Here is a 60,948-nt window from a genome sequence, read left to right on the forward strand (position 1 = left end):
AAATTATCACTTTTTGCGGACGACATGATTCTATACCTAGAAGAACCAAAAGGGTCCACAAAAAACTACTAGAACTAATAAATGAATTCAGCAAAGTAGCAGGATATAAAATTAACACGCATAAATCAAAGGCATTTCTGTAAATCAGCGACAAAACTTCTGAAATGGAAATGAGGAAAAACACTCCATTCACAATATCCTCAAAGAAAATAAAATACTTGGGAATCAACCTAACAAAAGAGGTGAAAGATCTATACAATGAAAACTACAAAACCCTAAAGAGAGAAGTAGAAGAAGATCTTAGAAGATGGAAAAATATACCCTGTTCATGGATAGGCAGAACTAACATCATCAAAATGGCGATATTACCAAAAGTTCTCTATAGGTTTAATGCAATCCCAATCAAAATCCCAACGGCATTTCTTGTAGAAATAGATAAAGCAACCATGAAATTCATATGGAAAAATAAAAGGCCCAGAATAGCAAAAGCAATTCTAAGCAGGAAGCGTTTATCAGGCGGTATAGCGATACCAGATTTCAAACTATATTACAGAGCAATAGTAACAAAGACAGCATGGTACTGGTACCAAAACAGACGGGTGGACCAATGGTACAGAATAGAGGACACAGAGACTAATCCACAAAGCTACAACTATCTTATATTTGATAAAGGAGCTAAAAGCATGCAATGGAGGAAGGATAGCATCTTCAACAAATGGTGCTGGGAAAACTGGAAATCCATTTGCAACCAAATGAATCTGAATCCCCTCCTCTCGCCATGCACAAAAGTTAACTCAAAGTGGATCAAGGAACTAGATATCAAAACAGAGACTCTGCGCCTGATAGAGGAAAAAGTTGGCTCCGATCTACATATTGTGGGGTCGGGTTCCAAATTCCTTAACAGGACACCTATAGCACAAGAGTTAATAACAAGAATCAACAAATGGGACTTACTTAAACTGAAAAGTTTTTTCTCAGCAAGAGAAACAATAAGAGAGGTAAATAGGGAGCCTACATCATGGGAACAAATTTTTACCCCTCACACTTCAGATAGAGCCCTAATATCCAGAGTATACAAAGAACTCGAAAAAATTAAACAATAAGAAAACAAATAACCCAATCAACAAATGGGCCAAAGACCTAAACAGACACTTCTCAGAGGAGGACATACAATCAACCAACAAATATATGAAAAAATGTTCACCTTCTCTAGCAGTCAGAGAAATGCAAATCAAAACCACCCTAAGATACCATCTCACTCCAGTAAGATTGGCAGCCATTATGAACTCAAACAACAACAAGTGCTGGCGAGGATGTGGGGAAAAGGGTACTCTTGTACATTGCTGGTGGGACTGCAAATTGGTTCGACCAATTTGGAAAGCAGTATGGAGATTCCTGGGAAAGCTGGGAATGGAACCACCATTTGACCCAGCTATTGCCCTTCTCGGACTATTCCCTGAAGACCTTAAAAGAGCTTATTACAGGGATACTGCCACATCGATGTTCATAGCGGCACACTTCACAATTGCTAGACTGTGGAACCAACCCAGATGCCCTTCAATAGATGAATGGATTAAAAAAATGTGGCATTTATACACCATGGAATATTATGCAGCACTAAAAAATGACAAAATCATGGATTTTGCAGGGAAATGGATGGCACTAGAGCAGATTATGCTTAGTGAAGGTAGCCAATCCCTAAAAAACAAATACCAAATGTCTTCTTTGATATAATGAGAATAACCAGGATCAGAGCAGGGAGGAAGAGCAGGAAGGAAAGATCAACATTAAACAGATACAATAGGTGGGAGGGAAAGGGAGAGAAAAGAGAAATTGGATGGTAATGGAGGGAGACGCTCATTGTTATACTAAAGCACTCATAAGAGGTTGCGAGGGGAATGGGTAAATAAACAAGGAGAGAAGTGAAATACAGTAGATGGGGTAGAGAGACAAGATGGGAGGGGAGGGGGGGATAGTAGAGGATAGGAAAGGGAGCAGAATACAACAGATACTAATAGGGCATTATGTAAAAATGTGGATATGTAACAGATGTGATTCTGCAATCTGTATTTGGGGTAAAAATGGGAGTTCATAACCAACTTGAATCTAATGTATGAAACATGATATGTCAATAGCTTTGTAATGTTGTGAACAACCAATAAAAAAAAAAGAAAATTCAGAGGCTCATTGGGTTGGGGGTGGTTGAGCAACTATAAGCCAGTATGTTGGAAAATCTAGGAGAAACAGACAAATTTAGGGACCCAAATTGAATCAAGAAGAAATAAGCAAATAATATCAGTAACAAGGAAGGAGATTGTAGCAGGACCAAATTCATATGAACAACCAATAAAAAAAAAGAATTAATACCAATACTTTTCAAGTTATTCCAGGAAATAGAAAAAGAGGGAGCTCTTCCAAATTCATTCTATGAGGCCAACATCACATTGATTCTGAAGCCAGACAAAGACACATCAAAGAAAAAAAACTACAGACCAATATCTCTGATGAACCTAGATGCAAAAATCCTCAATAAAATTCTGGCGAATCGGATACAAAGGCACATCAAAAAAATTGTGCACCATGATCAAGTAGGATTTATCCCTGGGATGCAAGGATGGTTTAATATACGGAAATCAATAAATATTATTCACCATATCAATAGATTTAAAAATAAGAACCATATGATCATCTCGATAGACGCAGAAAAAGCATTCGACAAAGTACAGCATCCCTTTATGTTCAAAACATTAGAAAAACTAGGGATAACAGGAACTTACCTTGACATTGTAAAAGCTATCTATGCTAAGCCCCAGGCTAGCATCATTCTGAATGGAGAAAAATTGAAGGCATTCCCTCTACAATCTGGAACAAGGCAGGGATGTCCTCTATCACCACTTCTATTCAATATAGTTCTCGAAACACTGGCCAGAGCAATTAGACAAACGAAAGAAATTAAAGGCATAAAAATTGGAAAAGAAGAGCTTAAATTATCACTATTTGCGGATGACATGATTATATATCTAGAAGACCCAAAAGGGTCTACAAAAAAACTACCAGAACTAATAAATGAATTCAGCAAAGTGGCAGGATATAAAATCAACACACACAAATCAAAGGCATTTCTGTATATCAGCGACAAAACTTCTGAAATGGAAATAAGGGAAAACACTCCATTCACGATATCCTCAAAAAAAATAAAACACTTGGGAATCAACCTAACAAAAGAGGTGAAAGATTTATATAATGAAAACTACAGAACTCTAAAAAGAGAAGTAGAAGAAGATCTTAGGAGATGGAAAAATATACCCTGTTCATGGATAGGCAGAACTAACATCATCAAAATGGCGATATTACCAAAAGTTCTCTATAGGTTTAATGCAATGCCAATCAAAATCCCAATAGCATTGCTTGTAGAAATAGACAAAGCAATCATGAAATTCATATAGAAAAATAAAAGACCCAGAATAGAAAAAGCAATTCTAAGCAGGAAGTGTGAATCAGGTAGTATAGCAATACCAGACTTCAAACTATATTACAGAGCAATAGTAACAAAAACAGCATGGTACTGGTACCAGAACAGGTGGGTGGACCAATGGTATAGAATAGAGGACACAGAGACTAATCCACAAAGTTACAACTATCTTATATTTGATAAAGGGGCTAAAAGCATGCAATGGAGGAAGGATAGCATCTTCAACAAATGGTGTTGGGAAAACTGGAAATCCATATGCAACAAAATGAAACTGAATCCCCTCCTCTCACCATACACAAAAGTTAACTCAAAATGGATCAAGGACCTGGATATCAAATCAGAGACTCTGCATATGATAGAAGAAAAAGTTGGTTCTGATCTAGATATTGTGGGGTCGGGCTCCAAATTCCTTAACAGGACACCCATAGCACAAGAGTTTATGGCAAGAATCAACACATGGGACTTACTTAAACTAAAAAGTTTTTTCTCAGCAAGAGAAACAATTAGAGAAGTAAATAGGGAGCCTACATCATGGGAACAAATATTTACCCCTCACACTTCAGATAGAGCCCTAATATCCAGAGTATACAAAGAACTCAAAAAATTAGACAATAAGAAAACAAATAACCCAATCAACAAATGGGCCAATGACCTGAACAGACACTTCTCAGAGGAGGACATACAATCAATCAACAAGTACATGAAAAAATGCTCACCATCTCTAGCAGTCAGAGAAATGCAAATCAAAACCACCCTAAGATACCATCTCACTCCAGTAAGATTGGCAGCCATTAGGAAGTCAAACAACAACAAGTGCTGGCGAGGATGTGGGGAAAAGGGTACTCTTGTACATTGCTGGTGGGACTGCAAATTGGTTCGACCAATTTGGAAAGCAGTATGGAGATTCCTGGGAAAGCTGGGAATGGAACCAACATTTGATCCAGCTATTGCCCTTCTCGGACTATTCCCTGAAGACCTTAAAAGAGCGTACTACAGGGATTCTGCCACATCGATGTTCACAGCAGCACAATTCACAATAGCTAGACTGTGGAACCAACCCAGATGCCCTTCAATGGATGAATGGATTAAAAAAATGTCGCATTTATATACCATGGAGTATTATTCTGCATTAAAAATGACAAAATCATGGAATTCGCAGGGAAATGGATGGCACTAGAACAGATTATGCTTAGTGAAGCTAGCCAATCCCTAAAAAACAAATACCAGATGTCTTCTTTGATATAATGAGAGCAACTAAGAATAGAGCAGGGAGGAAGAGCAGGAAGAAAATATTAACATTAAACAGAGACACGAGGTGGGAGGGAAAGGGAGACAAAAGGGGAATTGCATGGAAATGGAAAGAGACTCTCATTGTTATAAAAAACTACATATAAGAGGTTGTGAGGGGAAAGGGGGGAAAAAACAAGGAGAGAAACGAATTACAGTAGACGTGATAAAAGAGAAATGGGGGGGAGGGGGGATAGTAGAGGATAGGAAAGATAGCAGAATACAACAGTTACTAGTATAGCATTATGTAAAAATGTGTATGTGTAACTGATGTGATTCTGCAATATGTATTTGGGGTAAAAATGGGAGTTCATACCTCACTTGAAACTAATGTTTGAAATATGATATGTCAAGAGCCTTGTAATGATTTGAACAACCAATAAAAAAAAAATAAAAAAAAGAAAATGCTCACTACAATCATTTGACAATGGTTGTTCTCATATGTGAATGTCATCTTGAATCATTCTCATAGGGAATAGATGAGCAGTTGTAATTCCACTACCTATGAGTCACCTACAATGAACACTGTCATATTTTCATGCAGGAATTTGAATAAAAAGTAATAAAACAACATTTATATCTTAGACAAAGAAGGGTCACATTACCTCAGCAATATAATTTTGTTGGTCTCCTCCCAAATCAATGGATACCACCTCCATTATGACTTTATAGCAATCTAGGGAAATATAGAGTAACTGTCTGTATATTGGTTTGCTGAAGAAACACTCCAGGGGCTTCTTAACTGTGGACCTGTGTCTAGAGTGTATGGAGATGGTTGTTTAACACACACAGGCTTAATTACTCCTGGGACATGATTGTTTCTGAATGGCAAGAGAAGGAGCATACCAGGAAACAAAACAAAATAGACAAAAAATTGAAGGAACTACAATGAGAAATTAAATATTCTACTGTTACACTAGAAGGTTTCAGCATTCCTTTATAACACTTGACAGATCCATCAGGAAGTAAAGAAAAAGTATACTTTTGAATCAATCATTTCTGTTATGGGTCAAATTACTTCCACGCAAATACATGTTTAAGTTCTAAACATGGTTAATTTAGAACTTAAACAGTACCTCCAAATTTTACTGGGTTTGAAATGAGAGTCATTGTGATCTTAGCAATTAAAGTTTCCTCTTTGAACAGGGTGGACCCATTCCCCAAATAGGGCATCTGTTCTCATGAAGATGGGGCACATTCATGAGAGACTAATGCCATGTGATGATGCAAGCAGAGAGTAAAGTGCTGCAGTTGAAAACCAAGCAGATCAAGGATGGCCACCAAACCAGTAACAGTTAAGAATGGGCAGAAAAAATCCTTCCTTAAAGTTTTCAGAAGTAGCATGTTTCTGCTAACAGGTCAATGTGGGATTCCTAGGGAATAGAGCTCTAAGACAGTACACTTGCATCACTTCAACCCATGAAAGCTGGTAGTTAGACATGGCAACCCTAGGAATTTACCAAAACCATTATCAATCACATAGATCTATTTGACATTTGTACAAATACTTCATACAACAGTGAGAGAATAAAATTTGTTTTCAAGTTAACATGAGGTAATCATCAAGATAAAATACATTTTGGCCCCAAACATTCCTTGGCATGTTCAGAAATTGTGCAAATTTGCTGTCAGGAGAAGAGAAGTTGGCAAATTGGAGGAAGGATGCACCCACGACAGTTCTTCAGTGCCAGACTTAGAAGGCAAGAAGACTGCTTCTCAGTGAGAGAGGAAATAAAGGAAGTCACCAAAACTTAATCGTGAATGGAAAAAAATCATACAGGCATATAAAGTCAAAAACTCAAGCAAAAGAAATAATACATTACAAGACAGAAGCAAATTTAAGATAGAGAGAACCTTTATTTCTTGCAGCCCCACAACCTGTAATGCAAACAGCGTGAATACTCCTTCCTCCCAGGTGGGCAAAAGAGGAGTTTCACTAAAACTCACTAGTGGACACTCAGGGAGTCTTAGAGAATCTGAAACTGGCTACATTAAACAAAGACAAAAAAAGAAAGTACATTTGATCCAAGCTGATTGTGGCAGCAGCAGCAGCAGCAGGAATAGTGGCACAGCTAGATCACAGAAAGAGGGAAAATGCACAGAATCAAAACAGACAGATTCAGTGTGAAAATCCTGAGATCATAGAGGCAACGTTTTCTTGGCTGAAGAAGAGGCTTCTTTGCACTGTGCACTGTACATGAAGGGAGATCTGTGATTCCTGCTGTCCCAAGAGAGCAAGGCAGGAGCCACCTTGACACAGCCAAGCTGATGCTGCCACTGCAGGAGCCAGGAGCTGGGAGATCTGAGCAGGTAGGTACACATGGACCTGAAAGGCACCTGCCACAGCACCTAGGCTTTGCCTGCTGAGCTAGAGCAAAAGGCATGGAGAGCATTCTCCCCAGGGGAACTCAAGTCAGAGATGGGCAGGAAAGCTCTGGTCCTTTCCTCCTTGAGTCTGGTGCCTCCCAGGACCAGCTGAAGGGGATTGAGAATTTGAAGGAGCTGGTGTAAAAATGGGCTGCTGTGAATAGCTGCCCAGACCATAAGCCCAGGAAGCATGGAAAGGTTGCTCCACAGGCAGCAGAGTGGGTTGAGGGAAGCTGACTAGCACACCCATAGTTGGAATTAAGAACAAGATTCATAAAATAGATGTAGAAAAGCTAATGATTAAAAAGGAGAAACAATTCATTTCAAAACCAAAGGAGAAACCTGGAATAGAAGGAACTTAGTTTCAATATTATAAAAGCCATATATGAGAAATCCAAAGCCAACATCACACTGAACAGAGATAAAAATGAACGGTGTTCCTTAAATATTAAGAACAAGAATGTCTACTTTTGCCAATTTTATTCAATGTATTTTTCTGAAGAAATGTCAGCACAATCAGGCAAAAGTAGGATACAATAAGAAAAATTCAAATGGTCCTCATTACCTGGTGACATGGTTCTATATTTAGAAGGCCCAGAAATTTTCACCAGAAGAATTCTAGAATTAATAAATTTAGCAATGTAGCAGGATAAAAGATCAACACAAATAAATCAATATTGTCACTATACTCCAACATTGATGAAACTGATATAGAATTCAAGAAAACCATTTATTTTATAGTAATATAAAAAAGGCCCTGGGAATAAATCTACCAAACAGGATGTAAGATCTCTACAACAAAAAGTATAGAACACTGAAAAAGAAATGGAAGAAGACCTCAGAAGGGGCAAAGAAGTTCTGTGTTCTTGGATAGGCAGAATTAATATTGTCAAAGTGGCCATAATATCAACAGCAATATCCAGGTTCAATGAATTCAATACAATCTCCTTTAAACTACAATAATATTCCTTACAGTATTGAAAAACCAACCCTGAAATTCATTTCAGATGACGATGATGATAACAACAGTAATAATAATAATATTATATTAATTATTATATTTATTATTATTTTATAATAATAATAACAATTATTTGGCAAAGCAATTCTGAGCAAGAAAATATAATAACCAATCTTATATTTTACTACAGAGATGAGTAGCAAAAACAGTATCTTATTGAACTGAAAATAGATATGAAGATCCTTGAATAGAATATACCACACAGAGACAACCCACCTGATACTTACATCCACCTGATACCAGACAACAGCACCAAAATATATGTTAGAGAGGAGATTATGGTTTAAACCAATAGTGCTGGGAAAACTGGATAAGCATAGAAATACCAGGAAGGAGAGGAGAAAGAAGGTACACTGACACAATGTTGGTGGGTCTGTAAATTATTATGACAACTCTGGAAAGCAATGTGCAGATTCCTGAAAAGCCCAAGAGTGGAACTCATAGGACTCAGCTATTACACTCCCTCCCTGCTTATTCTATAGAACTACAAGTCAGCATACTATAATGATACAATCACTTCAATGTTTGTAGCATTCACCATAAATACATTGTATGATCAACCCAGATGTCCATCAACAGTTGAAAGAACCAAGTGCACAAAATTAAAAGGTAACTAGATCTTTACTTCTGGAGCTATAGCACTGCTGAAAGACTCAAAGCATGTAAATTTGTACATGTTAAATAAAAGAAGAATTGGAACTCTGAATCAACTAGAATCATTATTGCAGAATGGACACAATTTCAAGATTTCCACAGTACCTTTGTTGGACTTTTCATTTGGCACAACACTGTTTGGTGGCCAGAGGCGGACTCCTCTGGACCAAGGCCTGCGTAAGTCTTCTGACTTTGGGGGTTTCTTCCAACATGGGAGGCAACAGCCTGGGAAATGTGATAAAACAGAGCTGTTGACAAGATGCTAGCAAGAAAACACAGGGTCATCAATAATAATTCAAATAACAGTTCAACCAGTTTTAATTGATAAATGATCATTGTAAATATCTGGGGGTATAATTTGAGCTTTGAATTCAAGCATATATTTATACACTAATAGCATGCCCAGAAACTTAAATATTTCTTGTATTTTTTTGCTCTGTCATTTTCAACAACAAGAGGTGATAATTATGTTATCAGAAACAGGTCTGGGACACAAAGATAAATGCTGTATAATATCACTCTTTTGTGGAAACTGAAAAATTGATCATAGAAGTTGAGAGTAGAGTATTAGTTAGCAGAGCAGGGGAGACAATGTTACAGTTGAATATTAGAAAAAAAAGTTCTGATGTATTTTTTTTGCAGTCTGTTAACAGAGTTAAAAATAATAAAATCTGAGTCTCAGGTTGTGGCTCATTTGGAGAGTGCTTGCCTTGCATGTGTGAGGCATGGAGTTTGATTCCGAGCACCACATTTAAATAAATAAATAAATAAATAAAGGTCAACGAATAACTAATAAAATTTTTTAAAAATAACAAAAATTATGTTTAATAAATTTTGAAGGAGGGATTTGAATGTTATTAGATTTCACACTACTGAGTTCATTTTTCACCATTGGGGCAGCAAAGCACCTGAGTCAGATTGAGCTTTAGGATAACATTGCAATGTGTGAGGTCTACAAATCAACACAATATTGTGTGGTCAAAAAGAATTACTAAGGGGGAATCATAGAAAGGCAGAGGAAACAGTGACCATCAGCAGAGGCTGTGGTTATGTATGTGGCTTTTGTTTAAATCCTACCTCAAAAATTAAATACCTGTGCAGTTAAATAAACCCCTTCCCAATTGTTTGCAAAAAGTGTGCATCTGATCCACGTAATGCTGACAATGATCACATCCACGCATCCTTAAGAGGACTGGTGCTTCATATGGCTGCTAATGTGTCCTGTCATTAAATAGGACACCTCATTAAATGTGTGGAAAAATAAGCTCAATTGTTGACAGTGTTTGAACAGAGAGGTGACAAACAGAGGTCATCCTCCAGGGCAATGGGTAAAGAAAGTCTATTCCTCATTCTTTACAGATGGATATCTGTAAAGCTCATGGAGAATATCTGTGACCTCCTGTGACTCCATATCAGCCTAAAGAGATGGGTGGAGCAGAGTCTGTCCACCACAATTTTGAGTTTAGGTGTTTGTAATTTAGAGATTTTATGTGACTTGCCCAGATTCACAAGAATGATGAGCAGTGGATGTGGGACAGGAATGTAGCTATTTACCTGGGACAAGTAATCCCTGAGCAATTGAGTCCTCTAGCATATATCCTAGAACCAGGAAGCCAGAACTCTTCTCAGTTCTTTTCAAATACTCCTTCCTTCAGGCCTCTTTGGCATGAGGTTTCAGTAGCAGACACCATGAAAAATGTTCAAGTCATAACCTGGGCTCCTGTCTCTTCATTACAATTACTGACTTTAAAATGATGATTTCATGCAAATGAAGCCTATCTGAAGGTCAATGGTAGAGTCCATACTTGTAGCCATCCTCCCCCAGGGTCGTCTCAGTGCCAGCTGCCTCCCAGTGAGCCTTCCTGATGAGCAGTTGACCATCTAAATCATCAGAGTTCTCTGGGGCTCACCAACTGTTTTGAGAACTTAGGACATTCTAAACCAACTGCCACTTGATGGCTGTGCCCAGAATGAAGTTTCCTTGTGCTTTTCCCACCTGGATGGCCTGTTAGTGAGGATTAATCAGGGAAATGGATACTCTGGGCTGATGCTTTGTTGTTTCTATGTCAGAAGCTGGCCTGCCCCATGTCTGCAGTCTAATAATCTGAGCCATCATCTGAGCAGTCAGACAACGCCTGGTTGAAATGTCATTTCTCCAGATGCACCAGCTCTGATTAAGTATATTCCTGATCCTGGCTTTCCAAGCCTTTTCCTAGATCCTGCATGGCCAGGGGCCAGAGACTTATCTGCCTAGATGGAACCACCACTAACTCTAACCTGTGAACCTCCACCAATGGATCCTGCCCCTGTAGACCACTGAGGCCCTCATTTCCTCCATTATCAGACATCCACTCCACTGACCTACCTCAAGGCACTGTCCTTTTTGCCTCCTTCCCAGTAGTCCCCAAACACCTGGGATCCTGTAGTCATCAACCAATTGAAAACTTTTCCTGAAATCTCAGTCCTCTTTTCTTTTACAAATGTCTTGATTTAGACTTCTCTAACATTCTTTTTAGATGTTCATATACATTGAGATGGGTTTGGTTTCTAATTGCCCTGTCATGGGATGTATATTGCCTTTCTCTCTCTCACTTTATTTCTTCATCTCATGAAAGCAAGGTGGGTGTCCTCCTCCTGTAATTCACTTTAAGAGCACACATGTTATTGGCATTAGGAATGGTTCATTTTCTAAATTTAGAAAAACATTTTCAGTAACCAGGTCAATAGAACAAGCAAATATATGAATTGAGTGATAAAACAATATCACCAAATACTTTAATCTCAGGAGAGAAGATTCAGTGTTGAAGATGAAAAAATCAAGAGGAAAATATATTCAGTAAACATTAACTGCCCTTTGAAGAAACAGCCTTGAAAATATCACTGACAACATACCTTCCCCGCAGCAGTTTAGATTTCCCATGGTCGACCAAGAACTCAAAACCTCCCTAGTCTTCTCCAACCTTAACTGACAGCACCTCGCTCACCACATCAACTGAGTGGAAATGGAAGGTAAGATGTGCATCCTAAATTACCACAGTGACTGGACAACATGGAACTTTAGTTGTGAGCACATGCTACATTCTGAGCTGCTACTGTTCTCATAGTAAGTGTATTTTCATGTCCAAGTGTGTTGTTGAATAGTTTGTGAATTGCTTCAAAAACTGAAACCTAGTCCCACATATTAATATTTCTTGTTTATGAAAATAAGTTAAATTAGGAAAAAAGGATTTACTCCCAAAATTATTTCATTGATCAAAAAATCATGGGATGAAAGGGACGCATAGCTATAGTTTTGAGAATCAAAGAAGATTTCATTCTTGGCTTTTAATTCTAAACCTACACATGTCTCAATCTTTCTGAACCTCCAAACATTTGTAGATAGAAAAAATTAAAACGTCTTTTTGATTCAGAATGAAAATATATACAAAGTATTATCCTTTAGGAGTTAAAGAAATTTTCAGGAAGGAGAAATTTTAAGATCACATCCCCCTTATTTTAAATTTGAAAACAAATCTATTTTCTATTTAGTAGGATTTAATCCAGTCATTTGAATTAATCTTCCTCTTCCATGACTCCTGCTGTGGAATTCATTCTTTTGCTTCTCATCCTATCCTGTCATCTCATACCACAAAAACTCATGGTTGAACATGCACATGGTGAGGTCTATACAAACAATGTATGCAATGCCTTCACGTTGTAAAAGCTATCTATGCTAAATCCAAGGCCCATATTATTACTAAATGAGAAAAAGAGAAAACATTCCCTCTAAGGACAGAAACAAGACAGGGATGCCCTTTTTGAAACTCTAGTCAGAGCAATCAGACAGATGAATGTAATTAAAGTGATTTGCATAGAATAAGAACTCAAATCATCACTATTTGCTGATGACATACTTCTATATTTAGAAGATCCAAAAAATTCCTCCAGAAAGCTTCTAGAACCAATAAATACATTCATCAAATTAGGATATAAAATCAATACCCATGAATCAAATGCATTTCTATATATAAGCGATTTATCCACAGCAAGAGAAAGTAGGAAAACTTCCCCATTGACTCTAGACTCAAATAAGTGGAATACTTGGGAATCAATCTAACAAAAGAAGTACAAGACCTCTACAATGAAAACTATAGAACACTAAGGAAAAAAATTGAAAAAGATCTTAGAAGATGGAAAGATTTCTCATGCTCTTGGATAGGCAGAATTAATATAGCCAAAATGGCCATACTACCAAAACTTTTTCAAAGATTTAATGCAATTCCTATTAAAATTCCAACGACAGTTTTTCCTTTTAAATTAAAAGCACCAGGCAAAGGCTAATGCTCTCCTACATGGGGTCTTTCCCCTGGGGTCTCTCCTGACCCTCTTTTTGGCTTTGGCTTATGCTTTCCCTCAGGGAAGTCTTTCCCTGTGGACCTTCAGGACCTTCTTTTTGCTTGGGGCTTTTTCTATCTCCCAGGTTGCATATGCCTGGGTGGTTCTCAGGATATTCTGCCTGGCCCCAGCAACTCAGCCAACTCTGGACAAGGCAACTCGGGGAACTCTGGACACACCGGTATCTGGACACATTGAAGAGCCATTCTCTCCCGGCACTCCACTGGAGCCCACAAGCCGGTGGATAGGTCACTAGACTAGGCACCTGGGGTGCAACTGCTGCCACTGCTGGGGCTGTTGCTCCTGCTGATTCTGATTCCATTACTACAGGGGCTTGTAGAGATGTTGAGTATGGGCATCCCACTGGGATTGGCACTGAATGGGGCACATACATTTTCACATGGGGTTGCATTGCCTGGAGCCAAGGACATGAGTGTCCTGGCACATAAAGCAAAGGTGCTGGGGCTGGCATCTGGGCCTCCAAATGTGGCATGCCCTTTGCTCCAGGCACTACCACCTCTGCCTGCTCCTCTTCTTCCAGGGACCATGCCACAGCACCATGCTGTTGGGCTCCCATAACAGGTACAACCTTTGAGGGCAATGGATCTTCCAAGACTGACCTCTCAGCTTGAAGTAGCCTCTCTCATAGCACTTCACACTCATCCATTGCCTGTTGCAAGACAACCTGAGTGAAGTGCAGCTGAGTAATAGCATCATCACGGTCCTCATACAGCCGCTGCAGCTCAGACACCAAAGCCCAGCAAGACGCCTCACCTTCCTCCAGTTGATCCTGCAGCAGAAAGGCACGACGCCCCTGCTGCTCCTGCTGCCTGGCCACTGCTTGCACGCCCAGGGCAAGGGCACTTCAGGTGCATTCCCTCTGAGGTCTCGAGGCACCTGAGATTCCACCACCACAGTGCGAAGCCACTCCTCTACCTTGTTCCAGGAATGAGAGCGAAAGGCCATGGAGAACTCTGGGCCACCACTGTTCAGGAGAGCTTCATTGTTAATGAATTGGACCACCTCCTTGTGGAGAAAGCCACTGGCATGGTCGCCAAATTCCACTGCCATGGCTGCTGTGGGCTTTATTTCTTAATTTCATGAAAATAAGGTGGATGGCCTCCCCCTGTTTATTTATTCACTTTTCTATTAAAATATTTATTTATTTTAATTTGTTATATATGATGGCAGAATGCAATTCCTTTCATATTAGACGTAGAGAGCACCATTTTTCAACTCTCTGGTTGTACAAAAAATATTTCCACACCATTCATGTCTTCCTATATGTACTTAGGGTAATGATGTCTAACTCATCCCACCACCATTTGTACCCCTATGCCCTCTCCATTCCCCTCCTTTCCCTTTGCCCTATCTAAAGTTTTTCCATTCCTCCCATGCCCTGCTATCATGATTATGAGTCAGAATCCTCATATCAAAAAAAGCATTTGGCCTTTGGTATTTTTGGATTGGCTTACTTCACTTAGAATTATATTCTCCTACTCCACCCATTTATTTGTAAATGCTATTATTTTATTCTCTTTTAGTTCTGAGTAATATTCCATTGTGTATATAAATAAAAGTTTCTCTGTGTATTCATCTACTGAAGGGTATCTGGTTTGGTTCCACAATTTAGCTATTATAAATTGTGCTGCTATAAACATTGATGTGTCTGTGTTCCTGTAGTAAGCTGTTTTTCTTCTAAGCCAAAGAGTGGGATAGCATGGTCAAATGGTGGTTATGTTGCAAGTTTCCATGAAATCTCCATACTTACTTCTAGATTGGCTACACCAAATTAAAGTCCCACAAGCAATGTATGAGTGTGCCTTTTCCCCTACATTCTGGCCAACTTTTATTGTTGTTTGTAATCTTGATGGCTGCCATTCTGATGGGAGTGAGAATCTTAGAGTACTTTTGATTTGCATTATATCTCTACCAATGAATGACAGTCTTCATATAATTAGAAAAAGAAACCATAAAGTTCATTTAGAAAATTAAGAGGCCTAGAATAGACCAAGCAATCCTCAGCAAGAAGAATGAAGCAGAAGGCATCACAATACCAGAACTTAAACTATACTATGGAGCAACAGTAACAAAAACAGCATGTTGTTGGTACCAAAGGACACATGTGGAACAATAACACAAAAATACAAGACACAGAGATGAACCCACATAGATATACTTATCTCATAGTAGACAATGGTGCCAAAAATATACATTGGAGAAAACATAACCTCTTCAATATATAATGCTGGGAGAACTGGAAATACATATGTAGCAAAATGACATTCAACCACTATCTTTCACCTGCACAAAAATCAACTGAAAGTGGATCAAAGACTGACAGTAGAACAGAGACCATGCATCCAATAGAAGAAAAAGTTCGCTCAAATCTTCATCACATTGGCTCAGGACCTGACTTCCTGAACAAGACTTCTAAGTGCAAGAGGTAAAATCAAGAATCAATAATGGGATGGACAGACACTAAAAACTTCTCAGCAAAGGAAACAAGCAATAACGTGATGAGAGATTCTAAAGAATGGGAAAAAGCCTTTACCACACAAACCTCAGATAGAGCACTAATCTCTAGGATATATGAAGAACTTAAAAACCTGAACACCAAAAGCCAAATAACACAATCAATAAATGGGCTAAGGAACTGAATAGATACTTCATGGAAGAAGAAATAGAACCAATCCACACACATTGGAAAAAATGTTCATCATCTCTAACAATGAAAGAAATGCAAATCAAAACTACTATAAGATGTCATCTCACTCCAGATTGGCAATGTATCAAAAATATAGTCAATAACAAGTGTCATGAAGGATGTGGGAAAAATTTACATTCATATATTGCTGGTGAGACTGCAAATTGTTCCAGCCACTATGTGAAGCAGTATGAAGGTACCTCAGAAAACTTGAATTAGAAGCACCCAGCTATCCCACTCCTCAGTTTATACCCAATGGACTTAAAATCAGCATACCAGAGTGTTGCAGCCACATCAATGCTTAGAGTGGCTCATTTCACAGTAGCTAAACTGTGGAACCAACCTAGATGCCCTTCAACAGATAAATGGAGAAAGAAAATGTGGTACATATACACTATAGAATATTATTCAACCTAAAAGAAGAATGAACTTATGGCATTTGCAGGTAAATAGATGGAACTAGAGAATATCATGCTAAGTGAAATAAGCCAATCCCCCAAATCCAAAAGCTGAAAGTTTTCTCTGATAAGCTATTGCTGATCCGTAATGGGGCTGGGAGGATCAGATAGAATCAGAAAGGCACTTTGGTTTGTGTTGAGGGAACTGAGGGGAGAAGTGGGGCTGTGGGGATGGGAAGGGCAGTAGAAAGAGACAGACATTATTACCCTGTATACATGTATGATTACACTACTGGAGGGACTCTGCCACATGTAGTGCCAGAGGAAGAAGTGGTGCTCAATTTGTGTACAATCTGTCAAAATGCATTCTATTTAAAAAAAAAAAAGAAAAAAAAGAAAGAATAAAGAAAAAGACCCAGGGCTGGGGATGTGGCTCAAGCAGTAGCACGCTCGCCTGGCCTGCGTGCGGCGCAGGTTCCATCCTCAGTACCACATACAAACAAAGGTGTTGTGTCTGCTGAAAACTAACTAACTAACTAACTAACTAACTAAATACATATTAAAAATTCTCTCTCTCTCTCTCTCTCTCTCTCTCTCTCTCTCTCTCTCTCTCTTTAAAAAAAAGAAAAAGACCCCAATATTTAGAAGATAAAAAATTTATTTGGATTCTCAGAGGTCTCCCACATCACAATCCATAAACAATTGACTTCATTCCTTAGGTCTTGAGGAAAGCGTGAACATCATGGCAGAAAAGTGTGGTGGAAGAATTCAGTTCAAGACATGATCACAGAGAACTGGGGACTTAAGCTCTTCTGGGTTCTGTTGTTTGAGCCTCTAGGGGCCATTCTCTGGAGGAACAGGTGGCAGTGACAGGTCCACTCACCCCTGTGCACTCCTGTTGTGTCTGTTGGTACCCTCCTTGTTCTGCAGGCCTAGCATGGATCAGGAGGTGTTGAAACCTGCTGGTTGCTACCTGGGAGGAGAAGCTGAACTCTGAAGGCAAGGCTGACAAACACTGGCGCTACCACCAGGAGAATTAGCTCTACAACATAGGGACCTGGGCCCCATGGGCAGTGCTGCCTCTGCTTACACCTAAGAAGCTGTGGACACCAAGGGCTGGATGATCCACAAAGGACTCAGACCTGGCTTCTGCTTCTGCTGGTACCAGTGCCCAGCATATTCATTGGCAAAGCTGTCTCCAGAGCTGACTATGATGTCCATCTGTCCCAGAGCAACTGACACCAAGGCCAGCTGTGTCAGCTCAAAGACAGACACAGAGCCTGTAAGAGAGGAGACAAGAGGGTGCCTGAGGATAAAGGTCCCATTCTAACATTCCATCCTGAGGCTCTGCCTGGGCTAAGTCAGGGTATGGGGTGGGTTCTATTTAGGGTCCTGTAAAGGGTGAGACTAGGGACAGGACTGACCATGTCATCTGTGCAGAGAAAGATGGAAGTAGGATGGGGAGCCAGGCCAAGTTGGAAATTTCCCAGAGCTCAAATACCTGATGTCCAAAGCACACCTGGTCCCCTCAAATTATCTTATGCTCTCTCATGATTCTGGGAGCAACTAGCACTTGGTGATAATGCCAACTTTTTCCTCTCATGGAACAGCTGATTCGGGACTACTGGGGAGCCTTCTTGTGAGCATTGGGGTTCAAGAGAAGGCAAAGGGGGAGTGTTGGAGCCTCAACTTCCTCCATCTGCTGTTTTGGGCATAGAATCAGTCTTAGTCTCCAGGGACCCAGGTCAGAGGTTCCTTCCAGGAATTGACCCATGACTACTGTGCTGACCCTACTGGGCTATCATATGCCCTAGGCCCAGCTCAGTAAGGCTGTTGACCTTCCTGAAGCCTATCCAGGATGGAGCTGGGCAGCTGAGACCACTGATAAAATCTTACTCAGTAGAAAACCCACCTTGTCCTCCTACACTCTGGGTCACCCCATTAACTTGTGTCCACTGATTGCGATTTTGTTGCAATGTGACACTGCTAAATTTCATTCTGTTTTTGAAATGAGTTAATAACTGACATTATCTTTATTAAGCAATCTCCTGCTTTTGTTGATTCTTCACATTATCTAGTGTAACTTCATAGGTGGTGTCTGTTCCTCTCTTTGGGAGCCTCCTTACCACAGTAGACTGTCAACTGTCACTGGGAATTTCTTATTTTCCCCTCCCATTGCTTCAGTGTTGTACATAATAGTCCAAGTACCAAAAACCGGACTTGCCTAAGGAATGCATTGAGTCCCCATGGTTTCTGGGAATTATGTCAGCATTGAGGTTGCACAGAGCTAAGCTCTAGAGGGTAGTAAGGCATCCCTCTAATCAGAGAAATAATGTCATGAAACCAGAGAAGCCTTACAATCACAGCATTAACCAGAAGTAGATGAGATCCATGTCTGACAATAATCACTTTGACTAAACAAGGAAACACATGTGGGCTCAGCAAGGGTGTATATATGGTGAATATTCAGCCAGTTCATCCTACTGCCTGTAGGGGCACTGGCCCAAGTAAATCCTGCGTGGCTCAGGGCCTGGGAGGGTGGCAAGATCTGTGCCCTTTGGCTGCTTAGAGTCTAGCAGCAGAAATACTCCAGATTTTAATCAACAAAAGTAGCCTGTTTGTGACCCTTTTTGTGTGTGTGATGTTTGATTTATTCATCTTTTTAAAAAGCGCTTATGGAAAAACAAGCAGATTTTTGTTTCTAAGAGTTAAAAGTGCTCTTCAAAAAATTAAATAAAAGAACATGGATTACATGTTTTTCTCATAAGCATTTAAATGAGTGAATGCACCACAAGGAAGCTATCACAGGCACATTGGGATACTCAGGACTGCACCTTAACCCAGCTGATGGTCACTGTGGGTGGGGGTCTGCACTTGGGTACAGAATTGGGTTTCTGTTTATACCCAGGGGTGCAGGAGGTGTACAAGACTCACATTCACATTAGAATACCAACAACATCCTCTGGATACATGGTAGACTCTGCCTCACAGCTGAATTAAAGTTGCAGAACATGAGGTGACTGGAGGATATCAGTGGCCAGTGTACCCTGTTCCCTCAGTGACCATGGATAACTTAGTACCACAGGGCAGAAGGTAAGAAAACCAAGGCAGCAACACCTGGCCTTGACTCAGGGGACCAGAGGCCATGGCCTACAACCAGCACCTTTCTGTCCCAGGAGGTGGGCTGCAGGAGGCATTGACAGCACTGGCTCTGTCAACGCTCAGAGCCCTGACTGGGCTGCAGCTCCTGGATGGCAGGTGTGGGGATATGCAAGGCAAATGAGCACTGAGCTCTGGCCAAGTTGTCTGTAGAACAAACCACCCAATTGCTGTACTTATTCACTTCTGTGCACAAATCAAGAAAAGGACAGTTAAAATGCACATGCGGTGTGATCTCTTAGAATCATGATCAAAAGAGGAGAACAGCAGCTCTCCTACAAAAAGAGGTTTTTGTAGATGTTAGAATCACCTAGTGACTGCAGGAGACTGGACACAGAAGGACTGGGCTGCAGAGAGAGCCACTGTCTCAATGGGGTCTCAAGAGGCACACACTGGCTGGTCAGTTTGCTTTCTAGTCACTGTGCTTAGAAACATTTTACTAATCCAAGGCTGTGATTACAATTTTAAGAGGAACTGCTCTGGCTGCCAGGGACCATCGTGTCTTTTATTAAAAGCATTGTTCTGGGAGCTTCTGACAGACACTAGGGCATTTTAGTGCTTCCTAGAAGGCGGCCACTGCCTCCTCAGCCTTGAGCATCTGAACTACCAACTGACCAGAGTTCCAGCCAGGGTGACCCTCACTGTGAGGTTAAGAATCAAACTGCATGTCTAGCAATGGCTCCTGAGTGGACCACAGAAAGCTGCAGTTAGGAACACCCTCCAAAATCAAAAGACAACATTTTCCAAAAATATTTTTTACAGCAGTATAACTAATTTACAAAAAGCTACAAAAATCATATTTACCAGGACACATCTGTTAAATAAAAACATCATGTTAGTGTTCATTTGTGCAGGGCTATGTACAAGGATTCTGGTTCTTGCTCTCCATAGCACAATAGCCCATGCCCACTGGGGCCCAGCCTGGCAGGGCTGCAGGGAGGACAGCGGAGGCAAAACAGAACCTCCACACAGTGGCACCCTGCCCGCCCTGTGTCCCCCCAAACTTACCCTGGCATCATGTAATGTTCCTGGAAGCCCCATGGAGGCCAGTGGGAAACAGGGCTCAGCCTCCCCAGTCAGGGTGAGCAGTGACGACTCCTTTGAGCAGAGCATCCAGGCAGAAATAGAACCATTTCTGAATGAGAAAAGACAACATGAAAACCCAAAGTGTGACAGGTCTGTAGATAAGAAAGTAGACTCCAATGAAAATTCTGCCCAATCCACACTGAAATCCACCCAGGAGCCCCCTGTCATGCGCTGCCTGCCACAGTCTGATGGAGCCTGTTAGGAGTTTGTCTTCCATGAACTTTCCAGTGAGCAAAGATGAGCACAGCACCCAGCAGCCTCAGGCCTAAGGTTACCACAGAGCTGAGAACCTGGGCAGCACAGTCCTGCTGTCCCCAAATCCCAGGCAGCACAGAATAGGGGCACGGGCAATAGGAACTGCGGGGCTGATGGGAGGGGCAGCAGCTCCAGGACCCTGGACCCCCAGCACAAGGTCTCTAACTCCAGCAGCGATGATGGCATCCAAGAGGCCATCCAGCTGTGTAAGTTGGAGAAAACCAGGAAGGAGGCCAGCAGAAAAGCCACAAAGAGCCCAGCTCAGCAAGAAGGGGCTGAAAGTTGCTAGAAGCCTGGGCACCTCACTGAAAAGTGCCTTCCCTGAAGCTCCCAGGAGAACACCCAGCAAGAGGAACTCAGCAGTCCCCAGGGACACAGACCTCATCCCAAGGAGCTTGGACTCTTACCACCTCTCCAAGCCACCAAAGGATGCCACAGCTGCTGCACCTCCAGGAAGCACCACCACCAGGAGGGAGCCTATGGAAGTGACCTTGGCGGGGCAGACACTTCTGCTGAGCAGATGTGCACTGAAGCAATCCAGGGTGTTTCCAAGACCACCCGTGGAGGGCAGCAATGGACCTGCATCTGTGAGCACACTCTTCTGCTCCTCCAATATGCCTTCCCATCTAATGGGAACAGCAGCTTTGTGGACCATTATGACAGCATAGAGCAGGAGATCCAGATGTTTTTGGCTCTGAAGGCACATTCAGGAAGCCTGCTGCTGAACTGGCAGAGATGCCTTCCCCTTCAACCCTGGCCTCTCCTTCCATGGCCACTCACATCATCCCTTAAGGCTCTTTGATCATGTTCAGTAACAGGTGGAGGAGGGGAGAGTTGGGTCCGTTCCCTGGATGAAGGATGCACAGCCTCCTTAAGGAGACTCTGCAGAGTGCTCTACAATCTTATTTGCCTCAGGGCCTCAGGTATGATCATGGGCCTCAACTTGTTTAAGTGAAAGGATCCTATTTGATTAAGGTATATTTATACACCTACCTTCCAGAGATCCCTTCTAAGGTACCTGCACCTCAGCTTTGTGTCTTGTGTGATTTTCAGCCCTACAAAATCTACTCAGGCTGATACCTGAGGCCAGGTTCCTCCAGTGCCTTTCTTAGGTGAGTCTTGTTCTATGTCCTGGAGAGACCCAGAGATTCGGCCCTCAGACTCAGGTTATAGTCCAGGGCATAGGATGGACTCTCCTGACTTCCAGTTCAATGCCTGACTCTTAATCTTCTGTTCTAAACCCCCACCCTGGCCTTCTCTTTGACTCTCCTGGGTAGCTCTACCCTCTGACCTGGAGTAGTACCTCTGCTGCTATCTGTTGATGGAGGAGACCAAGAGCTTGCCTTTCCCTCTAGATGACACCAAAAGCCTCGTGTCACCTGCAGTAATGTGGACAGGAGTGCTGCCTCACTGTGCCAGCTGTACCCTGTCCTGCACAGCACAGAGAGGTAGCTTCTGTCCCATGCATGGAAGGACACTGGTGTATTTCCTGTAACTGAGTCTTAGTATGAAAATCTGTCTCTCAGCCTTGTGTTTAATAGAAAGTGGAGCCTATTGAATAAACTATAGCTATTCTTTAATGTATCCAGGGCTACAGAAATTTTTGTGACACACTTTGGTGCATTTACCACCTTCACATTTTATGCAAGAATCAAGACTGATGCTTTCCTCTCCTCCAATAGCAGTAGTAGCAATGTCATCAGAACAGGTGTTGCTCTGGCACAGCAGGCCAACTGTGTGTATATCACCATCACCATCACCATCACCATCTTCTTCCTCCTCCTCATTATCACCTCTGCTACAACTATTTTACTCCACCACACACATTTGCAGTGCATAGTGGAGGACTTCCGCATCAACTCAGTGTGTCCTTTCTTCAAACTGGGGACTTCCTTTCCATCTCTATGGGGGAAGTGTTCTCCCACCACACATAAAAACAACTATTTGTTGATCTCATTTTACAAATTTCTCTAGAGGAAGGTCAAGACTCCAAGAATCATCTCACTCACTGAGATCTAGGGGAGACTTTTTTCAATTAATGAGATGAGACCCTTTCTATTATTATATCATTTAATTTGAAAACAATATTAAAAAGCCATACATGTAGATATAGTTGAGGCCCAAGGAGACTCTATTGACAGGATAACTGAGAACATTTCTTTCAAACTAAGAAAATTACGCTAAACATAGGTATTGCTTTTGTTGTAGCAGGATTTTTACAGGTCATCTAGGGTCAGGGGAGGGCATGAGGCCAGGATGGGAGGCACAGCTGGGCACACACTTTATAATGATGCACACATATACATATATGCACACACTCAGATGCACACAAGGGCAGAGATGTTTTTATTATGTGCATAGGCTAGAAGAGGGTCCCTATGTCGTGAGTAGATGGTTTTATGTTACAGGGACCTGGTCCTAGTTCTAGAGCCATCCCCAGGTTTTGTACAAGAAGACCTATAGCCAACTTCTTTGTCTTGTCCACTCTGTGATGAGTGTGTAATTTCTCTAGTTGCCTCACTAGACTTGATGCTGCTGTGACATCCAGATTCTGGGAGGAGGAACTTACCTATGCAGTAAGTACAAACATGGTTAACACAGCCTTAATAAGTTATGTCCTCTGATCTATTCACTTGGGCAAAGGGGTGGAGAATCACCACCCTTAGAATCCAGGATCATGATCACTGAACAGATGTCTGCCCCTGATTTTCCTTTTGGTCAGGTTGTCTTTTGTGTCTATGCCCCAGCCTAGAAAATAAATACCAAGACAGAATGGTCCTGCCACCCATAAATCAACACCTCATCATTTTGAAAATTATTCATTTGTGGTTAAAGCTAATTTAAGAAAGAAATGTTGAGGCTTTCATAGTTTAGCAGCTAGGACTAAACTTAAGAAATACAGAATTAAGTAAGTCCTCCAATGACTCTTCTATTATTCATTGATACCACATTTTTGAGTTTAGAATATCTTAACTGAAAAGCTACAAGAAAAAAAGTGATGCAAATATTTGTAGAACATTTAAAATCAACACTCATGAGTGAGAAATTAAAACAAATAAAATATCTAACTTCGGAGTTAACTAATATTTATTCTATAATTTGAAAATGTAGGTAACATTATTAAAGGATAAAACCTAATAGTAACAAAAAAAAAGGTAACAAAAACAATCCATCAGGTTTGATCTGTTTTTGACTTAGTGAGAAAAAGATCTTTTGGTTTGATACAAGTTGAGAAAACACTAGTGAGCGAATAAAAGGCATTTTTAAAATTATTCAAAACCAGCATGCATTCCTTGCTGTTCAAGGGTTGTTTTTAAATATATATGCTCTTTATTTTTTCTTAAAAATATGTTTGTTTTTTCCCATTTTGCAGTTAATTTCAAGTTTTTTTTTCAAATAAGTGATAAGAATTTCTACCAAATATATGCCTGCCAAGTACTGAGGGACATAAAAATATCATAGTTTTATTTTGTTTTGAAAAACCTCAGGTTTCAGATTTTTCTAAATTTACAAGTCAAATTAACTTCTTGGAACCCTACCCTGCATACCAGGAATAAAGATCAAAGTGCTCCCTCACTCTATGCAGAACCCGCCCTCAGATCTAATGATACACAATTAATTTTCTTATAAAAACCATGACACTTATGTTACCAGCACATTAAGTCCCTCTAATCCAACTGCCAAAGAGATAATTTAAAGCAATCATACTCGTCTATAAATATATTCAATAAAAGTTCTTTCTTTTCTCCAAGAAAAGTTTAAAACATTATTCACCTTTACTCTCCAAAGATTGAAAACAGAATTACAAACATTAAAATAAAAAAAGAAGAAAGGAAGGAAGAAAGAGAGAGAGAAAGAAAAACTTCACCTAATCAAGATCTGCTAAAGGTAGTAATTTATGGCAGCATATGTAATTTTTAAGCTCCATCTATCAAGGAACAAAATTGTGTTAATATGAAATGACATGAATGCCTTCTTCTTAAGGACACACCACAGGGGATAATTGATCCCTGAATTTCATAGTCAAGATTTTCCACATTAATAACATTATGACAGTTTTTACTAGTATATGATTAACTAAAAAAGTGCTTCCTTTCATGATCCTAGTAATCCAAAAATTTTAAAAAGTACATTATTGTAAACATCACACTGGACAAAGTGTATTCACTTTTAGTTTGAAATCATACATTTCGAATGGGCACATGTTTATTTTCCATTCTTGTAGTGCTACTTTTAAAAAGACTTTTGTGTCTTACTTAGAATGTTGAGATCATTTCAAAGTGATCCATGATGAGTTTGCTTTCATAAAGTGTTCTATTTAATGTGCATAAAAGACTTAATTACCCAATTATATTTTACTGATTAACTTTAATATTTCATACAAATTAAGTAGCTGATTCTTCTCTAAATTCAGGTGAATCAGAAAAAATACAATCAAATAATTTGGAAGGAAAATGAATAAATTTATATTTTATATATAGATTGCTCAGGAAGAAAGCAAATAAAATGACAATTCCACATGTTGAATGTAACGGAATCTTAAACTTCCAAAAATAGCATATGAAATGCATATAAAACAATACAAAGGCGATTATTATAGACTTCAATACAATCAGTCATTACAATGGCAGACTTGTGAGAGTTTCATGAAGACACTGGAGATTAGTTTTTTTCAATTGAAAGACAATTGTGGGCTTCAGTGAAAAAGTATATATGAAGGTTATTTCCTCCATCTTTACTTGTGCAATGGAAATCTGCATTGCATACTTTATTTAGGAACAAAAGAATTGGTAACTTAAAGTGAATAGACACTTTTTCTACATATTATTAGTGTTAGGGTCGGGCAAACGTTGGAGGAAGAGACCACCAAGAGACTTGTCTCATGCAAAAGGAAAGGGTTTGGGGGGGGAGCGGGGGGGGGACCAGCATGCTAGGGCCCAGAGCTCTCCTGAGAGAAACTGGAGCCCAGAGTACAGCTTAAGCAGAGTTTTTATACAGTGTTTAAACAGGGAAGCTCATATGGCAGTTAGGGTGCAAGAGTGGGATTGTTACAAAATAACCATTGCAGAATAATCATGTGTTTTGTCAGGGGGTGTTGGGTCAGGGTACATTTTGACATAAGTAACTGTTTTTAACATAAGTTTCGGGTTCCAGGAAAACAGAACTTAAACTTACAGAAAAGCAAAACTTAAACTTAACAGGAGAGAAAAACTTAAATTTAACCTTTACATTAGGAATAAGAAGACACCACTGATTTGATGTCTTGTAATCACTGATAGTTGATTTTGAGTTGTTTATCTCAGCATTTGTTCTTATTAAACTTTTCTGAATGATATATCCTAAAACCATTATTGTGGCTTATGAACTACAAATAAGACAAATTCATAATAGTATTTCAAAATAGAGAAATCCTTCACAGTCTATGTTGACAATACGGATTCTTTGTCCACCTGTACCTGGAATCTATTTTGCAGAACAACATTGTTTATATCCTCATAGCTCAATTCTATGGAATAATTCTTTGCCAAATTTTCAAAGTGGTACAGCAGAGAACCAAGATTTATCAAAATTCACCTGGCTTGTATGTGTTTCATATTATATCAATATAGTAAATTACATTGTGAGCTGTGCCTATGCAGAAACAGGTGGCAATATAGTGCCACCTACCGCATTATGAATAAATCTCCTGAAAATCTTCTGCTGTCAAACAAAATTTAGAACCAGGAGGAAAACTGTGGGGGTCAATATCAGGGAAAAAAATGGGTGGCATCTGATCTTCTGATCTCCCATTATTGCTAAACAGGTAGATCCAGGAATAAAGTGTATGTTTATTAATTTTAGAACATCTGTTCAGAACAAGGTTGAGATAAAAGAGCCTAAAACAACAACAACAACAACAACAACAACAAAAAACACTTAATTCCTATCCTTGACAAGGATCACCTAGCACAGCTAATTCCCAGTCCAGATTTCCTAGTTCAGCAACAGGTATCAGAATAAGTTCTTTAGTAGGATCCCATCTGTCTTAGAAAAACTCAAAATTTCTTTAATGATTAGCTCAAAAGCCACGCAGAGAACTGCACTTGCATTTTTCTTACTCTCACGGAGGTTGCCCAAGCCTCCCCTGCAGCCCTTGTGCAGCTGAGAAAGGGTCAGTGGGAGGCAACAGTGTTGCTGGATTGCCTGCTGGCCCTAGGCATCTCAGCCTTGCTGCTCCTAGCTACTGAAAGCGCTGTGGCGGCTGGTTTCCTCCAGATGGCGCTCGTTGCAGACATGCCCGGAACAGGCTGCCCACCCCGCCCCCACCAATCTCAGGGTTCCAAACACACTGGGGTCTGGCTGGTTTTCAGCTACTGAGCTTGTATGGACTTCAAGGAGTGATTGTAGTTGCTTTCAAGTATATAGATTAACAATAAAGTGCTTTAATGTATATTTTCATGATATAATTAACAAATTTGCATGAATGTAAGACAAAAAATTCTTGCAAATTGTCAAGCTAATATTGAGTGTTATCTTTGTAGTATATGAAGTTTGATGTCAATGTCTTACCAAATTATCTGTTCTCTGACACTGCCTGTACCTGGGCATCAGAGATATATGTAAATTGGCAGGTCTGCAGTATAAGTTGGTTGGCTAGCTGGAATAAGATTTATTCCCAAGTATTTTTAAAATAGTTTTTGTTGTAAATGAATACATTTTATATATTTGTATTTGATGCTGAGGATCAAACCCAGTGCCTCATGCATGCTAGGTTAGCGCTCCACCACTGAGCTACTAACCCCAGTTTCTATTCCCAAGTATTTGTGAGGCTATTGTGAATGAGATACTTTTCCTGATTTCTCTCTCTGCAGATGCATCACTGGAGAAGAGGAAAGCAATTAATTTATGTAAGCTGACCTTTTATCCTGCTACTTTGTTGAATTTGTTTATCAACTTTAGAAGTTTTCTGGTGGAGTTTTTGGGGACTTCTAAATATAGGATCGTGTCAACAGCAAACAGAGATAACTTGATTTGTTTTCCTATTTGTATCCCTTTAATTTCTTTCTTTTGCTGGATTATTCTGGTGATAGTTTCAAGGACTATAGTGTATAGTAATGATGAAAGTGGATACCCTGTCTTGTTATTGATTTTAGAGAAAATGTCTTCAGTTTTTATCCCTAAGTATGATGTAGGCCTTGAATTTGTCATATATAGCCTTTACAGTATTGTAATAATTTCCTTCAATTCCTAGTGTTTTAAACACTAGGGTTTCTCCAGTATTTTCAACATGAATGGGTGATGGACTTTTTTGTATAGTTTTCTTGCATCACTTGGGATAATCACATGATTCTTATACTTAATAATCACATAATTCATGTGGTGAATGGCATTTATTGATATGCATAAGTTGAACTACCCTTACATTCCTGGGATAAAATACACTTGATCATGTTGTACTATCTTCCTCAGTGATTTTAAATGTGGCATGTCAATTTGTTATTTTGGATTTTCACGTCAATTTTCATTGGGTATATTGGTCTGATATGTCTTTGTCTGGTTTTGTTTTCAGGGTGACATTGGCTTATAGAGTGACATTTGACAGTGTTCCTTCCTTTTCTATTTCATCGAAAAATTTGATGAGAAATGGCATTAGTTCTTTTTTAAAAGTCTTACAGACCTCAGCTGAGATTTCTCCTGGTCCTAGGTTTTCTTTGTTAGAAAGCTTTAATTGCTGCTTCAATTATATTGCTTCATCTTGGTCTGTTCAAATTTTCCAGATACTCATGATTCATTTTGGGTCAGTCATATGTGTCTCAGCATTTGGCAATATATTCTAGATTTTCTAATTTATTGATATAAGTTTTCACAACAGTTTCTAATGATCCTCTGAATTTCAGAATTGTCTGTGGTGATATCTCCTTTTTCATCTATGATTGTGTTGACTTGACTCTTTCTATTTCTTTTAGTTAATTTGGCTAAGAGTTTATCAGTCTTATCTTCTAAAAGGACCAAAAATCTCATTGATCTTTGGTAGTTTTACACTTTCATTAATTCTATTATGAAGTCAGTGTTAGTATAAGTATTCCAGGAAGAATAAAGAGATTCTTGGCCACCAATATCCGACATTAGGAAATGTACATCATTAATCACTATCTCTTCTACCTTACTGCCTACTGTAGAGTATATATGTACTATTTTATTCATATAAAATTATTAAAGGTGGATCTCACTATTGAAGTATGCTTTCCCCCTTCATATCAATGTAAACCCTTACTTTCCACTATTTTTACTATTTTTAAAAGTCTGCTTTATTTTTTTTTCAGTTTTTCTACCAGATATTTCCCCAGGAAGTAGATGAGAATTAGCAATTAAAAATCAAGAAGTCACTGAATACCACGCTGAAAAGATGATATTTGAGCAAACTTTGAATGTTAAATTTAAAAAAATAGCAAACACTGACTTGAGTTGTACCGATTCTTGTTTCCTTTTTCTACTCTTTTTGAGTTAAAATGTGTCAAACATTGTTAAATCACACTTATGGCTTCTGTGGTCTTCTTCTTATGCAAGAGACCAAGTGACTATTATACTTCTTATGCAGTGTGACCATTTTGAAGCTAAACTTCTCCTGTAACCATATTTTGACACCACAGCCAAAAAGAGAATAAGTGAAATGGAAGCTCAGACAATAGAAAATGAAGATTGAAAACTGGCCTTTGTCTTCCAAATTTATCATATAAACTAAAAAATATTTATTTGAAGGAAATTGATTAGATATTTGCCCTCCACATCTTTAATCACACACACAAAAAAGACTTCCCCTTGACATGGGGCAAAGCTAAAGAAATTATAAAAATATTGAAAAACTAACATCCTTTTGTCAGTAAGAGCTTATGTTCTATGATGTTTTCAAATGTTTCAAGAAACTATGGTTTACATTAATATTGTGAGAGTTAAGTATCTTTTTTAATGTAGTATAATTTTCTTCTTGAAAAATTTTAAGGAGAACCTATAATTTTGAAAATAAAAAAAGAACGTTTTTATAGATGCTAGTTTCCCCCGCATTGTCCAAACCTACAGTGATAATTTTGTTATCCTGCTTAGTGAATAGCCTCCATATCCTGTTTTAGAGAATTCCCATGTTGTGCAGTTGACCCCATCCAGCTACTTGGGCCACATGGCCTGGCCGCCCCTGGCTTAGGCTAAAAAATACAGAGAAGCATTTGAGCATCTGCTTCTGTTGCTTTTGCCATTCTCAACCTGGTCACTGGTCCTCTTCCAGGGAACCAAGGGCAGGCTAACACCCAGGGCACTCTGCTCTGAGCAAGGCCCCATTGCTGGTGCCACCTGCTCCTGGACATTGTCACCACTTTACCATGAGTTTTATGGGCCCCCAGTCCTCCCTTAGCTCCTTTTGGGTGACTGAAGTCTGAATTTTCTCCTTGTTCCTAAGGTTTGGGAAATTTTCTGAGCATTTCATTGAAAAAATTGTGCACTCCTTTAGTTTGTATTTTGAAAACACCAAAGATTCTTAGATTTGGTCTCTTAATGTTATCTCAGATTTCTTCAATATTCTGGTCAGGGTTACTTAATATCTTTTCTTTATTTTTGACTCTATATTCAGTATTATATACTTTATCTTCAAAGCCTGACATTCTGCCTTCAAAAATGATTTATTGAGTCTTTAATTTCCAGGATTTCCATTTGGTTCTTTTTAAGAATCTCTCTTTTTATTTAAATGATCATTCACTTCCTGTATTTCATCTCTAGTTCATTCCTTAAATCTTTTAAGTCACTGAACATTTTAAGTACAAACTTTCTAAATTCTTTCTTCATCATTTCCTTAACTGTGATGTCAATGGGATCAGTTGTTGATCAGTGTTGTGAGCTATTTGGAGATTGTTTGATACTTTACTTTTTCACTTATATGTCTATTCATCTTCTGGGATGATTATTGCTTCTACTTTTATACAAGGAACTATTTCATGAGCTGCTTTCTCTTAAGAGAACCTGGTTGGGAGAATATCCATTTGTTCATACTTACTACACTCAATGTGTGTCCTCTTCTCTTCTCACAATCAGCACCACATGAGAGAGTGGTATAAACATTAAACCCTGTTTATACAAGCACTTCAGAACAAACCATATACTAATCAACCTTATGAGAAACAAAAACTAGTTAAAACTGTTTTTCACAGTTCCTCTAACCCCAAGTATAAAATCATAGTAATGATCTGGAAGTTGTTGAGAAATTAATTACTAAAGATTGCAACATTACTATTATATTACATAGTGAAGAAGAGGGGAGTATAGATGAATTGCAGGGGGTGGGGCAGGGAAGAAGAGATAGAAAAATATCAACCAGGAGAAAAAAACATGCTGGTTGCCATTCTCCTAGCCAAAAAGATGCTGATCTCACCCACTGTTCTCTGAAGATCAGACCCCAGGATAACTACTCAGAAGTATTCTTTATAAAAATGTATCTACCTTGCTTCAGATGGTAATACACATTTATATGACCTCTGTTTCAGAATACTGTTATACAAAAACGATCATGAATATTTCTTATAAGAGCTTGTTGCACTGGAACAAAGAGCACCTGGGTCATGCAGGTGTCCTCCTACCTGCATGTGCTTCAATCTCCTGATAATCCCAATGACCTCCAGGCCCTCCTGAGCACAGAGTCCATCTAAGAAGTCACAGTCTGGGCAGCATTTGTCAACAGAAGCTAGGAGACCACACCATGCAGAATCATCCTAGGGGCTGAGGGTGAGTGTGAAGGGCTGTCCCTCCTCTCCCTGTCCCCTGTGGATAAGTGCTGCTTATCAAAAATCTCCTCCAGAATCAGCCTGCAGCTAAGGATAATTTGCATGATGGACAGAAATCTCTTAGATTGGAACAAGAGAAGACGTGACAAGCCAGCCCAGCCGAGGCCTCAGGAGGCAGACTCAGGGGAACCTCCACCCTGGTCTGCACACCCCTCCTTCTCGGGCTTCTCTGTTACTGCACAAGTTCTTCCTCAAGGAACCGACCCATGGAGCCCAGAGTTCTGGGATCAACCTGGAGCTGGCTCTCAGCTCAGCATGGCTCTGCCTTTGGGGGGCAGGATCCTCAGGATTTTATACCCACACTTGCTTACTGGTTGCTGTGAGTCTGAGGGGCCATAGCTGCCAGAAGAGAGGGGCTGCTGCTCACATGGTCAATGACACCACCCTCCAGTCAGCCCATGGGACACTGGACTTACACTGAAGGGAGGGGGCTACCAGAAAGCCAAGAGCATCCTTGAAGTGAGCCTGGACTAGGCAGGCAGAAAATCCTTTGGAAATCTTTCTCAATGTTAATCCCACCTCTCCTTTTCTCTCTGTGGAGTCACCTTGGCCTCCTCTGACCTGACTCAGCCATCCTGAGTATCTGGCCATCAGTAAGACAGCTAGTAACACTGCTCTAAAGGCAAATTGGGGCATAAGTATGGACATTAGTACCAGCAGAAACCATGCCAGGCTCCTTTACTTGTCAATTATGATGATAGCAAATGACATACACTATCCTTGGTCTGATTTCAGGTTTCAACATAGAAAACCCAGCCACCTGTCCACCAGCAGGAATCAGGTCACAGATGAGACTACTTCTGTACCACAGCACATGGCAGTAGGAGCAGCTGGCAGTGACTCATGGTGACACAGAAGGGTACGTGGGACAGGAAACACCTGCCCAGTGTTATTCTGTGTACCACTCACTGAGCCACGGGCATGACCTTGGTCTCCACTCACTCAGCTGGTTTCCCACTACATCCAAGCTATGGAATTAGAGTGGAGATACTGACTGGAAATTGAGTTATCCCAATGGATTTGTTAAAGCCAGGTGAGGTGGTACATGCCTGTAACCCCAGTAAACCAGGAGACAGAGGCAGGTGGATTCCAAGTTTAAAGCCAGCCTCAGTAACTTAGGGAGGCCCTAAGCGACTTATTTCTAAATGAAAAATTAAAAGAAGGGCTGAATTTGTTGCTCAGGGGTGAAACCGCCCTGGGTTCAAACTGCAGTACCAAAAGAAAAAGAAAAAATAATAATTTTTTTTTATTTTAAATTGAAAGTCATATCACTTCTATCCGTAACCATGAAGCAAATAGTTCACAGTTTTCTGGATGGACAGTGTCTCTAGAGAACCTGGTTTCTGCATTAGACACTCACACTCTCTTCCCTGCATTTGAACAGAGTGTGTCAGGAAAAGGACCTCCTTTGACAGGTTGGCCTTGACTGAGAAAACAAAAGATTGTGAGCCTGTAGGATGTCATGGACAGCATGACACATGCTGACCTGACCAAAGCAGTTCTCAGTGTCTGAGGACAAGTTTGTCCAACAGCTCATACAATTAAGAAGTGTGCACATGGGACTTAGGGGAGAGCAAGGACCACCATATTCTTACACCCAAGAAGAAATGCTCACATGCCTCCTAAATCTGATCAAAACTAAACTTTGTGTAGCATAAAAGCAAGTACATGTTTGTCCTTGTGGAGATACAGTCTGGGACAGGGACGTAGATAATTTCATACTGTACTCCCCTAGGAGGAGGGAAAAATAGCACCAAATGAAGCAAAGACAGGTCCATGAAAGAGATCAAGAAACCAGAATGTGTGAATGATCATGGGATTCAGCCCTAATCTATGGCTAGCCTTTCAATGCTATTAAATTTTTAAAAAATGGTCCCAATTAGTTTTACATAACAGGAGAATACATTTTGACACTTTGTACACAAATGGAGCACAACTTCTCGTTCCTCTGGATATACCTGGTGCAGAGACACATCAGTAACAAAATCATTAATGTTTACAAGGTAATAATGTCTGTCTTATTCCACCATCCTTCCCAGCTCCACACCCCCTCCACTCTCCTCTGCCCAATCCAAAGTTACTTCATTCTTTTCTCCCACTCCCTCTTAAGAGATCAGCATCCACTTATCAGAGAAAACATTTGGCTTTTGTTCTTCTATTTCAACATAGTTCTTGAAACACTGGGCAGAACAATTAGACAGATGGAAGAAATAAAAGGGATATGTATATGAAAAAAGAACTTAAATTAGTACTATTAGCTGACAATATGATCCTATACTTAGAAGACCCAAAAAGCTGCACGAGAAAACTTCTAGAACTAGTAAATGAATTCAGCAAAATAGCAGAATATAAAATCAACACCCATAAGTCAAAGGCACTTCTGTATACCAGTGACAAATCCTCTGAGATTGAAATGAGGAAAACTACCCTATTTGTATAAACTTCAAAATAAAATAAGATGATTGGGAATCAAAGAAAAAAGTAAAAGACGTATACAATGAAAACTACAGAACCCTAAAGAAAGAAATCATAGAAGATACAGAAATATCTATCTTGCTTTTGGACAGAAAGAATTAACATTATCAAAAAGGATTGCTTTATTTTGCTTACCATGATATTCTTCAGCTCCATCCATTTTCAAGCAAATGCCATAATTTCATTCTTCTCCAATGCTGAGTAATATTGCATTGCATATATTTGCTATATCTTCTTTATCGATCAATTGTTGAAGGGAACCTAGGTTGATTCCATAGTTTAGCTATTGTGAATTGACCTGATATAAACATTGGTGGGGCTGCATTACTGAGGTATGCTGATTTTATGTCCTTTTGTATAAACCAAGGAGTGAGAAAGCTAGGTGAAATGGTAGTTCCATTTCAAGTTTTCTGAGGAATCCCCATACATCTTTTCATAATGGTTGCACCTAATTAACTAAAAAAACTTAACACAAAAAGAAAAACGAAACAAAACAAACAAACAAAACCAAATAACCCAAACAATAAATAGCTAAAGAACTAGACACGTCACAGAAGAAATACAATTGATTAAAAGTATATGAAAAAAATCCAATGTCTCTAGCAATTAAAGAAATGTAAATCAAAACATTCTAAGATTTCATCTCACTCCATTTAGAATGGCAATCATGGAGAATATAAGCAACAATAATTGTTGGTGAGGATATGAGGGGAAAGGGTATGATGATCAGTTTTTGATAATAAAACAACTTGCGTGGGTGAAAATTGAGAGCTCAAAGCAGCCAGTGTTTCTCTGGACAACTGTTTTTCAAGAATGTCCTGAAGTAAAGATTTACTTAGTAGTATTTACTCCTGCATCCTCCTGAACACAAGTGTCTTGCTGACACAGATGGCCTCAGACCTCAGCACCAAACACACTCACTATGGGATGACAGTGATCATGAGACAGGGAGGAGGATGTGAGGTTTCCACAGTGAAACAGACACATAATCATGAGCAAGGCTGAGAGGGGCTGGGTCAGCCATCCCAGTTCTGTAGGTTTTATCCACATTTGGATGAAAAGGGCATTGTGAAGGAGCCCTCAGTGGACTGCTGGTGTGGGGTACAGACTGGGTGAATGGCTCCCCCAATCAGGTCAATGGCTGCCTGAGCTGGAGTGTGATCCTCCCTGCAGGAGCTCCTTGTCTGGAGCACGTTCAGGCTCTTTCCACCCTCTGCAGGGCCTCTCCTCTCCCACCATTCTCACCCCTTTCTGCACCTCATGGGTCTCCACTCCATGGCGTCCTGTCTCAATCCCTCCCCTCTGTACACCCAGGCCTCTCCCTCTGCACCTTGCCAGACCCTGCAGAGGAGACTAGGCCCAGAAATATGGCCAGAAGATTCTCTGAACCCTGCTGCAGGCCAGCAATAGGGGCACCACAGCAAACATTCCCAGAGGTTCTCAGCCTCCTCCAGAGTCAGGTAGATAACAGGAGACTGGCCTGAGCACCCTGGTGGCCATCTCCTATGTCCTAGACCAACCTATCAGGACCTCCAAGTCAGCCCCAGGACCACCAGAGGTTGGTGGATGCCTGCAGCTTTAAATACCTGACTTCACCTGCCCAAATATCTACATACCTAAAGATCCTTTGTCACCAAATTGATACTGTCTGGCTCCATCCTCATCCTTCATGGAAAATGAACAATTTACTATACAAATGAAAACTAGGATCACAATCTAAACATTGGGAAATGAGTATCATTCATTCATTCACTGAAATGCTTGTAAAGAGCTTTAAGTTTCACAATGACTAACCAATATTAAACACAGGCAGTAGTAAAAGAGAAAAACTGAAGTTTGTGGATAACATGTGCAAGTGGTGGCCAGACAGGGGGATCAGCAGGGGAGTCAGGTCTGTCAGCTGCAGGATCAGGTGGAGGAGTGAGGAGTGCGAGGTGGTTTGCTGGTCTTTGGCCTCTAAGCTGCAATGGCTGTGTGAGGAGCATGATGATGCTACCTCTCAGCTGAGCTTCACTCAGGTTGCCTTGCAGCAGGTGATGGATGAGCATGAAGTACTATGTGGGAGGCTATTTCAGGCTGAGAGGTCAGCATTGGTAGGTCAGCATTGCCCCCAAAGTTTGTACCTGTTATGGGAGCCCAAAAGCATGGTGCTGTGGCATGGCCCCTGGAAGGAGAGGAGCAGGCAGAGGAGGTGGCACCTGGAGCACAAGGCATGCCACATTTGGAAGCCCAGATGCCAGCCCCAGCATCTTTGCTTTGTGTGCCAGGACACCCATGTCCTTAGTCCCAGGCAATGCAACCCCATGTGCAAATGTCTGTACTCTACATTCAGTGCCAATCCCAGTGGGATTCCCATACTCCTCTACAAGCCTCTGTAGTAATGAAATCAGGATCAGCAGGAGCAACAGCCACAGCACTGGCAGCAGTTGCACCACAATTGCTTCCTGTAGTGACCTATTCACCTCGCTTGTGGGCTCCAGTGGGATGCCAGGAGGGAATGGGTCCTCAATGTGTCCAGAGTTACTGGTGTGACCAGAGTTGCCTGAGTTGCTGGGGCCAGGATAAATATCCTGAGAACCTCTCAGGTAGATGCCACCTGGGAGATAAAAAAAAAAAAAACTCATATGCAAAAAGAAGGTCCTGAAAGTCCCCAGAGAATGACTTCCTTGAGGGGAAGCATAAGTCAAAGCCAGAAAGAGGGTCAGGAGAGGCCCCAGGGGAGAGACCCCATGTGGGAGAGCATTAGTCTTAGCCTGGTGCTTTTAATTAAAAAAAGAATGTCATTGGGATTTTAATAGGAATTGCATGAAATCTTTGTAAATGTTTTGGTATTATGACCATTTTGGCTATATTAATTCTGCCTATCCAAGAGCATGAGAAATCTTCCCATCTTCTAAGATCTTTTTCAATTGCTTTCTTTGGTATTGTTTAATTTTTATTGTAGAGGTCTTTCACCTCTTTTGTTAGGTTGATTCCCAAGTTTTTTTTTTGTTATTGTTATTGTTTGTTTGTTTGTTGGTTGGGTTTTGCTTTGTGTTGAGGTGAGAGTGAATGAGGAGGTTTTCCTAATTTCTCTTGCTGTAGATTCATTGCTTATGTATAGAAATGCATGTTTCATGGGTATTGATTTTATGTCCTAATTTGCTGAATATATGTATTGGTTCTAGATGTTTTCTGGGGAATTTTTTTGGATCTTCTAAATATAGAAGTATGTCATAAGCAAATAGTGAAAATTTGAGTTCTTTTTTCTATTCATATCCCTTTAATTTCTTTCATCTGTCTGATTCCTCTGACTTGAGTTTAAAGATTATATTGAATAGAAGGGATGAAAGAGAACATCCCAGCCTTGCTTGAGTTTCATTAGAGAAAATGCTTTCTGTTTTTCTCATTTAGAATGATGTTGGCCTTGGGCTTAGCACAGAGAGTGTTTACAATGTGGAGGTATTGCATACCTTGTTTGTTTAGAGCTCATCATGGGCATCTTCAAGCATGACCTCTTGTGGTATGAGATGACAGGGTCAGGTGATAAGCAAAAAAAACGGATTCATCATCAGGAGTCATGGAAGAAGAAGATTAATTCAAATGACTGGATTAGATCCTACTAAATAGAAAAGAGTTTTGTTTTCAAATTTCAAATAAGGGGGATGTAATCTTGAAATCCCACCAAAAAAGTCTCTCCAATTATTAAAATACAATTCTTTGTGTATATTTTCATTCTGAATCAAAAAGAAGTTTTAAATTTTTCTGTCTAAAAATGTCTGGAGATTCAGAAAGATTGAGACATTTGTAGGTTTGGCATTCAAAGCAGAAATGGAATCTATTTTGATTCTCAAAATCATAGCTATGCCTCCCTTTAAATCCATAATTATATGATCAAAATATTTGAAGAGCAAAATCCTTTTTCCTGAATTAACATATTTTTATAAATACAGAATATTAATGTATGGGTCTAGGTTTCAGTTTTTAAAGCAATAATCACACACTCTCCAATAACACACTTGGACATGAAAATACACTTACTAAGAGAATAGTTGCAGCTCGGAATGTGGCATGTGCTCACAATGAAAGTTCCATGTTGACCAGTCACCATGGTAATGTGGGATACATATCTTACCTTCCATTTCCACTCCGTTGATCTAGTGAGTGAGTTGGTATCAGAGTTGGAGAAGAGTAGGGAGGTTTTGAGTTCCTGGTCGGCCATGGGAAATCTAAACTGCTGTGGAGAAGGTATGTTGTCAGTGATATTTTTAAGTCTGTTTCTTCAAAGGGCAGTTAACATTTACTGAATATATTTTTCTCTTGATTTTTTTCATCTCTGACCCTGAATGTTCTCTCCTAAGATTTAAGTATTTGATAATATTGTTTTATCACTCAATTCATATATTTGCTTGTACTATTGACCTGGTTATTGAAAATGTTTTTCTAAATTTAGAAAAATGAACCATTACTAATGCTAATATCATGTGTGCTCTTAAAATAAATAAATAAATAGGGGGAGAACATCTACCTTGCTTTCATGAGGTGAAGAAATAAAGTGAGAGAGAGTATATGGATGCTAAGTAAGGCAATATATATCCCATGAAAGGGCAATTAGAGGCCATACTCAATTGAATGTATATGAAGATCTAAACATAATATTAGAGAAGTCTAAATTAAGACATTTGTAGAAAGGAAAGAGGAGTGAGATTTCAGGGAAAGTTTTCAAGTGGTTGATGACTACAGGATCCCTGATGTTCGGGGGCTACTGGGAAGGAGGCAGAAAGGACAGTGCTGTGAGGTCAAAGGAGGGTCATCTGATAATGGAGGAAATGAGGATCTCAGGGATCTTTAAGGAGGATTCATTGGTGGAGGTTCACAGGTTGTAGTTACTGGTGGATCCATGTAGGCAGATAAGTATGGCCTCTGGCCCTGCAGGATCTAGGAAGAGGTGTGGAAGCCCAGGAGAAGGAATATGCCAGATCAGAGCTGGTGAATCTACAGCAACCACGTTTTCAACCAGGCCTTGTCTGGATGCTCAGGTGATGGCCAGAATATTAGTCTGCAGACATGGGAGCAGGCCAGATTTTGAAATGGAAACACCAAAGCATCATTCCAGGGTATCTGTTTCCCTCCATTAATTCACATTAACAAGCCATACAGGTGAGAAAAGCACAGGGAAACTTCATTCTTGGAACATCCATCAAGTGGCAGTTGTGCCAAGAATGAAGTGGCAGTTGGTTTAGAATGTCCTAAGTTCTCAAACAGTTTGTGAGCCCTACAGAGCCCTGATGATATGGAACATCAAATACTCATCAGGATGGCTCACTGAGAGGCAGCTGGCAGTGAGCAGACCCTGGGAGTGGGTGGCTACAAGTGTGTACTCTACTCTTGACCTTCAGATAGGCTTCATTTGCATGAAATCATCATTTTTTAAGTCAGTAATTTTGATGAAGAGGCAGAAGCCTGGGTTATGACTGAAACATTTCTCTTAGTATAATTCAACCTTCTGCTACTAAATCCTCATACTAAAGAGGCTTCAGGGGAGGAGTATTTGAGAAAGTCTGAGAAGAGTTATGGGTTCCTGGTTCTAGGGAATCCACTAGAGGACTCAATTGCTCAGGAATCTCTGGTCCCAGGTAAATAGCTACATTCCTGTCCCACATCCACTGCTCATCACTGTTGTGAATCTAGGCAAGTCACATAAAATCTCCAAATTACAAACACCTAAACTCAAAATTGTGGTGGACAGACTCTGTTTCACCTATCCCTTCAGGCTGACATATGGTCCCAGGAGGTCATAGATATTCTCCATGAGCTTTACAGATATCCATCTGTAAAGAATGAGGAATAGATTTTCTTCACCCATTGCTCTGGAGGATGACCTCTGTTTCACACCTCTCTATTCAAACACTGTCAATGATTGGGCTTTTTTTCCCACACATTTAATGAAGTGTCCTATTTAATGACAGGACACATTAGCACCCATATAAAGCACCAGTCCTCTTAAGGATGCATGGATGTAATTATTGTCAGCCTTACACCATTACATGGATCAGATGCACACTTTTTGCAAACAATTGAGAAACAGAGGGGTTTATTTAACTGCACAGGTATGTAATTTTTGAGGTAGGATTTGAACAAAAGCCACATAACCAGAGCCTCTGCTTATGGTCACTGTTTCCTCTGCCTTTCTATGATTCCACCTTAGTAATTGTGTTTGTGCATATAATATTTTGTTGAGTTTTAGAGCCCACACATTGCAATTTCATCCTAAAGCTCAATCTGTCATAGGTGCTTTGCTGCCCCAATGGTGAAAAATGAGTTCAGTAGTGTGAAATCTAAGAACATTCACATCCCTCCTTCAAATTTTATTAAACATAGATTTTGTTATATTTTAAAATTTGTATTAGTTATTTATACACATTTATTTATTTATTTATTTATTTATTTATTTATTTATTTATTTATTTATTTATTTATTTAAATGTGGTGCTGACAATCACACTCTGTGCCTCACCCATGCTAGGCAAGCACTCTCCAAATGAGCTACAACCCCAGACCCAGATTTTGTGATATTTAACTCTGCTCACAGACTGCAAAAATACATCAGAACTTTTTTTCTAATATTCAATTGTAACATTGTCTCCCCTACTGTACTAATATTCTACTCTCACTTTCTATGCCATCAATTTTTCAGTCTCCATGAAAGAGTGATATTTTGCAAGCATTTGTCCTTCTGTGCCTGACCTATTTCACTTAATGAAATTATCAACTTTGTTGATGAAAATGACAGAGTTCTTCTCACTGGGAAAAAAAATACAAGAAATATTTAAGATGCTGGGCATGCTCTTTGTGTATAATATATACTTGAATTCAAAGCTCAAATTATACCCCCAGATATTTACAATTATCACTTAAAAATTAAAACTGTTTGAATCATTATTTGAATTACTAATGATGACCCATTGCTTTTCTTGCTAGTACGTTGTCAACAGCTAACTCTGTTTTATCCCATTTCCCAGGCTCTTGCCTCCCACGTGAGCACCGGAAAACATCAAAGCACACAGAAGGGATCCACAGGCCTTGGTCCAGAGGGGCCCACCTGTTGCCCCCGAACATCCTTGTGCCCAAGGAAAAGTCCAAAAAAGGTACCTTGGAAATCCTGTCATTGTGTCCACTCTGCAATAATGATTCTAGTTTATATAGAGTTCCAATTTTTTTGTTTGATGTGTACAAAATGATGTGCTTTGAGTCATTCAACAGTGCTGCAGGTCCAGAAGTAAAGATCTAGTTACCATTTAATTGTGTGCACTTGATTCACTCAACTGTTGATGGACACTTGGATTGATCTTAAATATATTTATGGCGAATGCTACAAACATTGAAGTGATTGTATCACTATATTATGCTGACTTGCAGTTCTAGAGAATAAGCAAAGAGGAATGTAATAGCTGAGGCTTGTGTGTTTCATTCTTGGATTTTTCATGAATCCCCACATTGGTTTCCAGAGTTGTCCTAATAATTTACAGTCTCACCAGCATTGTGTCGGTGTACACTATTTCTCCTATCCTTGCCAGTATTTCTATGGGTATCCAGTTTTCCCAACACCATTTGTTTAAAACATGATGTCCTCTCCAACATATTTTGGTGCCCTTGTCTCAGGGATCAGGTGGCTGTAAGTATCAGGTGGGTTGTCTCTGTGTGGTATATTCTATTTCGTGGATCTTCATATCTATTTCAGTTCAATACCATACTGTTTTTGCTACTCATCTCTATAGTATAATTTAAAATTGGGTATTGTGATGGCTTTCAAAATAGTTTTTCTTGCTCAGATATGCTTTGGTAAATTGTTGTTGTTGTTGTTATTATCCCAAGTGAATTTCCGGTTTGGTTTTTCAATACTGTAAGGAACATTATTGGTAGTTTGAAGGGGATTGTATTGAATTCATTGAATCTGTATATTGCTGTTGATAGTATGGCCACATTGACAATATTAATTCTGGCTATCCAAGAACACAGAAGTTCTTTGCACCTTTTGAGATCAACTTCCATTTTTTTCCAGTTTTCTATAGTTTTCATTGTGGACATCTTACACCCTCTAGGGTATATTCATTCTCGGGGGCTTTTTCAGATTATTGTAAAAGGGATAGTTTTTGGAATTCTATATCAGTGCCATCAATGTTGGAATATAGTAATGCTATTGATTTATGAGTGCTGATACATTGCTAAATTCACCAGGTCTAGAATTCTTCTGGTGAAACTTCTTGGCACCATCAACTTGGCTGTGTCAAGAAGGCTCCTGCTTTGCTCTCTGGGGACAGTGGGAATCACAGAGCTTCCTTCTTGCACCAGTGTACAGTGCAAAGAAGTCTCTTCTTCAGCCAAGTAAATGCTGCCCCTCTCACCTCAGGATTTTCAACTAAATCTGTCTATTTTGTTTCTGTGTATGTTCCCTCCCTATGTGATCTAGCAGTGCCACTATTCCTGCTGCTATAGCAGGTGCTGCTTCTGCCACCACCAGCTTAGATCCCAAGTATTTTGTTTTTTGGGGGGTTCTTTATTTAATGTACCCAAGTTTCTGATTCTCTGAGACTCCCTGAGTGTCCACTCTTGAGTTTTAGTGAAACCCCTCTTTTGCCCACCTGAGAGGAAGGACTATTCGCACTGTTTACATTACAGGTTGTGGAGCTGCAAGAAATAAAGGTTCTCTCTACCTTAAATTGGTTTCCATTTTGCAATGCATTATTTTTTTACTTAATTTTCTGACTTTATATGCCTCTATGATTTTTCTCCATTCACTATTAAGTTTTAGTGAGTTCCTTTAGTTTCCCCCCTCACTGAGAAGCAGTCTTCCTGCCTTATAAGTCTGGGTGCATCCTTCCTCCAATCTGCCAATTTCCCTTTTCCTGACAGCAAATTTGCACAATATCTGAAGACACCAAGGAATGTTTAAGGCCAAAATATACTCTTATCTTGATGAATAACTCAGGTGAACTTGAAAACAGATTTTATTCTCTCATGGTTTTGTGAAGTATTTGTACAAATGCCAATTAGATCAATGTGAATGATAATGGTGTTGGTAAATTCCTAGGGTTTCCAAATCTAAGTACCAGGTTTCTTGGGTTGAACTAATGCAACTATACTATCTTAGAGGTCTATTCCCTAGAAATCCCACATTGACCTGTTAGCAGAAACATACTACTTCTGAAAACTTTAGGGAAGAATTTTTCCTGCCCATTCTTAACTTCTACTGGTTTGGTGGCCATCATTTTTCTGCTTGGTTTTCAACTGCAGCACTTTACTCTCTGCTTCCATCATCACATGGCATTAGTCTCTCATGAATGTGCCCCATCTTCTTATGAGAACAGATGCCCTATTTGGAGAATAGGTCCACCCTGCTCCAAGAAGATACCTTTAATTGCTACGATCACAATGACTCTCTTTTCAAACCCAGTAAAATTTGGAGGTACTGGAGTTAGGACTTAAACCTGTATTGGGGTGGAAGTAATATGACCCACAACAGAGTTGACTGATTCAAGAGTATACTTTTTCTTTTCTTCCTGATGGATCTGTAAAGTGTTATGAAGGAATGCTGAAACTACTAGTGTATCCATAGAATATTTCATTTCTCATTGTAGTTCCTTCCATTTATTCCGAATTTTTAATTTTTGTTTCCTGGTATGCTCCTTCTCTTGTCATTCAGAAACAATCCTATTCCAGCAGCAATGGAGCCTGTGTGTGTTAAACAATCATCTCCATACACGCTAGATCCATGTCCACAGTAAGGAAGCCTCTGGAGTAATTCAACGTCAAACCAATGTACTGACAATGACCCTGTATTTCCCTAGATTGCAATCAGGTCATCATGCAAGTAGCATCAATGGATTTGGGAGGAGACCAAATAAATTATATAGCTGAGGTAATGTGACCCTTCTTTGTCTAAGATATAATTGTTGTTCTGTTCCTTTTACTTCAAATTCCTGCATGAAAATATGACAGTGTTCATTATAGGTGACTCATAGGTGGTGGAATTACAACTGCTCATCTATTCCCTGTGAGAATGATTCAAGATGACATTCACATATGAGAACAACCATTGTCAAATGATTGTAGTGAGCATTTTCCTCAGTGGCACTTTTCCTTGGTAGAAAATGAATTTTGTGCATGTCATCAAATTGTACCTGAGAAATCCCTCATGCAAAGCTCAAGTCTTTTCACAAGTTCCTTCTCTGCCTTACTTTGTGATCTGTGCCCCAACTACTGTTTCCCATCTAGTTATTTAATGTCACCACAGCCAACAGTAGACTTGTGAAAATGATCTCCTGCTCACACTGTCTTCCTTTCTGTAACTACAGGTAGCCTCTGCAGCAAATGAGAAATGTAAGTATTCTCAACTCCCTAACATGCTGAGGAAAACCTCTATACTTAGATAGGTCAGACATTCCTTCCTGTTTCTATGTAAACATTTATCTTGGATTTAGATTTCTTTTGGAAATGAGGATTGGCATGTGCTGACAAAGCGAAAAACCAGTGAAGGATTATGGCCATCTACCATAATCCTGAAACAGCTGTCTTTTTGGTAGTGTGCATTTAGGTGAATGAAGGTGGAGAGGCATCTCTGAGCATGTCCTTGTGTAATAATTGTGTATGCATTTGTGAAGCTGTGGGAGCTTCCTCAGAAATTCTGTTCTAACATGCCCAGTACAAAATTCCATTTTTTAAAACTAAAAACCCACACTAATGCATGATTTCTATGATACAATTCCTTCACATTTTATGACACCCAAGTATTAAATTCTGGTTACAAGGCCTACTCTGTAGATAGAGATGATGCTGAGTCAAAAGATCCAGGTTCTTGAGTATGCAAGTTATAGAAGATATAAGAATTCAGAAAATTGTCCTGACGGTAATGCTTTGGAAAGGGAAATGTATTCATCATTTAGTGATATATCACACTCCAGGTTATTCCAATATATTATTCTACTCATATCTCCTACAGAGATGTGAAATATTTTCCATACTTTTAAAATGGCCTCAGTGGTCATCTCTAGAAAGATATACACCTAGGGGTACAAAATTTCAAAAGTACATATCACACGTGGTTCTAGTCTAGCTGGAAAACCAAAGGCTCTGCTTCTCATTCATTCTTGTTCTTTTTTTGCTGTGTATTTTCACTGCTGTCCATATCAAGAAATGCCCTGAACAATTCACAAGCAATAAGTTGTATAATAATAGTCATTCTGTATCCTCCTAGTTCCCCCAAATGGCATGATGGAGTTAGTTTCTGGATAAAGGATGGGTCAGGAGTCCCCATCAAAAGCCATGGTAAGTTTGCTTATCTTCCTCTGAAATCCAAGTGTTGCTTTTTAGTTTCTCTTTCCCTTGTAATATCATATGATTTCTTGGAGATGATATAAACAATTTTCTGAGTGTGCAGATTTTCATGGGGGTGTCTATGGCCAACTGAGACCACACTGAAGGCAACATTAATGAGAAAGAATATCAGCAACACACTGTATGATAACAAGCTCTGTGTCTGGCTGTGGTTTCCCTCCTGGCCATTGAATTCCTTATTTATCACCTAATCTAGGCCTGTAACACTAATTCCCCTATAGAACCTTGTGTCATTTGATGAATGCACATTTGCTTTGTCCTTGCCTTTGAGTTCCTTTGACTGGACCATTTTCTCATTGGATTTTCTAATGTCACCAATTAAAAATAAAAAAAGATTTGTACACACAGGACAGAGCATGGCTTGACATTCATAGTGACTCCTTTTCTGTATTCACAGGAGGATTCAAGAGGAGCCATAAGTGGTATGTATCCTGGCCTCACTCTCTTCCTGATGCAAAATGTAAATGATGCCAAGGGTCAGACCGTCTCCCTTCTTTTTGAGTGCAGAGTCTAAGTAATTCCACTACCTCCTTGAGAATGACAAGTGAGGAGATTGTGGTCCAAATTGATTTAAAAAAAAACACACACACAAACACACAGACACCCCCCCACACACAAAAAAACCCATAAAAAACTATGGCCATTCTCCATATTTCCTGATAGCACCTGTGTGAGTTGAATGTTGTGGTTAGTTCCATGAGAGATTTGTATGTGTTGCTCTGTGTACATCCATGTCACTTGAATCTGAGTGTGCCTGTGCATTCGTTTTTGCACATTTGTGTGATTCTCTAGATATATACACACCAAGATGCCAAAGTCCACGTTTAAACAAAAAATGCCATGTCCATTAGATCATGATTTTGCATATGAGTAAATAGAGCAAATGATAAACTTTCCATGGGTGCAGTTCATTCCATGCCAAGAATGCCTCAATTAACCTGCAAAATATATCCCATCCAAACCTGGAAAATTTTCATGACACTCAATAAGAAAAAGCTCAGTTTCATTCCTGTCACTGCACCAGTAGCAACATCACTTAATAACAAACCTCACTTGTCTATAGGCCCTGTATTTAGACAGGGCATTTGATTGTTCATCACACTTCACTCATGTCAGTTTTTCACATTCATATACATTTTCTCTGAGAGGTGTCAGAATTCATTTTCCACTCCTTTTCTAAGCACAAAGTTTTGGACAGGGTCAATCCTTAACAGTGACTCTCAGGTCCACCAGCACACTGTGCTCACTTATGGTAGGAATCTGAGACAGGGAAGATGCACAGGACAGAGTTTCCTGTAGCTAAGGAAGGGATTTGTTTGCATATTCCAACTGACATTGAAACCTGCCCTTTTGGGTCGTTTGGTAGACAACACTTTATGGGAAACATGTTTAAACTGGAGGGACTTTCATCAGGGATGACCAATGCAACTGCAGCTCATCTAGTTACAGAGCTAAAGATGGGCTCCAGTGAAGATCAAGCTCAGCTCAGCAGTGGTGTCTGATCCCACAGTTTAGGTCTGTGCTGCTTCCTGTGTGCCCCGCAGGATATCACATTGACAGTGTCTCTGATAAGTCTTCACATTGTTGGTCTCAAATGCTATCCAGGTCCTCCTAATCACACATATATGGATACTGACACTGACTGGTCACTGGGAGGGTGGAACCACTGTGCTCGTCATTCCTCCTCATTTCTGAGCTCAGCCCTGGGCAGAGTGTCTTCATCTTAGCCCTATCAGTATTTGTTGAATGCCCCTCTGTGCTAAGACCTCACTTGTCCAGCATGTGGGGCTCCACAGTGAGCCACTTATCCACCTGGGATCTCACCAGAACCAGCCAGAATCGTTAGGGAAGTTTAGAAGATAGCATTGCGTCCAAGCTCTGCACCCACATTTCTCATCAGCTCTAGGTGGGATAGCCTCATCTTGTGGGGAGCCATCTGGATTTTAATGCTGATTTTGTTGATGCAGAGTCTTCAGTCCCTCAGAGAGTTCCTGGCCCTTTTGCATGAGTCTATAATCTACTTACAAATGAGGAGTGAGGTTATGCTAGCAAACAGCTGTCCAAGGAAACCCAGGGGAAGGAAATTCATACTTGCTTCATTTTCAAACTCCAGGTCTTGGCCATACAAAATAGCAATCACTATTTGGATATTTTTAATTTTATTATTAAAATGTATTTTTAATTTTATTTAATTTTTAACTAAAAACCTTCAAAGTCTCATCCAAGTTCCACATTTCAAGTGGCCAGCAGACCCATGTGCATAAGGCAGAGAGCACTCTCTTGTGAGCAGCTGCTGTGATGATGGCACAGTATTTGTTCTGTGAGTTTATATTCCTGAAACTGTTGGCATCACAGTTTGCATGTCAGCTTGGTCTGTTTCAAGGAGAGAGTAATAATGTGCCAATGGAAGGAAGTAGTTAAAATTTGACTCCTTCAGTTCCACTCTCAATCTTGAAGGTTTGCAGTTGTTTGCAGCATCCTGTTTGAGGCCTCTGACTCCCCAGAGCTAAGAGAGGGTCTAAGAAGCCACAACAGAGATCAAGGTGATCCTGACTATTAATATTAGTAAGACTCTGTTTTTCTTGCTAATAAGAAAACCCTTGAGACTGAATAATTTATACAGGTGGTTTAGCTTACAGTTCTGGAGATACAAGAGCATGGTGCTGGCAAACACTTGGCTTTTGTGAATGCCCTCTTAGCTGCATTGCATGATTGGTGGTGTCAGCATGGATGCAGGTGCAGGAGGGAGACATCACATGGGGAGATAGGAAGCCAGCAGTGATCAGATGATTCATTTTCTCTTCTTATATAACCAGGATCTAACAAGGGTTTGAGAAAACTATATTCCTACTTCTGAGTCTCATACCCTTAAAAGACCTCATCACCTCCAAGCAAACCCTTCCTCATACAGGTGTCACAACTGTCATCATGACCATTCTAAGGACCAAGCCTCAATCACACAATTCTGTGCAGTACAAATATTATGAACCCAAGTTACCATCATGAGCTTAATTGTGACAAAGAATGCAAGAGACAATCTTAAGTAATGCTCTTGTTGATTTTTGTGTCTCTAAAGGTTGGACATGGAGCAAAAATTATGAATCCAGCAGTGATGAGGAAGAGACTGCAGGTAGGAACAGCCCTAAGGGTATGACAAAATGGGAAGTTTTCTTCTAGGAGTTTAGTTCACCTAACTCATGTGGAAAATGAGGAGTGGGCATGAAATAGAAATAAACAGAAATATGTATTGCTTTTATAAAAATAACAGTTAATAGTCGTCATGACTTTGATCATCCTGTTTGTAAGAAGACATTTTTTCTGCTTTGATAGTTATACACAATCTTCTATACAAGCCCCACTCTGTCCTGAATTTGCCTCATCTAAGCATCAAGTAGCTTGGCTTTTATTATTGGCTATTTTTTGGCATTTTGCATAAAAGAATTAATATGCACTTTAGGTTTGATGCACAACCGAAGGAATCTAGTGGAACACACTTTCATAAAGTGACTTTGTGAAACTGTAATTGAAGCTCTCACTAGTGCTAAGCAGTAAATAAAAAGTCACAAATTCCCTCTGCATGTTCTCTTCTTAGAGCAGCACTTTCTCTTCTATGTTTTGTCTACTCCTGGTTTAAAATAAACTCCCAACTGTGAGGGACTTAAAGAAAATTGTTTCAGTGCTCCCTGGACAGGTCACTGTGTTCTCCTGTAAAAGAGTGGGGAGAAGTTCCTCCTTGAACATGTTTCTAACCTCCAGTCTTCATCTAATTCTCAAGCCCTGGGACTAGGAGGAACATCTGAATGTGCTTGTATTCAAGAGGCGTAAGTCCAGAAAATCAGAGAGATTGTGGCAGCCTCTTGGAGTAAAATTGATGACACAGACATCCATACTGAGTACAGCGGCAGAATTTGAACGTGAAAAGAGCTCTTGGCATCCTAGATCTATTTCTCATTGCAGAGGTGAGGTGATGTAGGCCAGGAGACAGGAGTGCAGACAAGATGAAAAATGGAGAGCTTTGACTTTGGCTCTAGAACACCAGGAGAAGGAGCAACTCAAGTTCTCACCTTGACTATAACTCTGACTTTTCTTTTTCTAAGGACAAATCATCACCATCATGGCCATGGTCCACAGAGAAGACATAGAATCTGATGCAGAGGAGGAGGAGGAGGAGGAGGAGGAGGAGGAGGAGGAAGAGGAGGAGGAGGAGGAGGAGGAGGAGGAAGAAGAGGAGGAGGAGAAGAAGGAGGAGGAGGAAGAGGAGGAGGAGGAGGAAGAGGAGGAGGAGGAGAAGAAGGAGGAGGAGGAGGAAGAGGAGGAGGAGGAGAAGGAGGAGAAGGAGGAGGAAGAGGAGGAGTAGGAGAAGAAGGAGAAGGAGGAAGAGGATGTACTTTGTTCTCAAAATTTTATTAAGGATGGATAAAATAAAGGTTCTATAATTTTAACTCAGTTTGAACACTTTTCCCATTCTGCTGCAGGTACCAGTATTTTCCTCAATTCTTCAGTGGCCCTCTATAGTTTACTTTGCTCTATTCTTATCAACTTCCACAGTGATTAGTACATCTGAATCTTCATGTGTATGCTTCCAATTCAGTTTGCTCTATCTTGCTCCTCCTTCTCTTTATCTTTGAGACTTTGCCTCCGGCCATTGTTTTGCCTCCAGCTTCTGCCTGTAGCTCTTTGGCTGTGAATCCTCTGGGCCAAAGATCCTACCAAGAAAATTAAAATCTAGATATTTTGGATTTTTTTTACATGAATAGAGCACAAATTTTCATTTCTCTTGTTGTAGATGATGCAGAGTCACTCCATTCATTAAATCATACCTACAAAGGCTAGTAATGTGTTTCTCATTCAACCATCTTGCCCCCATACACCCTCCCCTCCACCTCCTCTCCTCTGCTCAATCCAAAATTTCCCATTATTCTCTTGACTTTCCCCCAGAATATTATAGGCCTGATCCACTTATCTGAGAAAATATTTGGGCTTTGGCTTTTGGGGAATGACTTATTTTGTTCCATGATATTCCCAACTCTGTCCACTTATCTGTCAATGCTATATTTCATTCTTCTTTAAGGCTAAGTAATATTCCATTCTGCAAATGTACCACAGTTTGTTTATACATTCAAATGTTTAAGGGCATCTAGATTGTTTCCACAGTTTAGCTACTGTGAATTAAGCTGCTATGAACACTGATGTCACTGCATCACTATGGTGTGATTTTAAGTCTTTGGTGTATACATCTAAGAGTGGGAAAGCTGGGTCAAATGGTGATTCCATTGAAAAATTTCTAAGGAATCTCCAGTCTGCTTTCCAAAGTGGTCACACCATTTTGGAGTCACAAAAATCAGAATATTCTCTACAGACACATTTAGTTTCTCTCATAACTGAATAATAGGCCCCACAGAATTAGGAAATTTTGCACTCCTTTTTTTTTTCTGTACTACCATTTAATGTGTGTACGTGACTTTATGTAGTCTGCTAATTCCTTTCTCTGGCAGCCTATCGAGGTGGTTGAAGCTCCCTCAGAATTTGGACAGGATGCTCAAGAGCTTCTTGTCTTTCACCAACTACATCAGGTTATCTGGGATTACCATTTCCCCTGATCATATTCCAGTCTCCACAGATCATATTACCCTATGCCTTGGCACCAATTCCAGAAAGAAGGTATGGGTGAGGGTAAACCTGGGAACTGTCTGCTGAGGACCTAGTGTACCTCTCTGCACTGGGTCCTTCTCTGGGCACAGAGCTGAGGCCCATGGAGGCTTCTATATGAGCTACAGTGAATGTTGATGAATGTGTATGTATTCCAGTGTGAGGAGACCCTGTGACATAAGCCACAGTGGTTCTGGTCCCCAGCTGTATGGACAAACTTAAACTTATCCTCTCTCTCTCTCTCTCTCTCTCTCTCTATATATATATATATATATATATATATATATATATATATATATATATATATATTAATAGAGGACTTGTGATAGGAGACAAAATCTGCTATTTAGGGAAAGTTTCCTAGGAGAATCCCAATGTAGACCATGGGAGTTTGGGAACTGTCATGTCTCCTTCTGTAGAGAATTACACATCTTTTGAAGAGCAGCTCATGGTGCAAAGCCTGTTGCTGATAGGTACAAAACAACATCAGTCATCACTTTAATGTGAAGCCAGAACTGTGTGATTTGCCAGTGAGAAGGTCAACGAGACTTAGCATCATGGATAATTTGCTTCTGGGAAGGAGCAAGAGCAGGGCTCCCACCCAGTACCCTGCATGGGCACATGGTAAAGGCCCCATGTTTCCAACTTCCCAGTACCAGACACTGTTTCAGGAGTCCCATATGTATGTCCTATGGGAGGAGGTGAGGCTTTGGGTAAAAAGTGAGTGTGGCACTACTGCTATCTGAGGACTCTGGTCCAAAAATGTCTAATAATAATACCATGAAAGCAGATTTTGCAAAGTCTCTTAACCACATTAAACAGGCATGCATAATTATTTTAATAATGTTATATAACCCACTATAGCAAAGAAGTATCATTTTAACAAAGATTGGATGAACACTTATTTATGATATAATTCAGATTCTTTTTCTCGTGTCATTTCTTTGAAATAAGTTTTATATATTTGTTACATGTCAATTTAGACAGTAAATTTTTCTCAGAAATGTATTATCTGTTTTCTGTTTTCTCATTTACATTTTTTAAGGTAGATTTACTTAATGAAATAACCGAAGTATGATTGGTAATTTTCTAACCACTGAGTTTTTAACAGAAATAATATTTACCCTTTGATATTTACATCCAGTCATGTAAATTTGATTTGTGTTTATTAGAATAAATTTAACATTGAAGAAAATGAATGTTTGTTTCATAATTTAAGTAGTATACTAACACAACACTTCTAAATCTATATAGTATAATTGTTTAAAATTTTTATTCTTTTTAGATATACATGACAGTAGAGTGGTTTTGGATATATATGGAATATAATTTACCATTCTTTTGGTTATACATGATGCAGAGTTACACTGGTTGTGTATTCATATATATAGAGACAGAAGTTATATAAATAATCTAATATAGGGGTATAAAAAAGCAGTTTTTCACTGTTCAATGTTACAAGCTTCTTCTATTTTCACATTTATGTTCACAGAAATTCAGTGTTTCTTTTAAGTGACCGTTTTCACCATCACAGTTTTACCATAAAGAAAATAAACTCTTGTTTGCAAAGTCATAAAGGTATTTTGGTGCCAGGTCATAATCAACAAAGAGTGAACAGAGAAGGAAATGATCCTGATGATGAGGTGGTTCTTGAATTAATTCAATTGATGTGTATCAGGTGGCTTCCTTCCCTAGACATGTTTTCCCAAGCAGGTCATGAACACAATGTCCATGCTTTCATGAAGAGAGAGTATTCATGTGGTCATGAAAACAGATTTCCACTCACAGAGGTGACCTGCCTATAACCAGGTGGCAACAGCCGTATCCAACCCTGAGTTCTAATATGAGATTATTTCCTATGGGAAGCAGCCAGGTATCTCAGAGCAGATTGATGACACTAGACCTTACATCATGGCAGACTGACATTAGTTCTCAGTGAAACATGCATTTACTCTTGAGGGAGCTTGTTTTCCTTGCCTGCAGTGCTTCTGCCAAAACTGTTATCCATGGACTTAGTGAACACCTTAACCACCATTGTGGTATTCAACATGGGGCTTCTGAGCACAATGCTTATGTCACAGCCAATAAAGGGGAGCAATCAAGCCATATTCTTCCCATTACTACTCTTACATTTCCCCAATGTCCTAAAACACCAGGTCTGAAAAAAAGGTTGACTGGCTTTTGAGGAGTCAAGATGAATCTTGGTGAGTGGTTACACCCATATCCAATACATAATGTTTTTGGAATAACCAGTATTCCTGAAGCTAGAATGAGGGCCTGGGCCTGGGAATGACTCCACACACTAGTGACTCACTAGCACAATGTTTGATTCCTATTTCAGTAATTGAACCCTATTATTGATCTAGTGAAGAGGACTTAGTTCCAAACACAGGACACAAGAATGACTGCTGTAACCTGGGTTTAAGCCTCTATTTTGCTACTCATGACAAGGAATCATTAGACCAAGTTGTGGCCATGAGGTCATGATTGTTCCTGATAATCAGGGGAATTATTTTGCCATTGCTGACTCAAAATAAGGAGGCAATGCATGGAAAGAAGCATGTTCTCTAGTCCTTCCTTGGACTGCAGTTAAGGTCAGAATACCAAGACAATCCAACTCAGCAGGGCTACTGGTGCACCTATGTTGTATGGAGTGATGATTTGTGCCTACCACCTGGCAGTACTAGCTAAGATCAACACTAGCCAAAGCATTTTTTTTTTTGGTGGTGAAAGGAATTAGAATAGACAAGTGAGAAATTACCAATGATAATCACAGGAATTAGAATTCTATGGAAAATATTTATTTTAATGAGAATGTATTTGAATATGTTTTCCTTCCTCTGTCTGATTCTAGTGTCAACTAACATAGGTGTGTTAAAATTATGTAACTATCCAAGCCCTGTGTCACATGCCTGTAATCCCAGCTGCTTGGGAGACTGAAGCAGGATCATGTTATGAAAGAAGCCTCAAGAAAAGCAAGGCACTAAACTATTCAGTGAGACCCTGTCTGTAAATAAAACACAAGATAGGCTTGGAGATGTGACTCAGTGGTCTAGTGACCCTGAGTTCAATCCCTGGTTCAAAAGGGAAAAAAAGTTAACATTTTATTTCAATATTTAATTTACATGATATCATAGGTGGAGGACAATGAACGTACTTGAGGTCAAAAAGTGTATTGTATTCTCTTGCTTGGAAAAGATGCACATTTTGGGGGGTGGCAGTTTAATGGATCATCTTATTACATGAAGCCTGGATATCATAATTATGTATAGGTGGAGACTGAGTGATCATGGAAGTGGCAATGAGTTTCTGCTTGACACTCACGGAATATGGTGCCATGTTTAGTTAAAAATGTGATAGCTTCAGTGTATTTCTCAAAATTGATCACATGTATATTTCTGGTAGTAGGAGGAATGATTTCTGTTGTACAAGCCATGGAAGCTAGAAGTGAATCCCTTCAATCGTGTGACTCATGCCTGCATATGGGTATCTGTTAGGCCACTACATAGAGAGGAGTGGTCCGGTTGTTCACATGTCCTTGGATTCACCTCCAGCATGGTTCTGACGCTTCAACTCTTTCATAACCCAGAATAACTAGGACATCTGGCTCAATTTACAAAACGCAAGGAATGAGCGGTACTAGATGGGGTATCAGGATATTTACCATGGAATTTAGCAGCCTAGAGCAGCTTTCTGAATATAGAATGGCCTTCCTGGTTCATGACTAGTCAGGTAGGTTGTTGCTGTGATCAAAATCTTACAAGAAAAAATGAGAGGAGGAATTTTCTTTTTTGACTCAGGCTCTGAGATTTGACAGGTCATATATGGCCATTTCAATTGCTGTTTCTAAACTGATGCAGAATATCATGGCCAAATGACATAGACAAGAAAAACATCTTGAATCATGACAATCACGAAGCAGAGAGACCTCTGTCTCCCAGGGAAACCAGGAACAAAATAGAAACCCCAAAGTCTCATCCCAAGACAACCTCATTCAGCCACAGTCTACCTGCATATAGTTAACACCTATATCACTGGATTTAACCTTGGTTAGTTTACACCGCACAACCTTTTCATTTTTTCCTCTCAAGATTCTTGCATTGCCTCCCCCTTGGTATTTGTGGCACACCCTATATCCAAACCATAAGAGTCCCTGAGATGCCTTTGCTGGACAACTTTCTTCATTGGTTTCTTTCATCAAATGCACAGTTACAGCCGGGCTCCCTGAGACCACTCTCGTTCATCTCTAGATTTTGGGGGTAAGTGTGTGTTTGGTCAACATGGAAGTTATGAATCCTCTGGGTGTACTACTAATAGGAAGCCCATCAAATCAGCTGTGGGGACAAAAGAAGAGACAAAAAAAGAGGAGTTGGAGGTTCAGCATTCAACTTGCTTCAAGCTGCTTTGGGGAAAATATCACCTTGATTTCCCTGACCGCTGGTTAGAGTCACTTTCCAGGTGTTGACCCTTTTGCCACTTTTCCAATTCTTCTGAGCTGTTTTTTTTGTTTTGTTGTTGTTGTTGTTTGTTTATTTGTTTGTTTGCTTTTCATCTGGGTCTACTTCAGATGGGCTGCTGCCCTTTCTTGTTCCTGTTCAAGGGTAAGGCAACTCCCTGCTGAGAGACCACTGATGACAAGTGACTCAGCGTAAGGTCACCATGGACTCTCACATTCCTCATAGTCCTCTCAGTATCTCCTACATGGACTTTGGTTTCATCTTTGGCATTTCATTTCATATTTCTGTTCTTGTTGACATGCTTCTATGCATTTCACATGTTATACATTTTTTACTTAATCAACTGCCTACTTTTGTGGATTTACCACCAATTTTAGTCTGAAACATTGTGTTTGACATATCTCATTCTGCAGTGTACCATAAGTGACCGCGTTTATTCTTATTTTTTAATTTTCCATGCTTTATGTGACATGTTAAAAAGCACCACAATCCAGTCCTAACAGACAAAAGAAATTTAGGTCCCTTATTTTCTATGAAGTTCATCAGCGTCACAGTTTCCATGGATGAACTTTAAAAATGAGTTGTCAAGTATTCCTCAAGCAGAGAGGATCCTGCCTCTGAACTAAGGTGAATTCCAGGTTCAGGGCTATGAACTGAGGCAGGTGAAAGTCAGTGTCAATCTGAGATTCTCCTCAGGGAGCCTGTCCATGCAGGGAGAAGTGACCAAGTGCCCCCTTCCCTCATGCAAGACCACATAGGAAATTCTTCCTGAGTAAAGGTATGTATGGCTGGAGGTGGGAGGAAATGCCAGAGAAGACTGTGTAGGCATCTTTGGAAGACCCTAGGATAGAGAAGCCTTCCCAGCGTTGACTTCTGGACAGTGGTAAATAGTTCCCTGAGATTAGCAGGAGGCACATGCAGTCATGCTGGGAGAAGGAAATAGACCTGAGGAGCCCCATCTTCTCACACTGTGCTCCCTCCTACAGCATCTGAGGTTAGTGTGCTCTCCCTTATGAAATTCAACCAGCTGGTCTGCCATGCTTACACATACAATCAGCCTCCTTCAGTGCATTTCCCAGGTGAGGTCCTCTTTGTGCCTTGGCTATTTCCAGTGTCCTGGGGGTGACCCTGTGTTACTCAGACCCTCAGAATATCACTGTAATGTCACTGCAACCCCAGACACAGTTTAAATTCTCCTGATGTCCATTCAGGGACTATAGTTGGACTCCTCCTTTTCATCCCCATTTCAGGAGTGATCCTGAACTCTATGCAACCCCAGCTTCTCTTCTGGATTCCTCTGAATGCCCCTCCACTGACGCTTGCTGGTTGAGGATTCACAGAGTAGCAGCCCCGCTCCTGAGGACCCCAAATCTTCTGTCACTGGAGAGCCTATTTTCAGTATGTCCTGCCTCACTCTGTGCCAGTGGTGCCAAAATGTGCCCTGTCCTGTGTATCAGATTGATGGCATTGACAGTGCATAGGAAGTCATGGCAAGTCAAGTTCATGTACCAAATGCTTTGTTTCTGTTAGAAGAGAATCCGTCAAACCCAAGCCTATCTCCCCACATGCAATAGTGTAGAGAAATTGTGTGAAACTTTGTGTGGATGCAGGCTTCTTAGGTATTGAGAAACCAAGACTCATGTGTTCCATTTAATGTCATCACAGATAATGATACACTTCTGTCAATGTGCTGTTTTCTACATGTGTTTTATCCTTTTTTTTTAGATTCCTCACTGCTCCACTAGCAGCTTCTATTGTGATTGGTTTATTTTTCCCATCATACCACTTTTGTTACCTTTCATATCCTTTTATCTCTATTTGAAATTTAATTTTACAGTGGTTTCTATATGCTTTACATCATTATCAACATAGTTTGCAATGATGCTACCTGAGTTCTATTACCATGTTCCCTCTCCTCCTACCCTCATCTATTCCTTCCTGTTTATGATGCTGTGGTCACAAGTATGATGTGCATACTGGCATTCTTGTGTTCATTTCCATTATTGATTCAAACTGTGAACTTAATTTCTCCTGTCTTTAATTCACATGGTAATATGTTAGAAACTAAAGTACAAAACTATATCATTGTTAGTATTTATGATCAGCTATGTAAGTACCTTTAGCAGAGATATTAATTCTTCAGGTTCTCAAGTTCCCATCTCTTACCCTTTTTACGTCTTAGGTCTCCCCTCAGTATTGCATGCTGGGCAGGACTAACAGAACCACAAATGTGCTTTGTAACTGTCCCATTGGTGGTTGTCAGCTTTTTTTCACTGTGACCATTATACCTAACAGGAACAAGTTAGAAGAGAGCATTAATTTTTGGCCCATGGCTTCACAGGTCTCCATGAGCTTCTGACTCTATCACAGAAAAAGCATGGTAGAATATGTAGAAGACCCTTATTTCTCACAATGCACAAAAATTAACTCAAAATATATCAAAGGGCAATGGTGAGCCAGGTGTGAGAATGTGTAGCAGCAGCAGCAGTCTAGGCCACAAGGAGAACAGAGGCAGAGCCTGCTGGGGCACCATCAGGGCAGGACAAAGTATCTGAGCAGATGCCATTGCTATTGCCTTTGCACTGCTCATTCACTTCTGTGCCAAAGCAAGAATAGTCATGGTGGCCTTGCTCGGGATATGCAGATTGCATGTGCAAGACATGTTCCCCTCTTAAAGGAGCAGGTCACTGTAGTGCAGACAGGTGTGTATAATGAAGCTTCAGCACCAGGCCTCCTGTCATTTCCGGGGCTGTTATGGGCATAGCTGGCCTTAGGCACCCACTGAGAATCTGGGACCAGGCCTTCTGGCACAAGGGAAAGCTGTTGTCCTTCACTGGGAGCTGTGGTGGGCAGGCTCCTAAACAGAGGTGGTGGTAGCAGCCCCGCAGTCAGAACGGCAGGACATGACTCCAGGCAAGTTGGCAAGCCTAGCTCTGCTTATTGCCTCAGATCTGACTCCTGCTGGGCTTTGTGCTAGCCTCACAGGTTTGTCATGCCCCATGCTTCAGAGCTGAAACCAGTGGGTCTGTGGTGCTGCACCAGACTGGAGGACTGTGGGCACAGCAAAAGGATCCCAGGCCTGCAGGACACAGGAAGATGTCTAGGGCTCAGCTGTGGCCACTAGGTTTGGCCCAGTTGGTAGCCTCACATAACAGGAAACTTCTCTGTGTCATAGTCATGACCACCTAGAAATACTTCAGACTCCTTCTGTGGCAATCTTCAGAACAGGATCCAAAACAATTCATGGTGTTTTTCTCTAGTGAGTGTTCGGACACATCTGTACCAATTCCAGTAGTGCCACTATGAGGCGTGGATGGTACTTAATCATCCCACAAGACATTTATGATGCTCAAGTATATGCATGAGCACTGCTTGGACTGTGATCTAGAAGCAGATGATGATTTTTACATCAAAGGAGATCATATGAAGAGATTCCTGAGGAGCTTGAATATCAGTGAGCCCTGTTTCTCAGGCAGATAGGACTCAGCTCTACAGAAGTGTCATGGGTCTTTTGAGATGCATCAGCTTTTTTTTTAATGAGAAAAAAAGGGGTATATCTGAGATCTCCAGAACAGTAAGATTCACCAAGCTATCACATACAAACTGAACAAAAACCCAATCTACAAGTACAAACTGCACAGCTACATTCTCAGTTGCCAGACTGCAGAGCAGCATCATCACACAATACAGCTCCACTGAGAAATAAGCCTAATGAACAAATGCAGAAACACAGAGATGCATAAAGAAGACCAACATCTGGGAATCCCTGCTTCCTTCAAGAGGTTTCAGGTCTGCCCTCAAGAGGAAATTCTGCTATGGGAATTTCTGAATGGGAAGAATTTGCACTTGGCTGTGGACCATTAGCCAACCTGCATCCCTCCCTTCCAAGGAGAATGGATTCAGCCTAGATGGAAGCCTTGGATGACATCTTTATGTAGGTAGTGGAAATGATCAATGCCACCATCAAGACCCGGGAATGCATCATGGAATTAAAGGAGATACATTGTGGCTATCATCCTGTGGTGAATCCCATGTATAGGGCAGAGTACATTCTGAACCTTCTGCTTCTATGCAGGAAGTATAAAGGCAAGAAGATGACAGTTCCTATGAGGAGGCATGCATACCTACAGCAGATTTTCAGCAAGATCCAGTTTGTGGAGCATGAAGAACTTGAGACTCAGGAGCTGGCCAGCAGAATCAACCAGAAGTCTGGATACCTATACTTCCTCTCCAATTCCCTGAAGAAGCTTGTTCCTCTCCAGTTCCCTGGATCCATGAACAAAAGCAAAGAGCCCAAAGATGAAAATGTCATATACTGATGCCATTGTCTGGACGTTCTGACATGTTTGTGAGGTTTCTGGGAAACTTGGGGAAGACATGTCCCACCCCAAATCATCATGCCAAATTGGTTGTACTAGTTTTTAATTCTAACTCCAACCCTGATAAGGCCAAACTAGTGGAACTGATGAGATTATAACAGTAAGTACCCTAAAGGTGTTATGAAGGTTTTGCCTGTATCTGTTGAATTTTAAATTGTTCTGGCCCTCAGAGTGGGATCTTGCCATTTCATAACAAATATTTTCACTTCTTCTGTGAAGTTGACCTGGTGTTTACCATGAAACTCCTGCAACAGTGTGGAGCCAATGGAGTTTGGGGCCAATAAACACATTCCCCACTCATCTTTAGACAGTATGATTAAAAGATTATTCATGGCGGGAAAGTTACCAGGGACAACCATTTTTCCTTTTACTCAAAAACTGGCTTCTGGAGAAACCATGGGTTTGGCATGAGTTGTACTTATAAGGGACATCTTGTCCAAGTGGGTGGCAATTTCCATCCATGGTGAGGGCTGAAGGATGTGGACATCTTTAACAGTGTTCTCCAGCAGGTTAGAAGATGTTCAGAAGCCAGAAAGCAGGTGTAGTGCATGTCCAATGCCCTCCTGTCTGTCATGACCCCAATCTGGATCCCAAACAATGCAAATGTCCTTGGGTTCCAAAGCATCATCACATGGTCCCATGTAGTAGTTAGCTGAAATGTGACTGGAGAAAAGATGGAAATTGTTAAAATGATGAAAAAGCCAGCCTAATGACTAGCTCTGCTGAATAAAACATTCTTTAGTTAAATATTTCTCAAAAAAAATTGTAAGATCAGCTTTTGAAGTCCACGCAGGGATATAATTTCTAAGTGAGTTTTTACATAGGACTCATTTAACATTGAGCTTTGTGAACAAAATTGTGGTTAGTGTTTGCCTTTGAATGCATCTTCCTTTGAACATTATGTTGCAGACCACGTTAATTCTGATTTGAAAGGTCTTTGGTATTTTTTTTATTTTCTTTCAGGCCTTTTCTCTACAGTCCTATGGCAAAAAAACATAAACATTCTCGTGAAGTATCATTGTAACAAAAA

General features: G+C 40.1%; 3 pseudogenes; 2 read left to right on the plus strand and 1 right to left on the minus strand.

The window, feature by feature from the left end:
* Positions 1-26,162: 26,162 nt before the first annotated feature.
* LOC144372229 (carnosine N-methyltransferase-like) lies at positions 26,163-38,181 on the minus strand (annotated as a pseudogene).
* Positions 38,182-38,259: 78 nt separating this feature from the next.
* On the plus strand, positions 38,260-59,019 carry LOC144372230 (chondroitin sulfate synthase 1-like; annotated as a pseudogene).
* A 22-nt stretch (positions 59,020-59,041) lies between these two features.
* Positions 59,042-60,611, plus strand: LOC144372231 (chondroitin sulfate synthase 1 pseudogene; annotated as a pseudogene).
* Positions 60,612-60,948: the final 337 nt, after the last annotated feature.

Source organism: Ictidomys tridecemlineatus (assembly GCF_052094955.1).
Source record: "Ictidomys tridecemlineatus isolate mIctTri1 chromosome 2 unlocalized genomic scaffold, mIctTri1.hap1 SUPER_2_unloc_1, whole genome shotgun sequence".
Classification (NCBI taxonomy): domain Eukaryota; kingdom Metazoa; phylum Chordata; class Mammalia; order Rodentia; family Sciuridae; genus Ictidomys; species Ictidomys tridecemlineatus.